The sequence below is a fragment of the Pelobates fuscus genome, chromosome 1, assembly GCF_036172605.1.
Source record: "Pelobates fuscus isolate aPelFus1 chromosome 1, aPelFus1.pri, whole genome shotgun sequence".
NCBI classification, from domain to species: Eukaryota; Metazoa; Chordata; class Amphibia; order Anura; family Pelobatidae; genus Pelobates; species Pelobates fuscus.
This window is the reverse complement of record NC_086317.1, coordinates 213,805,081-213,877,169: the sequence shown is the minus strand read 5'-3', so window position 1 is coordinate 213,877,169 and position 72,089 is coordinate 213,805,081. Positions and strand designations below refer to the sequence as shown.

General features: G+C 44.3%; 1 long non-coding RNA gene across 1 annotated transcript; it reads right to left on the bottom strand.

Moving 5' to 3' along the window:
* Window positions 1-46,595: 46,595 nt before the first annotated feature.
* LOC134591576 (uncharacterized) lies at window positions 46,596-61,885 on the bottom strand. Its single transcript, XR_010088341.1, has 5 exons — window positions 61,838-61,885; window positions 61,613-61,723; window positions 57,982-58,118; window positions 47,060-47,160; window positions 46,596-46,706 (listed from the first exon to the last, which is right to left on the bottom strand). It is a non-coding gene; the product is annotated as an uncharacterized LOC134591576 (long non-coding RNA).
* Window positions 61,886-72,089: the final 10,204 nt, after the last annotated feature.

Below are 72,089 nucleotides of genomic sequence, written 5' to 3'. Positions count from 1 at the left end.
ACTAAATGACCTCCATTTGTCTAAACCTTCACCTATACTGACAAACCTGTCTGCTCTTAGTGACTTTTCATATTGTCACTAATGCTTGGTACTTAAGCTTAGTTCTCCCAACATCTGGCTTGAGCCCAATCTATATGTATTTGCATTTTACATAAATATCACTGTACCTATATGCCTGATAAACTTTGAATAACTTTCCATCGTTTTCCCTATCACAATATATATTCTTTGTCTGTGCCCTCCCCTGTCTGGGAGCTGAGGGGTTAATACTCTTCCCCTCTGTTAGACGTCACAGAATGGGCAGTCCCACTTCTGTGACGTCAGTATCATTCACCAATCACATCACATTCCTTACCAACCAATCACCAATAATCTGTTCGTTTTTAAACAGAGTGTTTCACACCGACCGGTTCCCTTCTGACGAGCCTGGTCGGGTGAAACGCGCGCGTCAAGGGATCTACCATGTGACTTATCAAACCTAACTAATTCTTAGTTCCTACGTTTGCACCCTATTCTTTCCATATATCTTATTGGGGGGGTTGGATCTAGGTGCCCTTGAAGGCACGGGGGGACTATTTACTGATTATTGTTTAGCTACTCTGGCTCTTTCGTCATTTTTCTCTGTCTACTTCTCCCCCTGCCTTCCTATGAACATTCCACATTAGCGTGGATTCTTTTGAACCCAGGTTTCTGGCGGCAACCTTTCTAATCCCACATTTAGCTACACCTTGTTCTTTGATTATCGGTATTACTTTTCACATTTACCAAGACACTATCATACCGTGTCACACTGTCCTGTATCACCTCTTACCATACAGGATAACGGGACAGGTTTTCGTGCTTTGTTGTTCATAGTTATCTACTACCAGCTTACATTATGAACGGACAGCATAATTAACAGCACAAACCGACATAGTGTCTCTGCTCATTACCAGGGCACTACATTTGGTAACATTGCTTAATGATTTTCCTGCATCACCTCTCATCATACAGGATAATGTGACAGGTTTTCGTACCTTGCTGTTTATAGTTACCTATTACCAGTCTATATTATGAACGGACAGCATAATTAACAGCATTAACCAATACAGTGTCTCTGCTTATACTCATTGTGAATTGTGACAACCTCATAACACTTAGCGGTTTCTCTGATAAAGCACTGCCGACCTATGCATAGACAGGGCACTACATTGGTAACATTGCCCAATGAATTGTTACATTAGTTAACCAATACAGTGTCTCTGCTTATACTCATTGTGAATTGTGACAACCTCACAACACTTAGCAGCTTTTCTGAGAAAGCACTGCCGACCTATACATAGACAGGGCACTACATTGGTAACATTGCCCAATGAATTGTTACATTAGTTATACACTGGCAACATCGTTTTATGAATTGTTACATCAGTAATCTATACACCAATTTACAGCGCCTTCTGTTTGCAGCACCTGGCACTTTTGATTTTTTGCCAGTTTACACATACAGCGAACAGATAGTGCTCAACATTGGTTATATCCCTTGTTGCCCGTAGCAATAATACTCATTTAGGTTCTGCCGGTTTTCCACACTTTTCTAAGCATCGCAATATTTTTTCCCCCCCTAACATTTCTTATTTATCATCACCTTTCTGTAACACAGACGTGTGTTTTACAGATACCAATATGAGTGCAACTTTGGAACTCTGGAATCTTTAGTTATCAAGCTATTTCTTTTCTTTTCTTTTTTGTTATTTTGTTATTTCTATTTTTTCTAGGTTCTCTCACTTCATTTAATTTGTGTGTGACACTTTGGGTGATTGCCAAGTTGATAGGCAATTTTTAAGACATACATATTCTTCAATAAATTATTTTTTATTTTTATCTCTCAATCATTTTTTTCTGATTGACAGCCTCTGTTGGTATTAACATTTAAATACTTTCTATATGTTCCCTATACCCCATACTGGTATACTACCCGTCCTCTCTTCGTCTCTGCAGAGAATTTAAGTCGCAAGCACTATATTTGACCCTGTAACTCTCCAAGACACCATAAAACCTGTACATAGGGGGTAATGTTTTACTTGGGAGACTTCGCTGAACTCAAATATTAGTGTTTCAAACTGGTAAATTGTATTACAACGATGAGATTTTAAGTAAAAGTTACGTTTTTTTGCATTTTTTTTACAAACAAACGGCACTTTTATGGACTATATTATTGTTGTATTATGTTTTACTGTTTTAAAACACTAATATTTGTGTTTAGTGAAGTCTCCCGAGAATAACAGTACCCCCCCATGTACAGGTTTTATGGTGTTTTGGAAAGTTAGAGAGTCACATATAAGGCTTGCATTTCATTTTTGTGACATTGACATTTGCCAGATAGGTTATGTTGCCTTTGAGAGCGTATGGTAGCCCAGGAATGAGAATTACCCCCATGATGGCATACCATTTGCAAAAGTGGACAACCCGAGGTATTGCAAGTGGGGTATGTCCAGACTTAGTAGCCACTTAGTCAACACTGGCCAAATATTAGTTTTTTGCTTTTTTCACACAAAAACAAATAGGAAAACTAACTTTGGCCAGTGTTTGTTTAGTGGCTACTAAAAAAAGACTAAACATACCCCACTTTCAATACCTTGGCTTGTCTACTTTTTCAAATGGTATGCCATTATGGGGGTAATTCTCATTCCTGGGCTACCACACCGTCTCAAAGGTAACATTACTAATCTGGCAATTTCAATTTGAAAATTGAACTTTCTATATTTGACCCTGTAACTTTCCAAAACACCATAAAACCTGTTAATGGGGGGTACTGTTGTACTCGTGAGACATCGCTGATTACAAATATGTGCATTTCTTTGCATTAAAAACAGTATTATGACATTTACAGCAAAAATGTGAGGCGGAACTACAATTTAAAAAAAATAATTAAATTTCTCATTTGTTTTTATGTTATTCATAATAAATTATGTTTCATGTATAAATATTTGATATTAAATGAAAGCCCTGTTTCTCCTGAACAAAATGATATATAATAATTGTGGGTGCATTTAATATAAAAGGTGAATTACGGTTGAACAGACATATAGCGCAAATTCCAGTTTTTGTTTACGTTTTGTTTTGATCAGAACGTGTACTATTGACTCCGTCCTGAAGGGGTTAAGGACGGAGTCAGTTGTACAAGTTTTGATCAAAATGTAAACAAAACCTGGAATTTGCGCTATATGTCTGTTTATCCATAATTCAACTCTTTCATATGAAGTACATCCACACTTATTATATATAATTTTGTTCAGGGGAAATTGTGCTTTCATTTCATATCAAATATTTATATATGAAATATCATTTGATATGAATACAATAAAAAAAACTGAGAAATTAAATTTTATTTTTCAAGTCCTGCATTGCATTTTAATTGCTAATATCATAACGATGTTAGTTTTTACTGCAATAAATTACACATATTTGTATTCAGTGATGTCTTGTTACCGAGTAAACTAGCAGAAGCCAAACACAGAGAGATGGATGCAGGTCTTCAGAAAGTAAGAAGTCTTTATTAACATTCCGATCGGGCCTCAGATGAACTCCTGTTCCAAAAATATTTGAGAGGGCAATCCATTGTGCACAGGACTTTTGTTAACAGCATATCCCTTCCCATACAGTATAACCCCTCCTATATTCCTCAGACCAATCAGCACACAGGATATTCAGGATCTCCTTATGGCTTGTTGAAGACAAATGAATGGCTTGACCACATGGCTTGTTGAAGACAAATGAATTTTCTATCCACTTCCACACATGCTCAGTATACTGAGGACTCATCCAACTGTTTGTAACCAGATACTAATTAGCATATGCCATATGGAGATTTCGGCCTACTAAATTTTGACCATGCTGGATTCCCATCACATTTCCCCCTTTGATGCTTCTGATATAACATTATTCCAGATGCATCACTAATTATAATCTACCAACACCACTCAAGTAACCATGAACTAGTACAGACCTTGTGAGCATCTTAGCATCATCACAAACTCCTTCAGCATTCCTCATCCTGATTATTCTCTCTCTGGGCTAGGGGTTCATACTTCCAGACAGCCATTACATGGGCAGCTGTCTTTCTCTCTATAGTACTCTCTATAATACTACGAAAAGATCTCACCACTAATGGAATTAGACAGGGCAGAAAGAGACATAAGAATATAATATACTACTCCTCCTACTAGTGCCTTAATCCCTCCAAACTGCTCATACCAACTTACAAACCAACTACTTGGGTTATACCCATTCCAGATCTGAGTTGGTACATGCGCAAGTTTAACCATGTGACTGGTAAGTTCAGCCACTGTCTGTAATCTTATAATACGGTTGAGCATATATATCGGAGTATCCATAAGTGCCATCTTTTGCCCAAGTAGCAGGTCCATAATAATTAATAATACGTTGAGGGGGCCACTCATCATCTTCCCAGCTACCTATATTCAAAGATGCTTGCTTCTTTTTATGATTTACATCATAAACCTTAACTCCCAAGGTCTCTCCTGTCTCAATTGGCAACAAGAAGAAGGATGGCTTGAGCATACCTAATACACATGCCCCTTCCCAATCTTGTGGCAACTCCGAATAAGCTTTCTTACCACAGATCCAGTATAGATTTGCTGGGGCTTTCCAACTAGATGTAGCAGATAAGTCAAACCATACCTCCTTTAAATGAGTGTAATTGGCAAACGGATTAGTAGGCTCCGAGACATTTGAAGCTGACCACCAAGTAGTAATTTTAGTATTAACATTATAGGCTTTTTGTCCCAAGCAAGTTGGCTCACCTACAGACGTGTTATACATTGTCCCTTTCCTGGCTATACAAACATGACCTATAATGGAGGTTTTTAACCGCCATTCCGATTTACTTCTAGTACTTACTTGATGATCAGACTGAAAAGGTATCTGTTGTTCATATGTCTCAGAGCCAGGGTACCATATTTCCTTTGCCTCCCATGGCCACTGGTCTCCCATATTAGTACCTCCACACACATAGCAATTAGTTACATTAAGACTACCCGCAATACTCTCAGCCAAATCAATAAATAGGTTCTTAACATTATGGGGAATTTTATCCTCAACACTCATCTCCTCATAACAGGAATGGAAAACCTGATGAGTTTGAGTTGCCACTGTCTCAGTTTCAAGACCTACATATATTATTGTTCCTGGATCTACTCCTGTGCCATGTATTTGGAACTCAAAAATATTTCCAAATTTGTCAATAAAATGCTGGGGATTAGAGATGGTCATATGGACCGGATTACATTCCATAGATTTACAGTATGGTGTGGAAGGCAACCTTTGGATAATCGTATCTTGATCCACTGTTTTTTCCCCAGGTTGCCCACCCTACACAAGACCAATAGGGACAAAAATTATAATCTCTATTTGGGCAATCAGGATCAGTAGATCTTTTACTGGGACATAAGTATTTTTCATTAAACCCATAAGTTCATTCCCATTTAAGATTACCACATACATTCCAAGGTTTTCCACTAGCCGAAATCGCCTTACATGCATCAAATAGCAGAACACCCATAGAATGTATGGTATTTATTGCAGTCCTATTTATCAAAGTTCCCTGGGAATTACTATTCCTAATTACCAACCAAATTGTACGGGGTTGGAATTGGGGATAGAAACATTTAGACTCTCCTGATATTGGCTTGCACACACTATAATCAATATCCAAATATCTACATTTAGATACAGATCCCTTACATTCATACTGTGAGTGCCAGATGAGAGTTTGGGATATTTGGTTACCTGTTTTAGTAGTCTAAATGCAACTATCACAATTCGGTATGTCTGTACTCTTACCTTCCTGAAAAATCACACAAATACCTAAACACACAATATAACACTTAATTTCGAAATTCCTCATTTTTCTTCGACCGTGCGACGGCACCTCAGCTTCCTGTTTGTGAGGGCTGCAATGATTGTCATTCTTCTGATCCTTACTTTCCTTCACAGAGATCCCTTCGAGACACTCTGGCTATGAAACATAGGTAGGTGGTCAGGCTTTATTATGGCCGTCAAAACACCTACTTGTTGATCTCGGATGTTACTTTCAACCACCACGTCCCAATACTTCGCACTCACTCCAACTGAGTCACCCGCTTCAACCTGATCTTACAAGGATTTTCACGATCTGGACTAGCTTGCCAGGAATCTGCCGCTGGTTTAACCCTGGAGTGATGAATCCACGGAGTCACCTCTGCCACCTTTACAGCTGTTGGGGTAGATAAAAGAACAACATACACAGGCTAACAGGATACACCCCGAGCTTTAACTCAGTATGTATCGGTGGGATGTTACGAGCAAGTCCTGGAGGATTCTTTTCTGCCCATACTCCTGGAATGTCAAATAAAGATTCATCACTCTTAGGGTTTACACTTGTCACTATGGAATAGAAGCACCATTCTTCTTCCCTTGGCACCGATATCGCCATTATGCCTGGTAATCCATTAAACTTCAGAGATGTTGATCCATTAGGTAAAAAGGTTATCTGGGCTTGAAGCTTCAATAATAGATCTCGTCCCAGAAGTTGAACTGGACACTCCTGCATATATAGAAATTGGTGCTTCACCAAATGGCCTCCCAGAATGCAAGTGTGACTCTTAAGAACCGGTCTAGCAGCGCCTATCACAGTTATAGTTCTCAGAAGGAGGAGCTACCAAGTCACCACGGAATGTTCAGCACCAGTGTCAATCATGAAAGATGATTGCTACATCGACTATAGGCCCCACTCGACCAAGGGGGATGGAGCCCTGTCGGTATCAATAGTCTTCCATGATAGTGTCAGCCAGACCCACAAAATCTCTATCCTCTCTTTCTCTAGGTCTCTGCGTGGGTGGATAGTATCTGTCTCCTTGAACACTTCCTCTACTATTGCCACCATTCCCTCTAAAACTTCCTCTTCCTCTATAACTACCACTATAACCTCATCGTACCCTTCTCTCTCCTTGTCTATCACCTTCATACTGCTCTCTCTGTGGACACTCACTCTTCCAATGTCCCTCCTTTCTACAATACGCACATTGATTCCTACTTAAAGGTCCCTTGCTCAGTCTATTCACTTCCCTTCCCTGTCTTTCTACACTTGTGGTAGCTACCGCTAGCATATCTGCCTTTTTCCTCATTTTACATTCTTCCTCCCTCTTTACCTCAGTCTCCCTATTCATATACACCTTATTTGCAACCTCCATTAGCTGTGATATGGACATCCCTACAAATCCCTCTAATTTCTGTAATTTCCTCTTAATATCACCTTGGGCCTGGCTGACAAATGCTGAATTAATCATCCTAGAATTCTCAGGAGCCTCTGGATTAAAAGGAGTATACAATCTATATGACTCCAATAATCTCTCATAAAAGGTACTAGGTGACTCATCAACCTTTTGCAATACCTCAGCCGTCTTTGACATATTAATTGCCTTCTTCCCTCCTGCCTTCATGCCAGCAATTATGGCTTCCCGATAAGCCCTTAGTTGGGGCATGTCAGCACCATTCACGTTCCAATTTGGATCGACATTTGGATAATGAGCTGCAGCCCACGCAACTGGATTGGCCTGATTTTGAGTACGGCCCGTTTCCTCAAGCGCTTTAATAGCCGCTTGATTAATCAGGGTCCTTTCCTCACAACTAAATAAAGTTAATAATAATTGCTGGCAATCGGCCCAGGTGGGATTATGTGTTTGGATAATAGAAGTAACCAAATCTGTCATAACTGGAGGTTTGTCAGTATATGAAGAGTTATGAGTCTTCCAGTTAAATAAATCAGTTGTAGTGAAGGGGACATATACAAACACTGGATCTGCCTGTTGTATTTGGTCATTTTCATCCATGTGTGTTGGGCCTGGTGTAAGTCGGAGGGGCATTTGGTAATGTTGGGGTTGGAGGGCACCAGTCATCTGTCGGGTTAATATGGAACTTCGGCGAGACTGTCTAGGGGTAGTAAGGTAGGTGGAAGGGGGTGAGCTAATTCTACTAGTCAGCATTTGGCGGATGGAAAAAAAATAAATAAAAAATGTTAAACAAAAACCTACCAGTAGGTGTCACCAAAGGGTGAGTAATTGTATCAAAATAATCTTTATGGGTCTAATAATAAAACTTAACTTTTAATATATTTATACATAAAATAAAATCTTATAGCAATAAATATATTAAAATAGGATAAGCAATCCTACTTCTGTTCGTTGTATACCAATATAGAGTCAAAGATGATTATACAGGGAGTGCAGAATTATTAGGCAAATGAGTATTTTGACCACATCATCCTCTTTATGCATGTTGTCTTACTCCAAGCTGTATAGGCTTGAAAGCCTACTACCAATTAAGCATATTAGGTAATGTGCATCTCTGTAATGAGAAGGGGTGTGGTCTAATGACATCAACACCCTATATCAGGTGTGCATAATTATTAGGCAACTTCCTTTCCTTGGGCAAAATTGGTCAAAAGAAGGACTTGACAGGCTCAGAAAAGTCAAAAATAGTGAGATATCTTGCAGAGGGATGCAGCACTCTTAAAATTGCAAAGCTTCTGAAGCGTCATCGAACAATCAAGCGTTTCATTCAAAATAGTCAACAGGGTCGCAAGAAGCGTGTGGAAAAACCAAGGCGCAAAATAACTGCCCATGAACTGAGAAAAGTCAAGCGTGCAGCTGCCAAGATGCCACTTGCCACCAGTTTGGCCATATTTCAGAGCTGCAACATCACTGGAGTGCCCAAAAGCACAAGGTGTGCAATACTCAGAGACATGGCCAAGGTAAGAAAGGCTGAAAGACGACCACCACTGAACAAGACACACAAGCTGAAACGTCAAGACTGGGCCAAGAAATATCTCAAGACTGATTTTTCTAAGGTTTTATCGACTGATGAAATGAGAGTGAGTCTTGATGGGCCAGATGGATGGGCCCGTGGCTGGATTGGTAAAGGGCAGAGAGCTCCAGTCCGACTCAGACGCCAGCAAGGTGGAGGTGGAGTACTGGTTTGGGCTGGTATCATCAAAGATGAGCTTGTGGGGCCTTTTCGGGTTGAGGATGGAGTCAAGCTCAACTCCCAGTCCTACTGCCAGTTTCTGGAAGACACCTTCTTCAAGCAGTGGTACAGGAAGAAGTCTGCATCCTTCAAGAAAAACATGATTTTCATGCAGGACAATGCTCCATCACACGCGTCCAAGTACTCCACAGCGTGGCTGGCAAGAAAGGGTATAAAAGAAGAAAATCTAATGACATGGCCTCCTTGTTCACCTGATCTGAACCCCATTGAGAACCAGTGGTCCATCAACAAATGTGAGATTTACAAGGAGGGAAAACAGTACACCTCTCTGAACAGTGTCTGGGAGGCTGTGGTTGCTTCTGCACGCAATGTTGATGGTGAACAGATCAAAACACTGACAGAATCCATGGATGGCAGACTTTTGAGTGTCCTTGCAAAGAAAGGTGGCTATATTGGTCACTGATTTGTTTTTGTTTTGTTTTTGAATGTCAGAAATGTATATTTGTGAATGTTGAGATGTTATATTGGTTTCACTGGTAAAAATAAATAATTGAAATGGGTATATATTTGTTTTTTGTTAAGTTGCCTAATAATTATGCACAGTAATAGTCACCTGCACACACAGATATCCCCCTAAAATAGCTAAAACTAAAAACAAACTAAAAACTACTTCCAAAAATATTCAGCTTTGATATTAATGAGGTTTTTGGGTTCATTGAGAACATGGTTGTTGTTCAATAATTACACTCATTTCCCTGGCAACAGCACCATGTGGCACAGTTGCTAAGCGAAACATACACACGATAACACACAGAGAATTCTCATACATACAGTGATATCACAACGTCTCACTCACAAAGATTTTACCAAACACTAGATACTTATCTCTGTAACTATAAATCTTCTCTACAATTATCCGTACTATAAATCAACTTTTAACTAACCAACTATATCACATTCTAGTAATCTCATCTTTACAGTCAGTGGCTATGGTACAGTTAGTAAGTGGTTATAATACAGTTTTAAAGTCACAGATCAGTTAGTAACAGTTATGGTATTATACATATAACATAAGACAACAGTTGTTAGTAATTTTTACACAATGTCAGTGGTTATAGTACATGTCAGTGGTTATGGTACCGTGCGCTATTTTACAGTTATACACACAATTTACACTCCCACTAGATGGCAGAACTCAAGCTTTCTAGCAGGACATACAATTTAACCAATTCACCAACTACAATATATTTAACAACATTTACAATAATCCCAACTATTCTAACTGGCCAGCACCTCGAGAGCTTTCGATCCATTTGTACACCAGAGATTCGATAAGTCTTCGCTGCCCAGACATCACATATAGCGAACTAGAGGGCAGAATTTACACCAATACACTTTTAGTCTATATACGCTATCAATAATCTAGTGGCTGGATATACAACAGAGCACACTTAGTTAAGATAGGGTGAAATCTAGCAAACTATTATATACAACTGAGTCTGCTTAGTTTTGCTGATCTCCCCGACCTAGCAACCAAAATTTACACCTAGCATGCTAGTCAAGGCAGGACATCGGTGTCTGACCTGAGCTATTTACACCAGAACTCAGTCTGACTATACCACCTATATTAGACGGGCTGACTACAGAGCGTCTAATGTCCAGATAAGCAGTGCGCCTTTGCTTCTTCCATCCCGAAGGACAGGGCAGATTCCAATAACCGGTTCCAAATATAAAACCCCTTGTGGGTCTACCGCTCTAACGGTATCAGTCTTACCTGTTAGTTCCTGGCCCTGGGTTCACATTCAATCGACGGGGCACCCCGGTACTCACTGCGCAGAAGCCGATGATCTCCTGCACAAAAGGCCAGTGGCGCTGAGACAAAAGGAGGTCCACGCAGAGGTCCAGGGGTGCTGCTGTGGAGAACATTGGTAAAAAGCTTTACCGTCTCAAATCTCTGCGCCAGCTTCCGTGCGATGAGAAGTTCCCGGCTCAATGCACCAATTATGTTGCCGAGTAAACTAGCAGAAGCCAAACACAGAGAGATAGATGCAGGTCTTCAGGAAGTAAGAAGTCTTTATTAACATACCGATCGGGCCTCAGATGAACTCCTGTTCCAAAAATATTTGAGAGGGCAATCCATTGTGCACAGGACTTTTGTTAACAGCATATCCCCTCCCATACAGTATAACCCCTCCTATATTAATCAGACCAATCAGCACACAGGATATTCAGGATCTCCTTATATGGCAGACCACATGGCTTGTTGAAGACAAATGAATTTTCTATCCACTTCCACACATGCTCAGTATACTAATTACTCATCCAACTGTTTGTAACCAGATACTAATTAGCATATGCCATGTGGAGATTTCGGCCTACAAAATTTTGAGCATGCTGGATTCCCATCACAGTCTCACAAGTACAAAAGTAACCACTATGTAAATTTAATGGTGTTTTGGAGAGTTACAGGGTCAAATATAGGTATAGGGCTTTCCCCTTTTTCATTTTTACACATTGAAATTTTGCTGGGCCTATGCCGCCTTTGGGACTATATGGCAGTCCAGGAATGAAAATTAACCCCAGCATGGCATACCATCTGTAAAGGTAGACAACCCAGGGTATTCAAAATGGGGTATGACGAGTATTTTGTAGTAGCCACTTAGTCACAAACCCTGGCCAAAATTAGGGTTCAGATTTTATTTTTGCATTTTTCACAAAAAAAATGCCCTTTCACTGATGATATCATCGTCATTTTAAGTTTTACTGCTTTAAAACACTCATTTGTTTTCAGCGATGTCACACGAGTAAAACAGTACCCCCCATGTACAGGTGTTATGGAAAGTTACAGGGTTAAATATAGGGCTTGTAAATTAAAGTTAAAGGACTATCTGCCTGGGTTGTCAGGCAGGTCCCTTGAATTCTAATTAATAAAATCATTTAAGTAAATATAGTTAATAAATATACACGTTGAAAAAAAAAAGAATATATATATATATATATATGAAATGTCTAAGTATATAAAGGAAAATGTATTCCTACTTACCGTAATTTTCTTTTCCTAGACATAGGCCATGGTAGCACAACAATGGGTAGCTCCTCCCTATCCCTAATTAGACAGGAGTCTAATTAAAACAGAAAGTATAAATATCCCCTCCTACCTTCCCCCCCCCCCTCCCCAGTCTTGTTTCCAGCAATATCCCAGGGCGGGCCTATGACCAGGAAAAGAAAATTACAGTAAGTAGCAATACATTTTCCTTTTTCCTGGCCATATTCACAACACAACAATGGGTAATACCCAAGCGATAACCAAGGGAGGGAAGAAATATACAAGACTTCCAAATTATGAATGTAAAGTGAAAACACACACCTTATGAGGATATTAGAAATTAAAAACTGATTACTCACTATTGCCACATTACCAAATTGACCTACTTAAATGTTCCAAAGAAAATGTCATATGAGGACCAAGCAGGCATTTAACCTATAAGTTCCAGTGAAACTTGGCCCTTGATGCTCAAGAGGGATAAACGGCTATAGTGGAGAGCTAACAGACCTTCAGGTACTGTAGCCCCTAGGGCTTAGTAGCCAGAAAATAGCCAAGACTATCCTTCTGCTGATGGCTTATATCGAGGCATGAAGACATCTCCTAGTGCATTAGTGAAGATATATACAGACTATCAGAAGAAAGCCAGATAGTGAACCTATAGAAATAGATCTTAAGACATCTATCTAGGACAAGAGAAGAAAGTTTCATTACAAAGTCTTCATTCCAATCAATAGGCTTTTAGAGCTGGAAGAATAATTCTTCATTAATATGGAGAGAATAAGCTACTTTATGACTAAATTCAGGAACAGATTGAGGAATATTTCGTATGTGAAAGATAGTAAAAGGTTTTATGCCAAATGGTGCTTGAAGATCTGATATCCTTCTGCCCAATGCTAATGTCACCAATAGACTGAACATATTATTAAGCAGATGTAGAGAGATAGAGTCTTTTGATTAAAAGTAGAGAGAAGTCCACAGGAGCAATGGTTAAGTTATGGATCATATAAATACAGCCGATAGATATTTAGCTCCATATCAAAGTCCCTTCATGAAAAAAAAGAGAGATCAGAGAGTGATAAGACATGCACCTCTGAAGTGATGTGGCTAAGTCCTAGATGAGTCCAGGATTGGAGAACTTAAAACCTCCTTGTTAGAAGGAATTTGAACGATTACCTAATTATAAATAGACAAGGAAAAAAGGCATCCCAACTCTGTAAAGGTAGCTGAGGATATACGTTTTCCCTGGTCTTCAGAAGGGTATTAATTGTTGCACCTGAAAAACCCTTATATTTAAGCCTTTCAATATCGAAACCTTCAGAAAGAGGAGAGCAGTACCTCCTGGTGGAAGAGGAGTGTTCCACCTCCCAGTGGAAGAGGAAATAACTCTTATGGGAGATCCCATGGACGTACTGAAGAAGATACACAGAAGTAAGAACCAAATACTGTAAGGAACCACAAGAAAATCTGGAATCGATTATGGAAGAGACTTCATACTCCTCCTGCCCAGAAACAACCAACGGGGGAGGTGGAACACTTGGGACAGTATACCTATCGCAAATAAGTGGTTTGAGCAAAGAAACATGAAAGATGTTAGGAATACGTAATGAGGCAGGGAGAGCCAGAGAATATCAAACGGGATTAATACTTCGAAGGATACAAAATGGACCAAGGAATCTGGGAGCAAACTTAATGCTAGGAACTTTTAATTTGATGTTGTGCGATGATAAGCACACCCTCTCACCCACTTGGTAAACAGGGTTGGCACCCCGCCGTTTATCAGCATGAAATTTTAAAAGGTCAGCCGCAGTTTCGAGAGTGGAGTGAACCTTGGTCCAGGTCTCACGAATAGAAGTAAGGTGATCATCCAAAGCAGGGATAGCAGTGTCAGAGAAAACAGACGGCAAAACAGTAGGATGATGCCCGTTATTGTCCGTAAGAGTCATGGGTAGCATTGTTCCTAGCAAACTCGGCCCAGGGTAGTAATTAGGACCAATTTTCCTGTGTACTATTAACAAAACAACGCAAATACGATTCCAATGACTGGTTAGCCCTCTCAGCCGTACCATTGGTTTGTGGATGGTAAGAGGAAGATAATGACAATTCAATGCCCAACTGTTTATTGAAGACTCAGGCAGTCCCCCTGCATGCTGTCTCATAGACTGCTTTGCGGCCATGTGATTTGCCTCAGCAGGAAGCTTTTATTTAGAGAAGTGAGTTGTGCGGCAGTGGAAAAAAAATGTTTAGCACTAGTGTGGGCTCTTAAGAAACTTACCCCTTACATGTATGGATGAGTTTTCACCCTAATAATAGAGTTCGCCAACTAAAGACCAAGTCTGGACATCCCCAAGTTGACCTAAAAAGGGTCAAGCCGTGTCTGCTGGAGCACCGTGCAAGGGGGAGGGGGGAGCAGTGTGACACGACGCCCAGTCACTGAACAATTGCTGGCAATTCTTTTTTTTAAATTTATGGTTAGGTAACCGAACAAAGTCCAGATTTTCCCCCACCTCTTGGCCTGTTAACCCTGTTGACCTCTCTGACACCTTACTAATCCGTCAACACCTTGTTAACTCCTGGGTTCTGCTGGGTGGCCGCCATTTGCATGAGTGAACTCGTGGGAAATGAGTCGGCAGCCATCTTGTCGCACGAAAGCAGGCAGTGGTGTGCGGACATCAAGTGCATGAAACTAAAATTGTAGAGATTAACTCACGAACACTGCTGAACTTAGATCATCGCCTGCTTCTTTTCCAAACGTCTCAGAAGAGAGCTCTTCGGGCAAACGTCTCAGGAGAGAGCTGTTTGGGCAAAGTGTTCGCACAAACTTAAAGGTACTCTCCAGTCCAGGAAAACATAACCCTGCAGTGCCCCTCTCCCCCCCCATCCCATGTTGCTGATTCCTGCATTGATGTCCCTCGACGCAGAGTAACGCTCCGAGTGGCCGCGCGTGCATTAGACCTCCCCATAGGAAAGCATTATTCAATGCTTTCCTATGGGGATTCTGGCGACTCTGGAGGTCCTCATGCATAGACTCAGAGATACTGGAGCTACCCTGACACTGGTACAACACCACTTGGTTTGGGATCACGAACACACCGGACTATCCGTAGCTGTAAGGGTAGCCAGGGGAGCCATATACCGGTTAACTATGCCTGCGTTCACCTGGACTGGGTAGCTGGATCTGGCACCGTGAATGTGGAAATTATGAAAGACTTACCAGCTGAGGTGCTACTTGGAAAAGGTCTGGGACCTCTCATCTTGGCCTATGCTACATGTGACAAGCTCCCCTCTCCAAGTCAGTTTGCCACGAACTCCTGGAGGAGCCTGCTTGCCAGCCTTCTGCCCACAAACTATGGGCCCTGCAGGGAAACCTGTAAAAGACTACCAAACGTGACCGACTGTTAGCACTGATTTCATGATTTCAACTGTTTTGGGCATAGGACCATGTGCACGGTTGGATAAAATTATGACTTCCAGGAAATTTCTGAACCCCTGAACCTATCTGGATGATTTTTGGATATGTTGTTCACCCAGATCGGGGCCAGGGCCGAACTGGGAAGAAAATTCGGCCCGGGCATTTTTTAATTACAGCGGCCCACTAAAAAGGGGGCGGGGGCGGGGGCAGATAAGGTGTGTTTTGTCATCATCAATGACAAGCACGCCCCATCACAAAGTGAGCATGTTGGTTCAATGCTCTTCCAGGGTAGACCATGCACAGAGCTCTGCTGAAGAGCTCTGGCATGAGAAAAAGACCCTGTATTTGTTCTACACAGCACAAGCAAATTCAATAACATGCTTGCACTGTGTTTGCTTGAAATTTGTCTCTGGTGTCTCCATAGTTGGGATACCAGGAGACAAAAATTCTAGGAAAGCATATTGTGCAGTGTGTGTGAGGGTGCTGTGTGTGCGAGAGGGGTGCAGTGTGTGTGTGTGAGGGGTGTAGTGTGTGTGTGTGTGTGAGGGGTGTAGTGTGTGTGTGTGTATGTGAGTGATGGGTGCTATGTGGGTGAGGGTGCTATGTGCGTGTGAGAAAGCTGTGTGTGTCAGGGGTGCAGTGTGTGTGAGTGAGGGTGCTGTGAGTGTCAGGGGTGCAGTGTGTGTGTGTGTATGTGTGTGCTAGTGAGGGTGCTGTGAGTGTCAGGGGTGCAGTGTGTGTATGTGTGTGAGTGGGTGCTGTGTTTGCGTGAGTGTGCTATGTGCGTGTGAGGAAGTGGTGTGTGTCAGGGGTGCTGTGAGTGTCAGGGGTGCAGTGTGTGTGTGTGTGTGTGTGCTAGTGAGGGTGCTGTGAGTGTCAGGGGTGCAGTGTGTGTGCTGTGAGGGTCAGGGGTGCAGTGTGTGTGAGGGTGCTGTAAGTGTTAGGGGTGCAGTGTGTGTGTGTGTGTGTGTGTGTGTGTGAGGGTGCTGTGAGTGTTAGGGGTGCAGTGTGTGTGTGTGCTGTGAGTGTCAGGGATGCAGTGTGTGTGTGTGTGTGTGTGTGTGTATGTGTGTGTGTGTGTGGGTGCTGTGAGTGTCAGGGGTGCAGTGTGTGTGAGTGAGGGTGCTGTTAGTGTTAGGGGTGTCTGTGAGGCTGAAGTGACTAGGGTGATTATATTCCCTTCATCTAAGGCAAAGAAAAGTTTTTTTTACAGTAAGGGCAATAAGGATATGGAATTATCTGCCTGAATAGGTGGTTGTATCAGAGTCCATACAGATGTTTAAACTGCAATTGGATAAATACTTGCAAACTAATTAGTGGGGTAATAGCTGTTTGATCCAAGGAGACATCCTAGTTTTTTTCCTAGTTTGTTGCAAAATGGGAAGCGCTTCAGACTAGTTTTTTTTGCCTTCTTTTGGATCAACAGCAAAAACATATGTGAGGAAGGCTGAACTTGATGGATGCAAGACTCTTTTCAGCTATGTAACTATGTAACCCACGTCTAAACTGCACTAACTCTAGGCGCGCACGTGCCAACAGCCAGCCTCTTAACCCCTTAAGGACACATGACATGTGTGACATGTCATGATTCCCTTTTATTCCAGAAGTTTGGTCCTTAAGGGGTTAAACAGAACACCTGAAGCCTCTTAAAGGTTTAATCACTGTTTAATCAACGATATGCGAGAGGTGGATACCTCTCCCCTATATAAACCCAGCTAACCTCTACCTCAGTGCTCGGTTATACTGTGCTCTTCGGTTTATACACTTACCTAGGCAGGTCCTGTAGTCACCAGAATGTGAAACAGCCTTCTAGTCACTGAAACAATGTCACGGATCTTACCTGGAGTGGGAGTCCGGCACGCAGAGTTAAGGCACCCTTTGCAATTCGACACAGACTGAGGGGACTCAGGACAGAAATCCCCAAGGCTGTGACACAGTGCACTGGGGCTGAAATAACTAGTGCTTCCTGGAACGCAGTACAGACAAGGGATATCCAGAAGAGTAGTCAGTATCAGAATCAGAAGTTAGGACGGGCGTCAATCAGGTGAAAACGGTAGACGAGCAGGGGATCAAAACCAGGAGTCAGATGAACAGCAGTGAAACCAAACAGGAACAGGAAACATAATCTGACAATGAGAACCAGCCTTGCGGGGTTTAAATAGGGAGTCTCAGCCAATCATCAAGGAAGCAGGAACAGGTGTGCAAATCCCAGGCGAACAGGCTCAGACTACAGGATACCAAAAACAACCAGAAACAGTCAGATGCGTGGGCCCAATGTAAGGATACTGACTGGGATGCAGGAAACTTAGGTTCCACCCAGCCAGACCCAAATACACAATATTGTGTAAAGCACAATGGTGATCCTGACATTACCCCCCCTTCAAAGACGCCGTAGGCGAGAAGAGGAACGCAACTTACGACCCAGGAGGTTACTTTTTGGATGTTTTGGTTTTGGTAGTACTAGTAGGAGCGGAGGTCATAGCTTGTAGGGCCTTTTCAAATACTTGCAAGTCCTCCTTCCGGACTAGAGTCCCATTAGATGCATAGGTACAGCCAGAAGGAGGGACTTCCTTAACAGGACTTGTAGTGGTTGTGGTGCTTGCCTTCTTAGAAGCAGACTCTTTAGTAGAAATAGAGATCTCAGGTTCTTTAGTAACAGATTCCTGCACAACCTCAGGAGCAACGATGGTAGAAGGCTGAGGATTGGTCAAACAAGGACAGGCAGCATGTTGGCAAAACAGGTCTCAAAGGATATGCCAGAGTAGTACCCAGACGGAGAACCCGAGGCCTAGATGGACGAATGGGACAAAAAGATATTAAATATCCAGGAACCAGGAACAGGTGTGCAAATCCCAGGCGAACAGGCTCAGACTACAGGATACCAAGAACAACCAGAAACAGTCAAAGATGCGTGGAGCCCAATGTAAGGTTACTGACAGGGGTGCAGGAAACTTAGGTTCCCAGCCAGATCCAAATACACAATATTGTGTAAAGCACAATGGTGATCCTGACAAACAAGCACTGGTTAATACTCCTGTCTTGGCCGCCCAAGATCCTAACAAACGCTTTATTGCCCACACAGACGCTTCTATGTTTGGATTGGGAGCAGTCCTAAGTCAAGTTGGAAAAGAAGGCAGAAAGCACCCTGTCGCATACCTCAGCAGGAACCTATTACCTAGAGAAGTGAGCTACGCGGCAGTGGAAAAATAATGTTTAGCACTAGTGTGGGCTCTCAAGAAACTTACCCCTTACCTGTATGGATGAGCTTTCACTCTAATAACAGACCACAATCCGTTGGTATGGCTTAATTGGGTGGCAGGAGACAAAGCCCAACTACTGCGGGCTAGGGCTACAACCGTACGGTTTCATCATCCACAACCGGCACGGTAAGCAAAATGGGAACACCAACGGATTGTCCGACCAGACAGAGCTCGCCAACTAAAGACCAAGTCTGGACATCCCCAAGTTGACCCTTACAAAGTCCCAATTTTCCCCTTTTATACCCCCCATAATCAGACAACCTCTTGGCCTATTGAACTCTTCGTTAAGTTAAGTGTTTTGCTGAGTGGCCGCCATTCGCATGAGTGAACATGTGGGAAATGAGTAGGCGGCCATCTTGTCACACGAAAGCCGGCAGCGGTGTTCAGACTTCGAGTGCATGGAATTAATATTGGAAATATTAATTTGCAAACACCGCTGAACTTAGCTTCTTTTCCAAATGTCTCAGGAGAGCACTCTTTGGGCAAAGTGTTCACACAAACCTAAGGAACATTCGCTCCCTGGAACCAGAACCGAACACACATTTATACAAATGCAGGAACTCCAGAACAGAGAGGTCGGTCAAAACTTTATCCGGATGGCGTTCCTGTTCTACCAGGCGGATCCGAGTGCTATTTGGACAACTTGGGCACTCACATCCGGGCTATCCGTGGATATAGGGCTTGTGAGGGTTCCTAGAAAAATGCATGTGTTTTTGGGTGTTTTCTGTGTGGGTCCCTGTAACTGAGAGATAATTGAGTTACCGCTCCTGAACTCAATTATCCCTCAGACACACGGAGGAGTTTGTATTGAACTGTATGGAGACCCCCTGCTAGGGATCTGTGTATAAATTGTGTGTACCATGCCTCATGCAGTAGAGCTCTAGAGAGGGGGGAAAGGACATCCTTGGCAGCGAGACTCATGTCCCTATCCGGGTGGCCGCCACAGACCCCATTCCCTCTACCATATAAACTCATTGAGCAAGGCCCTCAACACCTCTGTTCCTGTGCATCCAACTTGTCTGGTTACAATTACATGTTTGTTAGCCCACCCATTGTAAAGCACTGCGTAATTTTTTGGCGCTATATAAATAATAATAATAAAGGTGGAGAATAAAATGAAGTTTGAAGTTTTAAGGCAAGGACTATGATCACATTACTGATTTGAACTAGCCATGCTGCCTAAAGTCTGATGGTGCAGTGTTTTTTCTATGAAAACACACAGAGTTTAACTCCTCTGCTGCCGGAGGTGTTGTCTCATGGGGTGCATCATAAGCCAGCCCAAAACAAGCATTCCTATGTGAATCTTGTGCAAAATTGGCATCTGACACCAGCACGCACAACATGCTGATCATAGACAATAGTGGCAAGTCTCCCACCCCCAATCCTGCCCATGACCTCCCTTTAGCCTTCTTGCCAGGGGGTCACATCAGTCATAGAAGATCTGGCTGCAGGGAGATCTTGGTCTGTGTGATACCGGAGAAACTGACGGAAGCCAAGCACAGAGAGATGGACACAGGTTTCTTCAGGAAGGAAGAGATTCTTTATTCGGTTCACCGATCGGGACTCAGAGGGACTAATGTCACCAAAATACAACAAGTTCTGAGCCCCGGACAATAGTGCAGGCTCCTTATATAGGCATATAACTCCTCCCATATTAAGCTCCACCCGCACATTCTCTTAACCAATCAAAACAAATAAGAATTAACTTCCTGCTTGACCGCATGGCTTGTCCAGCACAATGGAGGAGGGGAATACTACATCCTGTATTCTTGCACATGCTCCGTACACTACTGATCGTATCTTGCCACGTGCAACCAACCGACCGATACGTCAGCATATGCACGTACACATGCCACGTGGTAATCTCGGCCTACTAAATTTATTTTTACCGAGATTCCACCACATTCCCCCCTTTGATGCCTCTTGATATTGCACAATTACTTGAGGCATCACTTAACCTTGGTTTGCATACACCTCAGGTTACCATGAACCAGACCAGACTTTTCCTATGATGTGAATCCCTCAACACTCATCTTCCTGCATTGGTTCTCCCTGATCTAGAGCCTTATATTTATATATAGCCATTATCTGTGCTGCAGCCTTCCTTTCTGCTATATTTTCTATCAGGCTTTGCACAGACCTAACCACTAAGGGAATAAGACATGGCAGGAGTAGACACAACATTAAAATCAGTATGACTCCGCCTACCAATGCCTTAAGCCCTCCAAACTGCTCATACCAGTTACCAAACCAACTACTTGGATTGTACCCTTTCCATACCTGAGTAGGCACATGCGCTAGTTTAACCATATGGCTAGTAAGCTCAGCTATTGCTTGCCCTTCGTCATCTATTTGAAGACAGCAATTGCTCAGGTTAAACTTCCCACATACACCTCCCTCTACTGCCAATAGGTAATCCAAGGCTAATCTATTTTGGTACACGGCTGTCCTCATCCTGGTATTATGCTTCGCTAGAAGATTGAGCGCTTGTGAGGTCTCATTAGTAATTATCTCAACCACTGCCTGTAATCTTATAATGCGGTTGAGCATATAAATTGGGGTCCTATACCCGAAAGTACCATCCTCTGCCCACGTGGCTGGCCCATAGTAATCTATAATACGCTGGGGAGGCCATTCATCATCTTCCCAGGCACCTATCTCTATGGGTCCTCTTTTCTTTCTATGATTCACATCATACACTTTAACACCCAAAGTCTCACCTGTTTCAATAGGTAACAAGAAGAAGGATGGTTTGAGCATACCTAACACACATGCCCCTTCCCAGTCCTGTGGCAACTCCGAATAGGCCTTCTTACCACAGATCCAGTACAAATTTGCTGGGGCTTTCCAACTAGATGTGATAGATAAATCAAACCATACGTCCTTTAAATTGGCATATCTTGCAAACGGGTTAGATGGTTCTGAGACATTTGAAGCCGACCACCAAGTTGTATTCTTTGTATCATCATCATAAGCTTTTTGCCCTAGACAAGTTAACTCTCCTACAGAAGTATTAAACATCATTCCTTTCCTTGCTATGCAAACATAACCTATGATGGAGGTCTTTAATCTCCACTCAGATTTACCTCTAACACTCATCTGATAATCGGCTTGTGAAGATATTAATTGTTCAACTGCCTCAGAACCGGACATTACCTCCTTTGCTTCCCAAGGCCATTGGTCTCCCATGTTAGTACCTCCACACACATAGCAGTTGGCTACATTAAGACTACCGGCAATACTTTCAGCTAAATCTATGAACAGGTTTTTAGCGTTATGGGGGATCTTATTATCTATACTCATCTCTTCATAAAACTAATGGAATACCTGATGAGTTTGGGAGGTTACCGTATCGGTCTCTATCCCTATAAACAATACTGTCCCAGGGTCTAAACCCGTCCCGTATATTTGAAACCCAAATAAATTACCATATCTATCTAAGAATTGGTCAGGATTGTTTATAAGAATATGGACTGGATTACATTCCATAGACTTACAGTATGGATTGGTAGGCAACTTAATCACAATCATGTCCTTGTCTGCTGTCTGTCCCCAAGTTGCCCACCCCACACAAGACCAATATGGGCAAAAATTATAATCCCTATTTGGGCATCTAGGACTCACATACTTATTTTTACTACTGGGACATATATATTTATCATTAGACCCATACGTTCTCTCCCATCTAAGATCCCCACATACATTCCACGGCTTTCTACCACTTGATATTGCTTTACATGCATCAAATAGTAGAACACCCGAAGAATGTACGGATTCTAACACTGTTTTATTTATTAGGGTCCCCTGAGGATCTCCATTCCTGAGAGTCAACCAAATTGTACGGGGTTGATACTCCGGATTGAAGCACTTAGGTTCTCCTATCCCCAAATGGCATACACTATACTCTACATTTAAGTATCTACACCTGGACACATCACCTTTACACTCATATTGCGAATGCCAAATTAGGGTCTGGGAAATATGGTTACCTGTTCTTGTAGTCTTAATGCATACCTCACAGCTAGGAGTGTCGGTACCTCTACCTTCCTGAATATAAAAATACATATAAATAAACATTATCACAAATACATCTTTCGTCGGCTGCATCCTCAGTCTTCGTCCGTGCGATGGCACCTCAGCTTCCAGGATGTAAGGGCTGCAGGGAATGGAGTTCTGCTCGTCTTCACAGGGGTCCCTTCGAGACTTTTCCTGACTTATACACTCGTTGGTGAGCGGACAGGCTTTATTATGGCCGTCTAAACACTCACTTACCAAATCTCTGAAACAATAAAATTTGTAATCCACAAGGTTCCTCGTCACTCCGACTGAGTCGTGCGCTTTAACCGGATCTTGCAGGGATTCTCTGGATTTGATGTAGCTTGCCAAGAATCCACTCTTTAATCCACACTTGATCTCCTGGATGATAGCTATGAACAGGGGGATAAATATTCACAGGTAATCTATCTTGTACCCATTTCTGTACCTCCTCCATAGTTTTACCCAACTCTACAACCTGCTGCCGGGTAATTCCTTCTCCCAACTGACTCAAATCCCCCCTTAAGTTACCAAGTACGGGAGGTGGACGCCCATACATGATTTCAAAAGGAGAGAGACCCATCCTTCTGGTAGGTGTACTGCGAATTCGCAACAGAGCTATAGGCAAAAGGACGTTCCACTTAAGTTGGGTTTCCTGACACATTTTTGCCAACTGGTTCTTAATAGTTCTATTCATTCTCTCTACTTTACCAGAACTCTGAGGTCTATATGCCGTATGAAGTCTCCACTTTATACCAAGCATATGAGTCAGTTGTTGTAGGCACTGATGAACAAAAGCTGGACCATTGTCCGATCCTATAGAGCAGGGTAGTCCATATCGGGGTATTATTTCTCGTAGCAGGAATCTCACAACTTCTCCTGCTTTCTCTGTACGAGTAGGACATGCTTCTACCCAGCCTGAATAGGTGCACACAACTACTAGTAGGTAGCGATGTCCACCAGATTTAGGCATTACTGTATAGTCAATTTGTAGATCGGACATAGGGAGTCCCCCCATATACTGAACTCCTGGTGGCTTTACTGGTCCTTGCCTTGCATTATTTTTAGCACACGTTACACATCTTCGTACAATGGCTTGAGTTAAGTTGGACAATTTTGGTATGTAGAAATGTTTTCTGAGAGATTCTTCAGTACTATCTCTTCCAGAATGCGTCCCGTTATGATAGTTTTGGACGATTTCTACCGCTAGTGATGCTGGAATGACTATTCTCCCATCTTCTAACTGATACCATTTGTTCTCCAAATACTTTCCAGGTTCAGTCTTTAACCACTCCTCTTCTTGAGCTGTATAAACCGGAGTCCATTGAGACAGTGGAGTTGGAATAAGAGCAGCTATATGTTCCACATATTCCTGTCTTCCTGATTCTGCGGCACGCTTAGCTGCACTATCTGCCATCCGATTTCCTTTGGTTACATCACCATCTCCTCTCAGATGCGCTCGACAATGTATAATACCGACTTCTTTCGGTTCCCATACTGCTTCCAATAGTTGTAGTATTTCAGCTGCGTACTTGATTTCTTTGCCCTCTGAATTCAATAGTCCTCTTTCTTTATACAAAGCTCCGTGGGCATGAGTGGTTAAAAACGCATACTTGGAGTCCGTGTAGATGTTCACTCTTAAACCTTCAGCCAATTGTAACGCTCGTGTCAGTGCTATCAATTCTGCCTTTTGTGCTGATGTTCCTTTTGACAGTGGCCGAGCTTCTATCACCTTATCTATCGTTGTTACTGCGTATCCTGCATAGCGAATCCCTTCTTTCACATAACTACTGCCGTCTGTATAATATTGGACATCGGGGTTCTGGATGGGAAAATCACGAAGATCTGGTCTACTTGAAAATACTTCATCCATTACTTCCAAACAATCATGTTGACTTTCAGTAGGTTGCGGCAGAAGGGTAGCTGGATTTAAGGTATTTACAGTCTCTAAATGCACTCTTGGGTTTTCACACAACATTGCTTGATACTTGGTCATACGGCTGTTACTGAACCAATGATTTCCTTTGTAATCCAACAACGTCTGTACTGCATGTGGAACTCGTACATAAAGTTCTTGACCAAGAGTGAGTTTCGGCTTCAGCTACCAGCAGTGCGGCTGCAGCTACGGCTCTTAGACAAGGTGGAAGACCGCTGGCCACTGCGTCCAGTTGCTTAGACATGTAGGCAACAGGTCTTTGCCATGATCCCAAGTACTGTGTCAACACTCCCACAGCCATTCTTCTCTGCTCATGTACATACAAGTAGAATGGTCGTGTGTGATCAGGTAGACCTAATGGTGGGGCACTCATCAAAGCCCTCTTCACATCTTCAAATGCCGTTTGCTGTTCTTGAGTCCATAGGAAGGGGTCGTGTTCTGTACCCTTGATAGCTGTATACAGAGGTTTTGCCAATATCGCATAACTGGGAATCCATATCCTACAGAAGCCTGCTGCCCCCAAAAACTCTCGCACTTGTCTTCTATTCTTGGGTGTTGGTATTTGGCACACAGCTTCTTTTCTCTCTGGCACCATTATTCTTTGACCTTCAGAGATATGGAATCCCAGATATTTGACAGTTGGCAGACACAACTGGGCCTTCTTCCTAGACACCTTGTATCCTGCCTTCCAGAGAATGTGTAGTAGATCGTGTGTGGCTTGCTGACATATTTCTCTTGTGACTGCTGCTATCAACAAGTCGTCTACATATTGTAATAGTACACACTCTCCTGGGATGGACTTGAAATCCAGTAGATCTTGACTTAGAGCTGAACCAAATAGGGTCGGTGAGTTTTTAAACCCTTGGGGCAGTCTTGTCCAAGTCATCTGGCGTTTCGAGCCCGTTACAGCGTTTTCCCATTGGAAAACGAAGATACATTGGCTTTCTGCGGCAATTCGAAGGCAAAAGAAGGCATCTTTGAGGTCTAGGACTGTAAAATAGGTAGCCCCGCCCGGAATTAAAGCAAGCAGGTTATACGGATTGGGCACAACTGGGTGTATACTAACAACCGCATCATTGACTGCTCTCAAGTCCTGCACAGGACGATACTCATCTGTACCGGGCTTTTGAACAGGCAGCAATGGGGTGTTCCAGGGGGAAGTGCAGAATTTTAGGATACCATACCGTATGAACTTATCCAGATAAGATTGAATATTTTTCTTAGCCTTCTGCGGGATGTGATATTGGATAAACCCCAAGTTTTAGTTCGATTCGAATGGGTGGAATATTGCGGGCCAGTCCTGGTGGGTTGTTCTCTGCCCAAACTCCTGGTATGTTGAATAAGGATTCATCACTCTTAGGGTTTGGGCTAGTCAACGCTGTATAAAGTCGCCACTCTTCTTCCTTTGGTACGGATAATGTCATAATACCTGAAGGTCCATTAAACTTTAAAGATGTTGTTCCGTTTGGTAGGAACGTAATCTGCACTTGTAATTTGGATAGCATATCACTTCCCAGCAATTGGACTGGACATTCAGGCATGTAAAGGAATTGATGTTTTACTACGTGGCCTCCCAATGTACAGAGTCGACTTTTAAGAACCGGTTTTGCAGCACTCCTTCCAGTTGCTCCTATTACGGTAATAGTTCTTCCAGATGGAGGAGCAACCAGATCACTCACCACCGAATGTTCAGCACCAGTGTCGATCATGAATGCACTCCTTTTTCCCCCTATTGATACATCGACCATAGGCTCCGCTCGACCAAGGGGGATGGAGCCCGGTCGGTATCAATAGCTCTCCATGACCGTGTCAGCCAATCCTACAAAGTCCCTATCTTCTCTATCGCGGGACCTTTGCGCTGCTGGATAGTATCTATCTTCTCTTACACTTCCTCTGTTACCACTATTAACGCTCTGCCTCTAAAGTTTCCATAACCTGCCCTGGGTGGGTCTCTCTCGTATTGCTCTCTTTTTGGACACTCGCTTCTCCAATGCCCTTCTTCTCTACAATATGCGCACTGATTCCCACTCAGGGGTTCCCTATTCCACCTACTATCGCCTCTATCTGGGCCCCGTCTATCTACGCCTGCGATCGCTACCGCCAACATATCCGCCTTTTTACGCATCTTGCGCTCTTACTCTTTCTTACTTTCTGATTCCCTATTCATGTACACCTTATTTGCTACCTCCATTAGAGGAGGAAGTAGATGGGTGAGGGGGTGTGGAACTTCCTGTACTTGTATCACCTTCCTCTATAGGGAAATAAGGGGGCGGCATAGGGATCTCGGACTCAGGGGGCGTGTCCAAAATGGGCTTAACCGTGGTCCTAGTGGACAAACAAGTCCTGGCCACCATGAGGCGACATTGCTCCTCGTGGCATATTCGGACCCATCTTGGCAAGTCGTTTACGGCCTGCCTCCAACAATCAATGTATGGAAACTGTCCGTAAAATTCAGGCCTACCTGATACAGCCACGTGTACACGCTGTACCAGATTTGGATCTAAACTGCCACGTGGCGGCCATGCCGCAACCAAAGTAGGCCATTCCCTAGTGCACAAAGTGATCATACGGGCAGGAGACATTTTAACCCCAAAATCACATACTGTGAATCCCTTTTTAAAATTCTTTACCATGATGCGCCTGTCGGAGCGCCGAGCGGAATGGCGGCGTGAACCAGGAGCTCCCTGCAGGCTACGATAAAAATCCCGTCTCACCAGCTTCCACACTAGCAACATGGGGAAAAATCACCGGTCCCAGCACGCCACCACGACCACCGACACCCCGAGGGGGACTCAAACTGCGAATATGCGCAGATTCCTCACGGCCCAAACGGAACAGGCCGCTCAGGCCTCAGGGGACATGGAATCATCAGACACAAGCCATGCGGCCCTGCCATGCGGCGGACACCCCGAGCAGGTACTTACACCACCCGACCCACCCCCTCCCCAGCTGGACTGGGCGACTATACTGAGCAACCTGCCCACGAAAACGGACCTCAAAGAGGCCAATGAGGCCCTCCACAAATCAATTGCAGGGGAATTGCAGGCCCTGAGGGAAGACTTACAGGGGATACACAGCAAAGTGGCACAACTAGAGGCAGACTGCGACCATGTCATATCAGCGCAGAATGCAACCGCAGACACCCTAAAAAGGCAAGAAACACAGCTCCGCCAAATGGCCCTCCATATGGAAGACCTAGATAATAGAGGGCGAAGACAGAACCTCAGAATCCGGGGCTTACCCGAAGAACTGGACCAGACCACGCCGATCCGTGAAACTCTCACGGAAATATTTAATGCCCTCTTGCTGAGGCCGCCCAATACACCCGTCGAGTTCGTCAGGGCGCACAGGGCACTTAGGCCCAGAGGCCCACCGGAGTCCCCCCCACGGGACGTCATCTGTTGCCTACTACACTTCCAAGTTAAGGAAGATATCCTGAGAACCGCCAGAGACCAAAGGCAAATACTACACAAAGGCGCGGAATTGCAACTTTACCCTGATTTGTCACCGGCAACCCTAGCGTACCGCAGGGCCATGCGCCCCCTCACGAGAGTATTACAAGCCAACAAAATTAGATACCGTTGGAGCTTCCCTACCGGATTACAAGTCACTACGAATACAGGCTCCTACATGGTAAAGAGCGAAGACGACCTCAGAGACATTGTACGGGAACTTCAACTGCCACAGATACACCTGCCTTGGCCGGACCCGATGGCCTTTTACACCTTCTCACCCGACACGCAGACCAGGCCGCAGCAACCACCGAGACCTCGGAGAACAAGGCAACAAACCACGCGCCCCTCAGGCGCCAACATGTAAAGGACTGAGCACTTTGAACCCCCCATCCTGAGGCCCACCACCGGCACCACTAACAAACTGAGCACTCAACCCTAACACCGACCTGAGAAAACAGAGACCTCGGACACACCAAATTGATCCCGCTACGCAGCCACTAACCACTCCAGAGAGAGACCCGACCCCCTACGGAGACGAAGAAGCTACAGAGACCGAGCACACATCACGGGCTCCACGGCTCAGTGGAGTAGGGTAACCTAACGGACTCAATAGACATTGCTGAGGCTCTCACTGGGGGGGAGGGGAGTAGCGGGGGGGGAATAGTAAGCAATGTGATGTCTCATAATTTCAAATGTGATGTTTACCATAAGCTGAGGGGGACCCTGAGCACCGGCTGGGCCCGGCTGCTGCCACCCGCCTGCCCTGTGATGAACCCTGGGGAGCGGACGGGCGGTGGCACCGGCGGGGCCCACCTGGGGCGGGGACCCCAGCCAACAGATGTGTCAGAGGGATAATAGCCAGGAAGAAAACACTATCAGACACGACACACCAGTTAGCCCAGCCGGGGGGACCGAGGGAGAGAGGGGCAGCGACACTCTTGATATTCTTCCATTGTTGCAAAAATAATGTTTGAAATACTAGTTAACTGTTTATACTTGTTGTACTGAATGATATAATGCTAATACCGTTGTTTGTACCACACTTAACAGTAGCGACCGGACATGCTACGTACGTGAGTTGACCAACACGCACAAACCCATAGAAAGGAACACCTCGAGACGGGGAAGCCGAACACATCCCATCTAATCACCTTTTCAGAGCCGCACAGGGACACCAGGGGACATGTCACTGAGACGCCGACACTGACGCCCGGACACCCGACCTACGCCTAGTAGGAGAGACGCCGACCAAACGGTCAGCAACCCACGTGCACCACAGGTGGTGCCGCGGACTGTGACTCCCCGACGTCTACACCTAGCGGTCGCTAGACCGAGACATACCCTTTATCATACCCTACCTCCCCCCCCCCGTACACCCTACTACCACCCATACTTGACTCCGGACATCCCTACCGACCACGACACACGTACTTCTACTACACCTCCCATACAAGAGAGACTAGGAACTAGACGAGACGCTCCCCGATACACACATGACGAGAGACATGGCCCTGACACCTGCCCCTACACGTCATCACTATCAACGCAAAGGGACTGAACAAACCGGAGAAAAGATCCGGAGCGCTAAGGGACTTTCACAAGCAGAGGGCCTCAATAGTTATGATACAGGAATCACATTTTAAAAAGGGAACCAGACCCAAACTTACTAACCACCACTACACACAAGGCTACTACAGTGACTATCACGGGGGTAAAGCTAGGGGAACAGCGATCCTACTACACAAAAACGTGCCGTTCCAGGGGGGAGCATGCATGACGGATGAGGAGGGCAGATACTTGTTCCTTAAGGGGAAAATAGCCGAGCGCCAATACACATTCGCGACAGTTTATGCCCCCAACACACGACACTACCGCTTCCTCAAGCAAACACTCCGCAAACTCATGGAGTTCAGAGAGGGGACCCTCGTACTGGGAGGGGACTTCAACATCGCACTAGACCCGACATGGGACACATCATCAGGCTCCTCCCATATTCCCACGCAACAACGGCAAAACATTAAAACCTTACTCCGCAGTCACCGCCTGGTTGACTGCTGGAGAGCCCACCACCCAGATACAAGGGATTTCACCTTCTTCTCCCACCCACACAACTCATACTCCCGGATAGACCATATATACACCACACAATACGACCTCTCCCTAGTCACCGAAGCCACGATTGGAACGGCGACTTGGTCAGACCACGCACCAGTCACCCTCAAATTAAAATCGCCACTTTTTCGCCCCACTACCCCGAAATGGAGACTAAACGAATATCTACTCACTAACACGGAGGTCGTAACCCATATAGGCGACAAAATTAGAGACTACTTATCCCTTAACACTGCCGAACACACATCCCCGACAGTGCGATGGGAAGCGCACAAATCCGTAATACGGGGACATTACATTCAACAAGGGGCGATTATAAAGAAAAGAACTGAAATGAGACAGGCAAGCCTCCTCGAAGAAATTCACAACACAGATGACCAAAACAAACTCGACCCAGACCACACACTCCAATCCCGACTCTTACAACTCAGAAGAGAGTTAGCTACGCTAATCCACTCTAAACACCACAGAGACGCTGCGAGACATAAAGCTTTCTTTACCCTACACGGGAATAAGAGCGGCAAGCTTCTGGCTGCTATGCTGCGGAAAAAGAGGCTACACACATATATAGACAGGATCAGGGACAAAACGGGGACCCTACACCGACTCCCATCGGATATCATGAACACAATCCGCGCATATTACACGGACCTATATACCCTCCCGCAACCACAGACCGAACCGGCGAAGGCCCGCCTTCGCCACGCGATCCGAACATACTTGACGAGGTACCCAATGCCGACCTTAGACGCAGAAATCGCCGAAACGCTAGACGAGCCCATCACAATAGAGGAGCTATCGATAGCAGTCAAGAACACCAAACCCGGTAAAAGCCCAGGGCCAGACGGCCTGCCGGTGAAATATTATAAGACATACGCAGAAGAGCTACTTCCACCAATGGTGGAGGCGTTCAACGCGGTACGGGACGGAGAACATATCCCCAAGCAGGCCCTGACAGCCCACATAACTGTAATACCCAAAGAGGGCAAAGACAGGGAACATTGTGGGAACTATAGACCCATCTCGTTAATTAACTGCGACGTCAAACTCTTAGCGAAGGTCCTCGCCACGCGCCTCACGAAGCACATCCCATCTCTGGTCCACCCTGATCAGGTGGGATTTGTAACGGGGCGCGAGGCCCGAGACAACACCATCAGGGCACTCACCCTCATGCACGGCGGCGGGAAGGCCGTTGGAGGTCTTCTCCTGCTGTCCACGGACGCGGAGAAGGCCTTCGACAGAGTACGCTGGGAGTACCTTTTTGAGACGCTCGCACACATGGGACTGGGCCCCCACCTAAGGCAATGGATAGAAGCTCTATATCGAGAGCCCACAGCCCAGGTACTAGTCAATGGGGCACTGACTAACGCCTTCACCATCCATAACGGCACCAGGGGTGCCCCCTGTCGCCGCTCCTGTTCGCTCTGGCACTGGAGCCGTTTCTCACACACATCCGACACAACGCAGACGTGACCGGCCTGACGACAGGCCCAGTGCACCATAAGGTAGCGGCTTACGCGGACGACCTGCTCTTTGTGGTGACCAACCCTGTCATCACACTACCGAACATAATGAGAGAACTACAGGCATTCGGGGACCTATCAAATATGAAAATTAACTACGGAAAATCGTATATCCTAAACGTTAGCGTACCCCACACGAGAGCGGAAACCCTGAGACGTAGCTTCCCCTTTCAATGGGCCGAGGACAAGATTAAATATCTTGGAATCTGGCTAACCAAACGCACAGAAGACCTGTTTAGGGACAACTTTGTGGTCATTCTACAGACATTTCAGAGAGACATGCGGGAATGGTCATACCCCCATATCTCGTGGCTAGGGCGAGTACAGGTCATAAAAATGAACCTCCTCCCGCGCCTCTTGTACCTTTTTCAAGCCATCCCCACTGTAATCCCGAGACCCTTCTTCATCACGCTCAGGAAAGAAATGACCAGATACATATGGGGCGGGGGGAAACCTAGGGCAAAATTCTCCATACTGACCAGACCCAAGGACAAAGGGGGACTGGCCCTCCCAGATTTTCAACTTTATTATATGGCCACACACCTACAGAGGGTTGTAGAATGGTCCAAGGAAGGGGTCCACAAGCTGTGGAAGACGGTAGAAGAGATGGAGGTAGGTAGACCGATCGCGGGACTTCCATGGAGACGCGACCAGACGGAAGGACATGTCATGTCCGTATATACGAAAAACACCCTGGGAGTATGGCGGAAGGCCAAACGACAGGGGAACTTGTCTCCATACCCATCCCCCCTTATGCCTCTGACACATAACGAAGACTTTCCCCCAGGTCTAGACCCACGGGCTCTCAGAAACATCATCCCGAGCACATCCCCGCGCCTACATCACACTCTACAAGGTGGGGTCTGCAAACAGCTAACAGATATGCTAGAGGACACGCCCCCCACCTTTATGCACTGCTTTCGTTATGCCCAACTAATAGCCTACATTCACACCCTGCCACAGGGGCCAGCGCTTGGCAGGGAATATACCACAATAGAGAGGATCAGCGCACAACCGGACCCACTCCCACACGGGATATCCTCTCTGTACTCCATGCTACAGTCGGAACTCCCGACCGAACCACCCCGTTTCATAGGTAAATGGGAAACAGCCCTAGGAATCACACTCACGGAAGGGGAATGGGAATCGATATGTTACCTAACACACCACTGCTCCACACACAGTAAAACACAGGAAACGGCCTACAAACTCCTGACGTACTGGTATAAGACACCACATCTCCTACACCGAATGAACCCAAGTCTATCCAGTCTGTGCTGGAGATGCGAAAGAAAGGAAGGCACACTGAAACATATCTGGTGGGATTGCGCACTGATCACCCCATACTGGAGGGGAATACACAAAATGCTAGGGAAGTTCACAGAACGACCACCCCCCCTGGAACCGGCCACGATGCTCCTACACCATACACCAGTTCCCCACTCAAAATACAAAAAATCCATGACTATCAGGATACTAAATGTAGCCAAACGAGTACTCCCCCAATTTTGGAAGAAACCTGTGACACCATCACTGCTGTCCTGGTTCAACCAAATGGAGGAACTAAGGATAATAGAGGAACTCACACTGACGACGAATACTGCCCCGACGACATACACTGACATATGGACATACTGGATCCTAGAGACAGCGAAACCGAAATTCCAACAAGACCTCAGGACACTCACCGACGCTCAACTCCAGAATCCAACTTAAAAACGGGACTTAAACACCCAGGGAGACGGAGGACTACTGACTGACGACGGACCGGACCACCCCATCCCCACCTGCCTACCCTTCCCCCATTCCTAAAGAGAAAACACAGACAGACCCCACTTAACAGTATGAACACACCGAAGGTCAATGCTATCCGACACAAAGACACCCCAGAGGCCACTTGCAACGCCGTGGACACTTAGAGACCGCACCCTTAGAGACCCAGAGTAAGGGACGGGGGACTACCCTGGACGAACCGAAGGCCCGACCTGGCGGAGACAAACAGACCATTATAGACAGGGAAACCCAACCTCCCGTACTCAGATACGCCCCCACAAAACCAGGACACGAAACCGACACAGGGAAATACAATAGCCCGACGATAGCACTATCACACACAACCACGATAGGGTGCCGTATGGCACATTTAAGAACGCATATCAGTGGAGGGTATCAAACACACCATGGCTCACAATGAAGACGCAGACCACCAACGCCACACAACCATGGCGAGGTGGAAAACAGACACCAACCGCTAAGACACAGCCGAAAACACACTAAACACACGCTAGAGACAATGGGAAGAGACACCCTCCACACTTACAAAAAGGGACACACGGGTCAGTCACTGAAGTGGACTAACGAGCTTGGACTAAGGGTATGACATAAAGTGGAACTCACCTGGCTAACCCAGCTGAGACATGACCTACCAAATACAACTATCTACTGTTAAGGAAGAAGGGGGCAGAATCTTAGAATGCTAAGATGTTAAAGATCACGATAGAAAGCTAAAGATGTCCATCCACGACATTAACCTAGAGCCCCAGGGCTCCTGAACATTATACATACCTGAAATTGTAATTGTCACCAACTGGATCTGCGCATCCACAAACGTCTAGTACAGTAAGAGACCTGCGAGTCTCACCATCAGGATAATTAACGAAAAACGACTCTAAACACATCGATCACAAAAGAACGAGACCTGCGAGTCTCTATAGTATTATTGGGGACTGTGAGCCCACCAGCAACTACTACTTGTTACTGTTTCCAGGGACCTGCGAGTCCAATTCCTTCTGTAATGGTCACTTATTGACAATATGGATCACAACTGTAGATAACTGAATTTGTTTATTAAATTGTTATAATTGAAATAAAGTAAAATTCAAGTTGAGCTGTCTCTTTAATTCCTTGTCAGAAAATTAAGCAGCAGCAGGATTTGCAGAGAAGATTAGGTTGAGGCAATTATTAGTCTGAACAGAGATGAGATTCCAATGTAGAATTGTTAAATGGCAGCAGAACAATTAGTTAGGTTGAAGCAAAAGAAGGTAAGCAGAGATGCAGGATATCAATACTCCTGTTTAGGCAGAAGAGTTCTACTTAGCTTTGTAGGGGTGGTAATCCGGTTTGATGAGAGATGTTTCTCAGAGAGGATTAAGGTTGCTGCAGACAAAAGAGTATCCAAAGGCAAGTCCGTGGTCGAGGAGAGGAGAAGGCAGGTAAACGATAACAGTCCGGGTCCGATACACAGTAGAGGTAAACACAGATACACTTAGTTTGAAGTTTTCGCGGGAGGCTTTCAAATTGATCCAGCACTGAGGTGTTGCCGCGGTCTCCCTTTGTATCCTGGGAGTAACCGCGTCAGAGGAGGGGGAGTGGCCGCGCTCCGTCTACCCGGAAGTCCCCGGAGTACGGATGCCGGAAGGTCTGACAGAACCCCCCCCATAAGAAGCAGCCACCGGATGCTGTCAACGAGGTCTGGAAGGGTAGCAAGCATGGAACGCGTTGATGAGTCGACGAGCATGCACCGCGGAGGACGACACCCAGGAATCCTCGTCAACTCCGTAGCCTTTCCACCGGATAAGATACTGTAAGGAACCACGATGGATTCGCGAATCCAGGATCCTCTGGACCTCGTATTCTTCCTCACCTTGTACCAGAAGGGGATCAGGAGTGGTAAGAGCATCCCTTAGAAAAGGGTCGGAGCGGTGTGGTTTAAGCAGAGACACATGGAAGACAGGATGAAGTTTCATGGTAGGTGGAAGTTTCAATCTGACCACGTTTTCGTTGATAAGAGACAATATACGAAAAGGGCCAAGGAAGAGAGAACTCAGTTTCTTTGAGGGACGGTTTGTGACAATGTTCTTTGAAGAGAGCCATACGAGATCACCAACGTTGTAAGCAGGGGAAGGTCGTCTGCCAGTATCGAAAAACTTTTTCTGAGCAGAGGATGCATTTTTGAGGTTATCACGCAACTTGAGGAAGAGGGCAGACATGAAAGCGTTGTGGTTGGAGACGTATGGATTAGAAGAAGGGAGTCCCTGATCAGGAATCGAAGAGGGATGGAATCCGTAATTTGAAAAGAATGGAGTCATTTTACTGCTAGCGTGTACAGAGTTGTTATATGAGAATTCTGCCATTGGTAACCATGTGATCCAATCATCTTGTAAGTGAGAGCAATAACACCTCAAGTATTGTTCAACACACTGGTTAACTCTCTCTGTTTGTCCGTTGGTTTGGGGATGATAGGCTGAAGACAATTTACGTTGAATACTGAGAGAGGAACACATCTCATTCCAGAACTTGGAGGTGAACTGTGTTCCCCTGTCTGAAATGATTTCCTCAGGAAGTCCATGGAGTTTCACTATGTTGTCGATGAATATTTTTGCAAGCTCCGATGAAGAGGGTAATTTCCTTAAAGGAATAAAATGAGACATTTTGGTGAAACGGTCTACCACTACTAGAATGGTGTTATGATGTTGCGAAGGAGGGAGTTCCACCAAGAAATCCATTGAAATGGACTGCCAAGGTCTTTCTGGGATCGGTAGGCTCAATAGTTGACCGAATGGTGGATGATGGTCAGATTTTGATCTCAGACAGGTTGGACAGGTTTTGACATAAGATTCTATGGTTCTGTCCTGGCGAGGCCACCAGTAATATCTTTTAGACAGCTCCAGTGTTTTCCTTGTACCAGGATGACCAGCCAGAGGGGAATCATGTATTAAGGTGAGAATTTTATTCCTAAACAAGGGAGGAATGTATAACCTGTTTTTGAAGTAGTAGAGACCGTCCTTTTTTGATAGTTTCTTTTGTTTGGGAAGCTCAAGATCTTCTTCTTTAAGATGTTTAATATCATCTATTAATGACGAAATGATACCTATGATTTTAGGTGGGGGAGTTCCAGTCACAGGAAGATCTTGTTGAATTCTGGACAGAGCATCTGCCTTTTTGTTTCTGGATCCAGGTCTGTAAATAATTTGAAAATTGAATCGGGCAAAGAAAAGATTCCATCTTACTTGTCTGGCAGAGAGAGTTTTGTTCGAATGAAGATATTCAAGGTTCCTGTGGTCAGTGTAAACAATCACAGGAGTGCGTGAGTCTTCAAGTATGTGTCGCCAGTTTTCGAATGCTGCTTTAATACTTAACAATTCTTTTTCTCCTATAGGATAATTTCGTTCAGCAGGAGACATAGATCGTGAGAAAAAAGCCACTGGATGGAGAGGATCTTGAGGGGATCGTTGCTGAGAAAGGACAGCCCCGATAGCGGCGTCAGAAGCATCTGTTTCCATGACGTAGAGAAAATCAGGATTAGGGAGTTGGAGAATGGGAGCACTTGTAAATCTCCGTTTTAATTCATCAAAGGCTGCTTGAGCCTCTTCGTTCCAAGCAAAGGAACGTTTACTGCTATTGAGCAGGTTAAGAGGATGAGCTACATTGGAGTAATTTTTAATGAACTTCCTGTAGAAGTTGGCAAATCCCAAAAAACGTTGTAAGTCCTTAATATTAGCAGGAGTAGACCAATTGACAATACAATCTATTTTTGAGGTATCCATACTTATGGAATGAGGGGAGATAACGTATCCCAAAAAAGTGATTTCATTGACTTCAAAAATACATTTTTCTGGTTTTGCATATAATTTGTGTGTTCTTAATCTGGATAATACCCATCTCACATGTTTTCTGTGTTCCTCAAGGTTGTTGGAGTAGATGAGAATATCATCTAAGTAGATGATGACACAAACATCTAGGAGATCTCTGAAGATATCGTTTATGAAATGCTGAAATGTTGCAGGGGCGTTACAGAGCCCGAAGGGCATGACAAGATATTCGTACAGGCCATATCGAGTCCTGAACGCCGTTTTCCATTCATCATTGGCCTTGATTCTAACAAGGTTATATGCCCCACGAAGGTCAAGTTTAGTGTAGATGGTAGCTGTTCTTAATCTTTCGATCAACTCATTGATCAGGGGAAGAGGGTAACGATTCTTGATAGTTATTTTATTTAATGACCTGTAGTCGATGATTGGGCGTATAGTCTGATCCTTGTTCCTTACGAAAAACATGCTGGAAGCGGCTGGTGAACAGGAAGGTCTAATGAACCCTTTACGGAGGTTCTCATCCAGGTATTCTTTGAGGGTTTTTAACTCTGATTCAGAGAGAGGGTAAATGTGTCCAAAAGGGATAGGAGCACCAGGAACAAGGTCAATCGGACAATCATAAGGTCGATGAGGAGGAAGTGTCTCCGCTTCCTTTTTACTGAATACATCGGCGAACTCAGAATAGATGGAAGGTATGGGGGTTTCTTCAGTAACTTGTAGAATGGGGATGTGTTGTAGACATGTTCCCTTACAATATGCAGAGTTAAAGGTGAGAGAGAAAGGAGCCCATGTGATATATGGGTTGTGAGTCCGCAACCAGTCGAGTCCTAATATAATTGGATAAAGAGGAGAATTTATAACATCAAAAACAAGAAATTCAGAATGGATATGATTGGTAGTAGTTCTTAAAGGGATAGTTTCAGAACGAATGGGCCCAGAGGATATTAAGGAGCCATCAATAACTCTGACAGAGACGGAATTACGTTTTTGAACACAAGGAATTTTGTTTTTTGTAACGAAGGATGAGTCCAGGAAAACCCCATTAGCACCGGAATCGATAATGGCATCAGTGGTAATCCTTTCTTTGTCCCACTGTAATATGAGAGAAACAGAGGAGAGATGAGAGGTAGTTTTAGGAGGAAGTACACTCATTACATTTGTAGTAGAACCATGCTTACCGCCTCTAGGACGTTTCAATAGAGGACATTCTGGGACCACATGTTCTTGTGAAGCACAGTACATGCAGAGGTTCATTTGTCTTCTTCTGGTTCTCTCTTCTGGAGTAAGAGGACTTCTCAAAACCCCTATTTCCATAGGTTCTGTGGGAGTTACAGGTTTCTCTGGTGCTCGTGAAGAAGTGAAGGGTTTTTTCCATAGTGAGTGACTTCTCAGCTTTTCTTTCCCTAAGTCGTCTGTCAATGCTGATTGACAATTGGATAAGAGTATTCAGGGTAGTAGGTAGTTCTGTCCTGGAGAGCTCATCCTTGACAGCTTCAGATAACCCAATACGGAACTGGTTACGTAGAGTTATGTCATTCCACTGAGTTTCTGGTGCCCATCGTTTGAATTCAGCAATGTAATCTTCGACAGGCCTGTTTCTTTGCTGCAGTGTTCTAATGGTTAAGTCTGCAGTTGCTTGTTTATTAGGGTCCTCGTAAAGGAGAGACATGGCTTCGAAGAATTCATCCAGGGAATCCAATATGGGGTCATCATTCTCCAGGAAGGAATGAGCCCAGGCCATGGGTTCGCCTCTTAAAAATGAAATAACAGAACAAACCTTAGATCTTTCGGTGGGATAAGATCTAGGTTTCAAGGCAATCAACAATTTGCAAGAATTGATAAATTCCCGGTATTGGGACCTGTCTCCAGAAAACTTTTCGGGGTTGGAAACAGCAGGATCACTAGCCGAGTGTGTAACGGTATGAGGAGTGTGTGTTTGTAAGTCCCTTACATAAGTAAGGATTCGTTCATTGGTGACCTGTAGGTCTTGCATGCCTTGAGTAAGCGTATCCACTCTTTGGTTCAATCTTGTGATTTCAGAAGTGAGATCTACTGGATCCATTAAGAAGGCTGGATCAATCTGTAATGGTCACTTATTGACAATATGGATCACAACTGTAGATAACTGAATTTGTTTATTAAATTGTTATAATTGAAATAAAGTAAAATTCAAGTTGAGCTGTCTCTTTAATTCCTTGTCAGAAAATTAAGCAGCAGCAGGATTTGCAGAGAAGATTAGGTTGAGGCAATTATTAGTCTGAACAGAGATGAGATTCCAATGTAGAATTGTTAAATGGCAGCAGAACAATTAGTTAGGTTGAAGCAAAAGAAGGTAAGCAGAGATGCAGGATATCAATACTCCTGTTTAGGCAGAAGAGTTCTACTTAGCTTTGTAGGGGTGGTAATCCGGTTTGATGAGAGATGTTTCTCAGAGAGGATTAAGGTTGCTGCAGACAAAAGAGTATCCAAAGGCAAGTCCGTGGTCGAGGAGAGGAGAAGGCAGGTAAACGATAACAGTCCGGGTCCGATACACAGTAGAGGTAAACACAGATACACTTAGTTTGAAGTTTTCGCGGGAGGCTTTCAAATTGATCCAGCACTGAGGTGTTGCCGCGGTCTCCCTTTGTATCCTGGGAGTAACCGCGTCAGAGGAGGGGGAGTGGCCGCGCTCCGTCTACCCGGAAGTCCCCGGAGTACGGATGCCGGAAGGTCTGACACCTTCTTGCTTACCTCTTATTGTAAAGACATTGAAAATACGTTAATAAAAATTATATTTACATAAAATTCTTTACCATACATCCTAAGGGATCCAAAATCGTCGACTCCGACGCGCCCATACTTATCAATGGAGCGTCGTTGACAACGAATGCTATACACACGCTCTATTCAACAGTCACACCCGTTTCTTCCGGCAACAGCACCACGTGGTACAGTTACCAAGTGAAACGTATACAGTAACACAATAAAAACACTCAGGGAATTCCCATACACACACAGCTGTTACACCAGTCACTAAGTAATCAATATTATGCCCTTTGGCGAAACTATACCGTCACCCACGCTATAATTCTCTATATATGAATTACCCGTCTATAACACACCCCAGTAACATCGTCTTTTACAAACAGCAGTTACAGTACGGTTAGCATAGGTCAAAGTACAATTTAAGGTCACAATACAATTATTAGTGGTTATGGTGTTAGACATGCAATAGACGACAATTATTAGTACTTATATACAGTGTCAGTAAACATACAGGGTTATGGTACCGTGCACTATAATACAGCAACACACTATTAACACTCTCGCTAGACGGCAGAGCTCACGCTATCTAACAAGATATACACGTTACTAAACAATCTTTATCACATATACAATCCCAACTAATCTATTGGCCAGTACCTTGATGGACTACCGAAAACTATCTACATCCGTTTTGGTTAGCCACACTGCCCAAGCACCACATATAGCGAACTAGAGGGCGGAATTTACAACAGAACCCTTTTAGTCTTTCTACTCTATCAATAGTCTAGTGGGTTCCAAATTTACACGCCTTCCCACTTAGCCAAGATAGGTTGAGAGCTAGCGGACCGAATTTACACAGACGCCGCTTAGTCTCCCGGTCCCTCCGACCTAGCGAACAAATTGTACACCCTAGAACGCTAGTCTAGACAAGACACCGGTGTCCGGCTAGGGCTATTTACACAGAACCCCGCCTGACTCCAAACCAAATCAAACGGTCTTACTAAAGAGCGTTCGATTGAGCGGTGCGCCTTCGCTCCTTCCCTCCGACAGAGGGGGCAGATTCCATACACAGATTAACCCCTTATGGGCCTACCGCACAATCGGTATACCCCTAGTGGGTCCGCCGTCTAAAACAGCGGTCATCTTACCTCCTCGTTCCTGAACCTGAGTTCACACTCATCGACGGGGACACCCCAGCACTTACTACGTAGAGGCCAATGATCTTCTGGACAACAGACCAGTGGCGCCGAGACGAAGGGAGGTCCACGCAGAAGTTCAGGGGTGCAGCTGTAGAGAACGTGGGCAAAGATAGACCGTCTCACGCCTCTGCTTCTCAGCTACCGTTGAACGATGAGCTTCCCGGCCAATGCACCAAATGATACCGGAGAAACTGACGGAAGCCAAGCACAGAGAGATGGACACAGGTTTCTTCAGGAAGGAAGAGATTCTTTATTCGGTTCACCGATCGGGACTCAGAGGGACTAATGTCACCAAAATACAAGTTCTGAGCCCCGGACAATAGTGCAGGCTCCTTATATAGGCATATAACTACTCCCATATTAAGCTCCACCCGCACATTCTCTTAACCAATCAAAACAAATAAGAATTAACTTCCTGCTTGACCGCATGGCTTGTCCAGCACAATGGAGGAGGGGAATACTACATCCTGTATTCTTGCACATGCTCCGTACACTACTGATCGTATCTTGCCACGTGCAACCAACCGACCGATACGTCAGCATATGCACGTACACATGCCACGTGGTAATCTCGGCCTACTAAATTTATTTTTACCGAGATTCCACCACATGTGTGCTGGAGAGAGTTGAGTTTTAGCTTATTTATGTAATGGAAGGAGGGTTTTGCAGACCAGCACAGCAAGAATTACTCTAATCAAAACCAGTGTTTTCATAAAACACCGTGTGGCGAAACCAACCTCGCCACTGGGCCCTGGAGAAGCCTGTTTGCTAGCCTCCTACCTACTGACTATGGCCCCTGGGTTATTTGGGGCACATTGTACTGTATATTGCTGCTACTGGCCCTTTTAACAGCATCTATGGACATATTGGGACTTTTGGGACTACTGTCCCTTTAAGACTGTGATACATATTCTAGTGTACTGCCTGTAATATTATATGTGTATTAAGTTTAACCTGGGATATGTATGCAGCATTCACCTGATTGTTCGGTAGAATCACTCCATTTATTATATTGAGTGAAACTACCGAACAACCAGACCACCCAGGAATAAGTGTGCCTCCAATTACAGTTTGCAACAATGTTGCAAACGGGTAATTGGCAATCCGTGTAATGTATTCTTTGTCCTCTGGGTGGCCGCCATTCGGGAAACAAACACGTGGCGGCGGCCATCTTAAACTACCGAACAGCGGTGTTTTGCCGTCGAGTGTCTGGAACTAAAATCGGACACTTGACTAGGCAAACACCGCTGAGACCTCCATACTTCCAGAAATTCGTATGGAAACTACCGAATGACCCGCCGTTCGGTAGAAAGAACCCCACAAACAAGGGAATTCATTCAAACCCTCTCCAGGCTCTATAACACAGGCAATTCGTCTGTTTTCATTCCCTTGTTTGTGACCGACCGCAGGGCCAAAATGCATGGAACTGTTTTCGGATACTTTACCCATGCGGTCGGTCAAATCTTTGGAACCCCATATCTCCCGAACCATTCATCCGAATTACTTGAATTTTGGATATGTTGTCCCCCTGAATAAGGGCTATCCAGCGATGCTGGATTTAAAGGTGTACCCCCGGGTTTTGGGGTACATCCAGAACTTGGCTGAAAAAGTGTACCGGATAATTGAGTTTAATGTTATCTGAGGGGAGGGGATGTGTGGGCTGAACCATGTATGTGATTGGTTATTTTATGCCTCCCCCTGGGTGTGGCCTGTATGTGGATTAGTGTAATAAAAGCCAGGCTGGATGAGCCAGTCCAGAGTTCCTGTTTTACCCTCAAAGTGATGTGTCGTCTCATTATTGGGGGGAAGGATTTATTGAGTGCTGTTCCAGTTGACTGCTAGGAGTACAAGCCTATTCGTATGGTTCCTATTCAATGGTCTACAGCATTCATATGCTTGGGAGAATTTAAAAGGTTTCTCGGATTCGGTGATTGTGGTGTCTGCCAGAGTGCTTGGAGTCCTCAGGAAGCACTAGGAGCATCCATTAACGGAGGTACTCAGTCGGGGTGCCAGGTGATCCGTTACACACCGGTACTTGCTTGGCATAACCTTTCAAGAGCTGATCTGATTTTTAATATTGCACATCCAAAGTGAAACCAGAAATGAGTATATAATTTGCATGGCTTATTAAGTTTTTGGTTAGCAAAATGGAGTTTTCATTTTTTACATAACTGCTAACAAATCTTTTTTTGGCACCTAGCTAAATACTTCAATTTCCGTACCAGAACAGAGCCATGCTGATGAGACCCACAATGGCTTATTTTTGGTCATTGGATTTTTTGGACCGCAACCTGTGCTATGGTTAAAAAAACAAAACAAAACAGTGTCCACTGCTAAGGGTACCTGCAGAAATGCAGAATAAAGCCTAAAACACAATGCCTGTTTTTGCTCATCTGCATATCAAGCTGAGAACTGTGTTAGTTGTGGAAACATGCCTTCTTGAGTTTCTATAGTTGTTATGTAGTGCTAATGGTGCTACAGAGCTAGAGGTATTATCCCTATGATCTTTGTGAAACTGCCTGAGCAGTCTAAGCAAAACCGATGAGCACCAAGGCCCCTGCAAACCAGAATTGCTAATGCAGATTTATACATTTGCAGACGTATACCTAGATTATTTAAAAACCTCTGAAATTAAAATGTTTTAGTTTCTTTCTCTTCTCCTGACCTCTCCTGTCTTTCTTAACTCCCTTATGCCATTGTGACTTCTTTACCCCTGCATCACCCATTGTGTTCCTCTTAACCTGCCTTACCATTGTGCGTCTGTTAATTTACCCCATCTCAGAGAGGGGCAGGATATGATGTTTAGTCGTTCCTTCATTTACAGCAAAGTAATTAGCATTTCGTGACAGACCAGCAGGGCCGGTGCAAGGATTTTTGGGTACATAGGCGAAGATGTATTTTTCTGCCCCCCCCCCATTCAAAAATAACATCTTCACCTATGTGCCTCTTAACCAGCCCCTATCCCCGTCCATTATTGGTCCCCTAGTGTTCTTCTGACAGTCACACACACTCAATGACAAACACAGAGACTCACTGATCTGACACACACACTGATAGTCACACACACTCAATGACAAACACAGAGACTCACTGATCTGACACACACACTGATAGTCACACACACTCAATGACAAACACAGAGACTCACTGATCTGACACACACACTGATAGTCACACACAGACTCAATGACAAAGATACTCTCACTGATTTGACTCACACACACACTCACACACACTCACACACACACTCACACACACACTCTCACACACTCACACACACTCACACACAGACACACACTCACACACACACAGACACACACAGACACTCACAGACACTCACAGACACACACAGACACTGACAGACACACACAGACACTCACACACTCACACAGACACTCACACACACACACACAGACACTCACACACACACACTCTCACACACACACAGACACTCACAGACACACACAGACACTCACACACACAGACACACACACACACACACACAGACACTCACACAGACAGACACTCACACAGACAGACACTCACACACACTCACACAGACAGACACTCACACACACAGACACACACACACTCACATCACATACATTCACAAATTATTTTAATTAATAAATAATATCCACCCAGCCTCCCTACCTGGAGAGCTGGTGTGGATCATTCCCTGGGGTCCAGTGGGGCTGCTGGGCGGCGTGGGGCAGTGCTGCGATCAGGTGCGGCGAGGGAGCTCTAACCTCTCTGCTCTGCTCCCTCGCGGGCTGTCTGCTGATGCCGCGGGAGCCGGAATATGACGTCATATTCCGGCTCCCGCGGTATCACTAGACAGCGCGCGAGGGAGCAGAGCAGAGAGGTTAGAGCTCCCTCGCCGCACCTGATCGCAGCACTGCCGCGCCGGGGGCGGAGATGGTGGCCGGCAGGAGGGAGAGCTTCCCTCCTGCCGGTCACTGAAATCTTGCGCCCCCGGAGCGCCCTAAGGCGGCCGCCTGTGCCGCCTTATGGACGCGCCGGCCCTGCAGACCAGGCAGAATTCAACCAATGTCATTCTGGACTGACAGGTGCTCAGGGGAGATATCCTGGGTCTAAACAGACACTGACAGGGTCTCCTATTTTGACCTGTGCCAATTATGATCGTTGCAGGGCCTTGCCGATCACAGTGTTATCGGCATGCTTGATTTCTAGCATTACAGCTAGTAGATGGTAGAAACATACTTCTCTCTACTGTTTTAAGGGAACACTCCGGGCACCATAGCAACTTAATCAAAATTAAGTTATGGTGCCATGAGGTCCAGGGGCACTTTCTTACCTGAAGTGGTTAAACTGTTCTTGAACTGTTTAACCCGAAAGGTTGCCTCTAGTTCCGGATCTCCAATTCCCCGAGTGCCATTCAGCTTCTGAAAGTGACTAGCAGGAAGTGCAGAGTGCCACCAGGCAGGTGTGCCGCTGATGCTCCCCATTCATAATAAGGCATGCTTCCAGTTCGGCTAATTTGGCTTTAAATTTGAAATTCACTTTGAATTCTCACTTCAGTGTATAAACATGAATGTCTTTACTTATCTCAATGAACTGGTCAAGGTGCAGTGGCCATTTAGTTTTAGCCCTGCAATCTAATTTAGTAGTTTAGTAAATACAGCAATCATATGATTGCAGGGTTAATAAAACTCTAGTGGCTGTCTTCCTGACAGGCACTCGAGGCAAATTCATGTTGAGAATTGAGTCAAACTCGGTTCTCAAATTTGATTGACACAGTGCAGCAATTTGCCACACGTGAGCACAAGCTGCCCAAAGCTTACCTTTGGGAAGCATTAAATTGGCTGAGATGAAGATCACGACTAATGATTTCAGCAATGACCACAGCAAGACCAGCATGTGACACATAAGATAAGTAAAGTGCTTCTTTTAACCCTTGCAGGGGAGGTTCAATAGTCTAAATAGTTAATAGGACACTATAACGTTAGGAATACATGTTTGCATTCCTAACACTTTAATGTTCCTTTAATGAAGGAATGATTTATTTAAAATAAGTGTATTGCAATATAGTGAAGGTAACATAAACATAACATGAAAATCTGTATAATTTCTTTGTAAACAGATGACCTGTTTATAGTATGACATGAACATACATTTTTTTTCACAGGTATATTTTTCACGATGTGATTTATTCACTAATCAGTGGATTTTAAAATCAATGAGTAAAATTAGGTAAAAATAACAGATTGGAACAATTCACAGCTTTATCAACCAATGTAACTTTTTTTTTTTTTTAGATTTTTATTAAAATTTTATGAATGGGGGGCAGCAATTTGTCACTTTGTTGGGCAACATTTTCTGACGTGAAAATCTTTCCTGTTGTGTCTTCAGTCTGAAAGACAAACAATGTAAAATTAATATAGCTGACTGCTTAAAAATCAATATCATTCTAAATGTTCTATTTGTATGCCAGGTCCCAATTTTTAAATATTTAGTGCACACTATTGTCACCAAGATCACTGCAGTTCAACGAAGTGGCCTGGTGGCAGTGTTCCTGTCCTCTGAACCCTGCAATGTAAAATATTGCAGTTTTTGAGAAGCTGCAATGTTTAGATCCACCTCTAGTAGCTGTCAGGTTAGCAGCGCAGAGGTGAGTAACACCTTTATTTTTTTACTGTTATAGCAAGCCTATGAATTATTGGGCTGTATGTGAGCATAAGATAGGTGATGGTTTTAAAAGCGTACCTTGATGATTACTATGATCGATGTTTTAGTTCTCTAGCCATTCTGCAGATCTCACACCAACCGCAGAAACACATCATGAGTCCATCATTACACACAGTACCCTGAAAAATAAAATGTAGAAGCCGGAATTTAAATGAAAATAGATTGATATATAGACTAATAGCTATATTATCCAATAACATGTTATAACTTTGAAGAAGGAACACATGAAATGGACATCAGTCCTTCTGAAACTGCTATTACTCCTGCAACAAAAAGCAAATTGTCAAATACTAAGGACACACTAACACATTAAGGACAGTGTCTCTGGATGCTTTTGCAACTTACCCTGCTTTGAAAAGATCAGTTTATTAATTACGGTATTGCTAATTTGAAATTTAATTATTTGTATTGTTCACATGAAAGTGAGGCAAACTGCAAGTGTTCTTTCCTCATAACGGAAAACAATGTGGCAACTACTGTATATTTACAGCAGATTCCTCTTGTAAAGTGTCTGTCACTTTGCAGGTTTTGGGTTTAAATTAACCCTTTCTTGGTCCTTGGTCCTTGGTATTTTTCTTTGATTACATTTTTTTTTGACATTCACCTTAGTTTTTTTGTTATACGTAAGAAGACGTAAGGTGGGGGGGCGGAGACTAGCTACCAAGAGGAGCAGACGTGTGGTGCCTGAGCTCCCACATTTTGGGCATTTCTCCTGACTACCGAGCAGCTACACCTCTTGTCAGACATCACTCGAGCTGGGGAACTGCAGCTGACCGAATTGACACCTTAATAGCAGCAATTATCTGCTGGAGACCCGAGGTGCTCTGCTGCGGCCTATTACTGACGGGGCGGGGGAGAAGCGACCGATCTTCTCGAGCTCCAGTTCTTGCTGATCTCCTACCCCCCCCCCCCCTCCATCCCTGACCATTGGGGGTTATCGGGGTCGCCATTGGGCTATTGTGAACTCTCAACTTCACTTGCCTTATACTGCACACTGCGGGATTTCGTGCGCAAGATGGCAGCTGCCCCTTTACTGGTTGAAAATGGCCTGGACCCGTCCCACGAGCCTCATCTCGACCCTATCGAGTACTTACACTGCCTAGATGTGACCTTCCAGAACTTCTAGAGGGGTATTTGTAGGCGGGCGCAAGCTACCTGGCCAGAGCGGCAGGAGAATCAGGCAACATGCAGGCTGCCAGGGAAAGTGTGCTCCCCAGGGTGACACCTGCCTACCTGGGCTGAGAGCCATCCAACGCACGCCTGCGACTCATCAACCACCAATGCAGAGGATCAAGTGCCGAAGGATGAACGCACCTTCTGGGCCCGGCCCTCGGTGTTCAAGTTCGTGGACTTATGATGCAGGCTCTCACACAGGCCTGGAGCGGAGGGGCAGCCTCACAAAGGTGTATATGTGCTGCACTGCACCCGCGTTTCTCAAGGTGAACTACAACTCTACCAGGGATCCTGCCCAGGGCCGTGATGGGAGAACGAAGAGTCTGTGCAGAAAAAAACAAAACGCATCCCATCTGCAACATTGGATGAACAGACCTGGTGACATCCTTATGCAGGCTGAGGCTACCATCTCAATCTCATAGCAGCATTAGCAGTTCAACATACCATTTTGTTTTCTCACGCTGATTTTGTCTATTGTTTATCCTAGCATGTTTAACTCCGTTACCCAGCCAGTGGCACTATACATACTTTGTCAGTTAATATAACCTGATCTGTTATAACTAGACTATTTCTCGACTGACATATTACTCATCCTGTTTGATGCATGTTATTCTAAAAAAAAAATTAATAATTTTTAAGTGAGTCTATGTAATGAGTCTGTTTTCACATGTTGCTCCATCATATGGTGCTCTTGATATCACTCACGTTATGTATCTAAAGCATATATTCACTTATGTTGTGACTCCTTACTATGTGTATCATATACCTTTCTTGGCCTCAATAAAAATAAATAAGACATAAGGCCTGGATTAATCTCTTAAGGATGGATGCCCGCATGCCACTTGGGAGTATAACCAGGAAAGAGACATTCAGATATTTTCTGTTTTCCCAGTGCACCCTGTGAATTGTTACTTTTACCTAAAGTACTGGTACTCATTTTATCTAACTCAAATGAATGAATGGTTGAGCCACTGCTGCTGAGAATTGAACCCGCAACCCCGCAAGGATTGAACAAAAAGGCAGCGCCAAATCAAAAGGAATGCCACAAGATTCCTTGCTGTCAGTACCCAGAAACATCAGACTCGAGCGAAAGACCCAAAGAATTGGGAATGGGAAAGATAGATCCCATCGCATGACCCAAAAGAGGGCACTTGCATACTGGACGCAGCTCACAGTTCTCCACAAAAGAAAAAGTGCAAATAGTCGATCCCCAGTACCCTTCCCGAAAACATCCACGCTACACAACACCCCACCACAGCATGGCCTACTAGGAATCACCAATTCCCCAATGCGCATGGCCCCCAATGAATGTCAGGGAATAGGCTAATGCAAAGAGACAGGCCTCAAAATATAGTACCAGACCAGAGGGGGAACCCCACCCAATCTTGTCAGGAGCATAGCGTAGCCTGACCTTCCTGACATTAAAAAACCCCTAGAGCATGCTCCCACCAGACCAAATGCAAAGCTGTTTCCATGTTAGGCGTAAGTGACAACCATTACACCACAGAAACCCTGTCCACACCTTACCGTATCGGTTCCACGAGGCCTGAGAGACTGACCCATGGACAAATCCTTTAATCTGCCAGACCAAGCGATCACACCTCCACCGGGCACGGAGTCTCTTCCAGCTCTGCCCACCCGAAAATACCAACCATCGTGAACGAGAGAGAGTATCCGCCACTATAACGTGAATGCCAGGAATATGATCTGCCCTACAGGACAAACATTAGAGCCCCAAAATGCCGCAGCAGGCCACCTAATGGAGGGGAGGAGGCCGCCAGACGATTGACAGCTTGAACCCCCCCCCAGAGTGCCGCAGCAAAAAAGCAACCCATTTATCCCAAAACTGGGACCTCCAAACGCCACGAGCATGGGGAAGAGTTCCCCGGACACCCATTCCAGGCAGCACACCATCTAGGGCACAGAATCACCCCAAACCCAACCAAGCCACACCTCGGGAAAAGGTGTAGGACTGAATTAGAGACCTCAGGCGCCTGTCAGTAGGACCTGCCATCATACGCGCCAGATCATCCCGCAGAGCCCAAGTCACGTGACCCTGGATGTCACGCAGTCAGATCTTATGAAGCCCTAGGGCCAGCCACGTCCCGCCGTAAGCCACAAACCGGATCCGAGGCAAGCGGCCTAAACCCGCCACAGAATCAATCTCTATGCCCCAACTTCCCGAAGAGATACCCTCATGCACCTAAAAACCCCACAAATGCCTGACAAACATAGAATCAAACAGTATTTCCCTTGCTCCTCCTTGGGCACCATGCCCAAGGGGGAGACCAGACAGTCCAGTAAAGGGGGGTCGCTAAAGGTACCAGTCATGCGACCCAGAGACACCTCCCTGACAAGCGTAGTCGACCACATGCGGGAAAACCCGGACTGACCAAAGGTTCCGAACCAGCAATGAAGGGGGGACGAAAGATAGAGGAATCCAAAACCCGTGCCCACAGCCTTCCCACAGGACGATGGCTGCTCAACGGATCCTAGAACGGGCGAGCCACGGGCACATTGAGCTTACGACAACTGGCGTCGTTGCCCATAGTACCCAGATCCTCTGTCTCACTAGCCTGTCCCCGTCGGAAACACCGGGAGATGGGATGAGCACCTCCACAGGCCAAGCATTCGGTGCACGAGGCACCCCATGTACAATGATTGTCATTAAATGTGGAACAGCCTGACCTCTGCCGCGCTGCCGGATGATCCGCCCCCACCATCTGGTTCCAGAAAATTGAGGGGCGCACCACCAAACGTTGACGAAATTGCTCGACACACCTCCACCACAGGTACGACCAGCATTCCAAATGGTGTCCGGGTAGCAGAACAATGCAGAGCACTTGTGAGACGCCTCTTCCCCAATGACACTAGCCATATTAAAACGCGCAAATCCAATAACCAAAAGTCCTGGGGACCCTCTGGTTATGGATTGTTCTTTCTCTGTCTCCGACGCCTCGCCTTCCTTCTCCCTTCAGTGGAGGAGCCTCCTCCATTGGCAGGGGAGAGACAATCTCAACCAATTCTCCCTTCCCAATTTTTTTTTATAATTTCCTGCGACAGGTGAAAAAACCCCAGCGTACCAGCCCCAGCACATATAAGCGGACCCTCGCGCCACGCCGAAAACGCCCAGAGAGGCGACCCATGACCCCTTGCACAGACTGCACCACTTGAGGCCAAAAGCTGACTACCTAAGGGGGACTCCCTGCATACACTCTTATACACTTAGAGAAATCTTAGGGAAAAAAAACTCACATGTCCCAGAGCCCTATCACCCCTGGTTCTGGGTTTGTAAGGCTCTTTTGGAGAGGGGATATCCCCACACTGCTGAATTCTCCAAAGGATATATTCACTGCTGATCCTTGTTGTGCTGTGTGTAAAAACAGAAGGGGAGGACCTCCAATTGAATAGTATCACAGGTAAGTTTATTACATAAAAAAGTTAAAACCCTTACTTGGGATGTGGTGGGTATAGACTCGCAGAGTCACCCACATAAAAGCATGGACAAGTAATATCAAAAACGCTTCGTGATTGCAGTCCGATCACGTGACCGCTTCCGGGTCCGCCCCTCCAGTGACGTTCGTGTCCCGGAAGCGGTCACGTGATCGGACTGCAATCACGAAGCGTTTTTGATATTACTTGTCCATGCTTTTATGTGGGTGACTCTGCGAGTCTATACCCACCACATCCCAAGTAAGGGTTTTAACTTTTTTATGTAATAAACTTACCTGTGATACTATTCAATTGGAGGTCCTCCCCTTCTGTTTTTACACACAGCACAACAAGGATCAGCAGTGAATATATCCTTTGGAGAATTCAGCAGTGTGGGGATATCCCCTCTCCAAAAGAGCCTTACAAACCCAGAGCCAGGGGTGATAGGGCTCTGGGACATGTGAGTTTTTTTCCCCTAAGATTTCTCTAAGTGTATAAGAGTGTATTCAGATAGTCTGCACTATTATCTGTGTTTTTTATATTTGCAGATTAATTTAGCGCGCTTTTTTGGTAACTATTGTCTTTCTTTGCACATTTTTTGTGTATTGTAATTTTAAGTGCTGCCATATTATCTGTATGGGTTTTTATAGCGCTCACACATTGGTTTGATTTTGGGACTCCCTGCATGCTTGCGCCCCCTATTCCCACTAACCTAGAAAATCCCGAAGACCCGATGGTAACCCCCACAGCGAGGGACCCCCTGACTGTACGGAAGAAATAGCTCGTACTCACTAGCCGAAGCCCGTTGGGGATTGAGGTAAGTTTATTTTGAACACTATTCAGTCTTGCAGGAATTCCAGGCGTCACCTGCTGGACAGTCCCAGGAACAGTAAAAAAACGAGAAACCAGCGCACTCCCTATCTACTAAACAGCTACTTTGGTGCTGACGGATTTTGTAAGTTTTATTAAAAACACCTAATCTAGGCAAAAAACTGGGGATTTAGTTACATTATATATCCCAGTCCCAGGAACAGCAGCCAGATCCTGTGAGCAGAGCAGCGGAGAGGAGGTAAGCTCACACACCGCCGAGGAGGGCAGCCGAGGTAAGTAGCCAGGGGAGAGAGGGGGGACACAGGGACCAGGCTGCTCACTGTTTACTAGACATGCCCCTACTCGCGGTATAGCGAGTAGGGGCATCATTTACTAATACTAAGTAATCTTTACTTAGTATTAGTAAATTTGGCTGAAAGACCAATTTAGGTCTTATAGCCTTTTGGTAGATAGCTCCCTAATACCGTGGGAATTAGGGAGTTATCTACCAAGCGGCTACAACAAAAGTCCCGAAATGCTGGAGTTCCGAGGTTCTGAAGTTGCCTAAGTTCCGAAGTGGCGAAGTTCCGAAGTGTTCAAGTGCCAAATTGCCGAAGTCCCGAATTGATGAAGTCCCGAATTTCGAATGCTGAACCAAAACGAATATTTTCCCCATGCACATGCCTACTAATATCTGCTCCTTCTACTTTACCCTCCTGCTCCTTGCAAACCTTTCCTACCCCTTCCTGCTTCTCCTTTCTATTCCTTGCTGACCCCTCCTGCCTCTTCCAGAACCTTTCTGCTAATTTCTGCTCCTTCTACTTTTCCTTCCTCTATGCTGTCTCCCTCCCCCCCATCTCTCACTTACCTGATCTGTAGGCTGCCTCTGTGCTGCTCCCCTGCGGTTTCAGTCATGTAAGAGGGGCAGGGATAAGCTGTAGCTTCCTGCCTTTCTCCATTCACAGCGCCACCTACTGGCCGGCGCCAGTATTGCAGTGTATTCTCACACTGAAACCAAAAAAAGCAGCACAAGCTGAAAAATCCAGGGGGGGAGGCAAGCGCCCCCTTTTGCTCCCTCCCTGCGGACGCCCATGTCTGGTGATTGTTCCTGTTTTGTCGCCTGATACTTGTTCTCCAGATTGTTCCTGTATCCTGACCTCTGGCATCCTCTGACTTTGGCTTATCCTCGACGATCCTTCTGCTTGTGTCCTTGTCTGTACTGAAAATTGGAGCACCTTTCATGCACAGCCCCCGCGCACAGATTCACAATCCTGGTGGTTTCTAACCTTATAACCTTGGACTGTGTATATCTGCAAGGGTGAGCACAAATCTCTGCCTACCGGACTCCCACCTCAGGTAAGACCCTGACAATAAGTCAGGCTTGAATCTAGGAAACCATATGCTAATATGCCCTATTCCTATTTAACACAGTACATAGTGGTCAGTGGCCGCCATCTATTGGCCTTTTTCATAGTTACACTCACTGTAACTGTGAATTGGGCCCTGTTTCCCAGCCGATTACATTATTATAAGTGCTTGGGCAGCTTTCGGAGACCCTGGGGATCTCCATTCACAAGTCTGCGATCATGTTCAGCCACGGTTTTATGAATGAAGTTAAAGGCAAGTCAGTGCTGCAAAAAACTAATCAGTCAGCCTGGGGCTTCAACTAAGAGGTATCGAGAGGGAGGACCTTATTTATAGTGCCCAATAGGCCATATAGCACAGTAAACGCCCCTCCCCCCTCCACCACCCCTCAAAGGGTTGGAGTAACCCTTAAGTATGGAGGAATGCAGTGGAACAAAACTTGTGTGGACTGACTGTAAAATCATCAACATAAAGCTCACTTTGCAGACAGTGCAAATGCTTTAGCTGCTTCTTTCACACTGCCCATAATACACACCAGGAGCTTCTGCATGTTACTGAGAAGGGAAGGCGATGAGTGGACAAGTGAGTGCTAAGGAGAGAGTATTCAGGGTTTGTGATTAGTGAGAGAAAGCAGTTGAGAGCTGTGGGGGTTGAAAGATGAAAACGAGAGCTTAGCATTGGATATATGTTACATAATTACATAGTAACATAGCTGAAAAGAGACTTGCGTCCATCAAGTTCTGCCTTCCTCACATTTGTTTTTTGCTGTTGATCCAAAAGAAGGCAAAAAAAAAACAGTTTGAAGCACTTGCAACAAACTAGGAAAAAAATCCTTCTTGACCCCAGAATGGCAGTCAGATTTATCCTTGGATCAAGCAGTTATTACCCTACATTGAAAAAGTATATCCTTGAATATTCTGTTTTTGCAAGTATGCATCTAGTTGCTGTTTGAACATCTGTATGGACATCTGTATGTATGTATGATAAAACCACTTCTTCAGGCAGAGAAGTCCAGGCAGTCTTTGCCTTAGACAAAATCTTCTTTCTTCCAGTCTAAACGCATGACCTCGTGTCCTATGTAAAGTCCCGTTTGTGAATAGATTTCCACACAATGGTTTGAATATATTTGTATACTGTTATTATATCCCCTCTCAGGTGACGTTTTTTCTAAACTAAAGAGGTTTAAATGTATTAACCTTTCTTCATAGCTGATATGTTCCATTCCTTTTATTCATTTTGTAGCCTGCCTCTGCACTTTTTCTAGTACCATAATATCCTTCTTTAGAACAGGTGCCCAAAATTGCACAGCATATTCAATATGTGGTCTAACCAGTGATTTATAAAGAGGCAAAATGATATTCTCATCCCGAGAATGAATGCCCTTTTTCATGCATGACAATATCTTACTGGCCTTAGCCACTTCTGATTGACATTGCACAGTGTTGCATAGCTTGTTGTCTATAACAATTCCCAAGTCATTTTCGTGTGTTGTTATCCCTAATTTGCTTACATAAAGGGTATACATTGCTTGTGCATTCTTTACACCCAAGTGCATAACTTTGCATTTTTATAAATGCAGAAAATGTGTTTAGCTCCAGCACCACCTCCACCAGATACAAGACACCAGGGCAGTGTGACTGTTTTAGTATTTTCTGTTCATAAGATTCTGTAATTAGGCCCGTCATACTCATCAGGACCAGGCCCAATAGGCTCTTAATCCAGTCCTGAAAGACATCAAGACTGCTTTTTCTCATCTGGAACATAAACTTTATCAATTTTAAAGGGACACTATAGTCACCAAAACAATTTTATCTTAATGAAGCAGTTTTGATGATGCGATCATGCCCCAGCAGTCTCACTGTTTAATTCTCTGACATTTAGGAGTTAAATCATTTTGTTTATGCAGCCCTAGGCAGACAACCCTGCATGTGACTCAAACAGCCTTCCTAAACACTTCCTGTAAAAGGTCCTCTAATGTTTACACTTCCTTTATTATAAATTCTGTTTAATTTAGAGTTTCTTATCTCCTGCTCTGTAAATAGCTTGATAGACCATGCAGTAGCATCCTGTATGTAATTAAAGTTCAATTTACAAAGCAAAATAAACACTTTTAAAGTAAGTTACATCTGATTGAAAGTGACCCATTTTGTTTTCATGCAGGCTGTGTCAGTCACATACAGGGGAGATGTGGCTAAAGCTGCGTAAACAGAAACAAAATTGATTAAACTAAATTGCAGAAAATTGAGCAATGAACCTTCAGAGGCATGATCTGTACACAAACACTTCATTAAGCTAAAGCTGTTTTGGTGATTATAGTGTCTCTTTAAGTAAAGTTTAATTTCAGTTGCTTATTTGATTTACTCATAATCAATCAGCAGGGCCGGCCTTAGGCCATAAGGCACCCTGTGTGGAAAATCTTCATAGCGCCCCCCTTCCCCACCCTCCCTGGTTATAGACCTTCACATGTGTGTGTGTATAGAGGTGTAGTGTTTTTATATGGGATTTATAGGTGCAGACTATAAGTAACTGTCTCGTTAACTCGGGCATTTACAGTGTCAAGGCTTTCCTCTGGTAATACAGCTACTTATGGTCTGCAGCCAATAGAAGTGCAGGCCAGAAGTATCAAACTGCCTCCTATGCATTACAGAGGGGCAGAATAAGTATGCCACATAATACTGTGATACACAGTTGCAGGCAGACAGTCCCACACACGCTCAGTCACCGGCAGACAGTCCCACACGCTTAGTTACAGAAAGACAGCCACACACGCTTAGTTACAGGCAGACAGCCACACACAGGCAAACTCACACACAGGCACAGTTACCGTTACAGTCACACACGCACAGGCACACACAAAGGTACAGTTACAGTCACACACATACACACACTCACACTTACCTCTTTCCATTATGGGCTGGAAGAGAGAGTGCAGCTCCTGTAGTCTAGTTGTTGGAGAAGCAGGGACTACTTCCTACTCCCCCTGCCTGTGCAGCAGCTATCAGGGGCTTCTGGTAGGTTTTAGCCCCACCTCTGCTGCCATTTTAGCCCCGCCTCTGCCTCATAAAGCGTTTCCCCTGATGCCTTGCTATTTCTTTCATGGACCCGGGTGGAGAATAATGAAATCCTCCACCCGGGTACCTGCTTTAGCTCCCCACTGCACACCTGTCACCCAGCCATGTGTGAGCTGTATCGGCCGCATGGCGCCCTCTGCTCCATGGCGCCCTGTGCAGCTGCACAGCTCGCACACCCCTTAGGCCAGCCCAGTCCATCAGTCAAAAGAACTCCACAGCAGATATCATGGACAAAAGAGAACAAAGGGGAGTCTTCCATGCACTCAGATAGGGCTCAAGGAAGAGTAGATAATAAATATAAATAAAAGCAAGTGACAATGAGGGGAGTGCTGCTTTAGGGGTTATAGGGGTTAGAGTCAATGCATTTTAATATTTATCCACAAACTTCCACTTTGAGATCCATTATAATGTGGAATGATTACTTTATAAATCAATATCTCCTCTTTAAGTAAATAACTTGTTAGATAATCAGAAAAGGATAACTTTTCAATGTTTAGGTCAAGAATCCTCTTAGTAGGTTTACACAGACCTATTTCCAATCGCAACTTTTAGAGCATTCAGTTACATAGTTACATAGCTGAAAAGAGACTTCAAGTTCAGCCTTCCTCACATATGCTTTTGCTGTTGATCCAAAAGAAGGCAAAATCCCAGTCTGAAGCGCTTCCAGGAACTAGGAAAAAATTAATTCTTGACCCCAAAATAGCAGTCAGATGTCTCCTTGGATCAAGCAGCTATTACCCCACTAATTAGAAATTATATCCCTGTATGTTATGTATGTTATGTATGTTAAATTATGTTTCTTACCATTTTGATTACAGAACATGTAGAAATTCAGAACAACCTCACCAGGCAATAACTATGAATTGGCTTTCATGAGACCCACTATGCATCAAAACTATTACAGCTCATTACCTGTATCCTTGTAAATGGAACAATACCTACGCTGCATCCTTGTTTAATATAGTAGAGAAAAAACATAAAATGAAAGGTTTGTAAGACTCAATTTGTAAGTGATTGGCTGGATATTAAAGATGATACTATATGGGTAAAGATTGCAGCATAATAACTAATACAGATAGCTATACTCACTCTAATGCCATACGACAAACGCATGTGAGTACGCAATGCAGTCATGGCACCAGGAACCACCGGTAAACAGCAATTTTCTCCATATTTATTAGCTACATAACACCCAAGGCATGATGGCAAGCAAAGTCCAAATAGGCCTACAAGAGACAAACCAATTATTTCATTATACTGAATGCATTTAATACTTCTGGTAATGATTCCCTATATTCAGACAAAACTAGTCTCTCAGTTTGAGAGATGAGTTAATGATTTAAAGTTTTTCACGTAATTTTTAATTACTGAGGTTTTTCTCAGATTCTGTGCGTTAGACCTTTGGCACCTGTTATATGTTCATTATGATTTAACATTTTGTCTTTACATACAACCGTACATAGTATATTTTGTTTGTTTTAAAGGACAGATAGGTCTTTCTTCTTAGAAAGGCCCAGACTGCCTATCAGGCAAATCAAAGGATATATCTGGCCAGCCCATGCAGGGCCAACCCACAGTGAGCACCGGCTTAAAGAAGCAAATCAGTCAAAGATCTCCCTCACTGGCCCACTGCACCCATGCAAGAGGGAGCAAGATGCATTTTATCTCCGGGTGCAGATTAAGTACTCTCATTTAGCAATGCAAAGCTCAAGGAGGAAAAGTGGCACCAGGGCTGCCATCAAAAAGTTTTGGGCCCCTAACACAGCTCAAGGTCTCCAAGCCCGCCCCCAGGAATATACACACAGACACAAACACACGCACTGATACAAAAGGACACAGATACACACATGCATACATACTGACATACACATACTGACACAGACATATACACATATACAGACATACACAGTGACACACAGACACATACTAACATGCATACAGACACACACGCATAAGGACATACAGACACATACATACATAAATACAGACACATACATAAATACATACGTATTTATTTATTACTGGTATTTATAAAGCGCCAAAGATTCCACAGCTTTATAACAGAATGGCACAATCATAAAACAAAACATGGCAACAAAGAAAAAAATTTAATGACTCCTGATCAAAAGTCTGCATACCCGTGCATCTTAATACTGTGTATTGACCCTTTTAGCATCAATGACATCATGCAGTATTTTGTAATAGTTGTGTATGAGGCCCCTATTTCTTACAGGTGGTATAGCTGCCAATTCGTCTTGGCAAAATGCCTCCAGGTCATGCAAAGTCTTCGGTCGTCTTGCATGAACCCCACGTTTCAGATCTCCCCAGAATGGCTCAATGAAATTAAATTCCGGAGACTGTGATAGCCACTCCAGAACCTTCACATTTCTGCTGTAACCACTGGAGATTCAACTTGGCCTTGTGCTTAGGGTCATTGTCATGCTGGAAAGTTCAAGAGCGTCCCATGCGCAGCCTTCGTGCAGAAGAATGCAAATTGTCTGATAACATGCTGCATTCATCTTGTCATAAATTTTCACAAGATTCCCCATGCCTTTAGAGCTCACATCCCCCTCAAAATCAGTGAGCCAGTTGGGATGGTATTCTTTTCACTACAGGCCTTGTTGACCCCTCTCCAAACATAGCGCCTATGGGTGGGACCATAAAGCTCTATTTTGGCATCATCATTGTAAATTACAATGTGCAAAAAGCTGTGAGGCATACTGTAATCTGGCTTTTTTGTGGCATTGGCACAGTTAAGGCTTCTTTCTGGCAACTTGACCATGCAGCTAATTTTTGTTAAAGTATCATCGTATTGTGCTCTTTGAAACAACCACACCGTCTTTTTCCAGAGCAGCCTGTATTTCTCCTGAGGTTACCTGTGGGTTTTTCTTTGTATCTCAAACTATTTTTCTGGTAATTGTGGCTGAAATCTTTCTTGATCTACCTGACCTTGGTATCACGAGATCCCCGAATTTTCAACTTCCTAATAAGTGATTGAACAGTACTGACTGGCATTTTTAAGGCTTTGGATATTTTTTTATATCTTTTTCCATCTTTATAAAGTTCTATTGCCTTGTTATGCATATCTTTTGATAGTTCTTTTCTGCTCCCCATGGCTCAGTATCTAGCCTGCTTAGTGCATCCACATGAGAGCTAACAGACTAATTGACTATTTTTACACAGACACCAATTGCAATTTAAAAAGCCACAGGTGTAAAAAATGTACCTTTAATTGCCATTTTAACCTGTATGTGTCATCTTGTGTGTCTGTAACAAGGCCAAACATTTAAAGGACCACTATAGTGCCAGGAAAACATACTCGTTTTCCTGGCACTATAGTGCCCTGAGGGTGCCCCCACCCTCAGGGACCCCCTCCCACTGGACTGGATGGAGAGGAAGGGGTTAAACGTACCTCTTATTCCAGCGCCAGGCGGGGAGCTCTCCTCCTCCTCTCCTCTTCGGCTGAATGCGCATGCGCGGCAAGAGCCGCGCACGCATTCATCCAGTCTCATAGGAAAGCATTATCATTGCTTTACTATGGACGCTGGCATCTTCTCATTGTGATTTTCACAGTGAGAAGCGCGGAAGCCCTCTAGCGGCTGTCAATGAGACATCCACTAGAGGCTGGAATAACCTATAGGTAAACATAGCAATTTCTCTGAAACTGCTATGTTTATTAAAAAAAAAGGGTTACTCCTAGCTGGACCTGGCACCCAGACCACTTCATTAAGCTGAAGTGGTCTGGGTGCCTATAGTGGTCCTTTAAGGGTAAGTAAACTTTTGATCAGGGCTATTTGGGTGATTTCTGCTATCATTATGATTTAAAAAGGAGCCAAACAACTATGTTATAATAAATGGCTTCATACAATCACTATCCTTCAATAAAATATATTTTGCATGATCAGTCATATTTTTAAAATCAATGCTAACATTTCACAATTTCTGCCAGGGTATGCAAACTTTTGAGCACAACTGTACCTTCCAATGCTTACGAAGCCAAGAAATAGAGATAGGTGGATAGAAATTATAGGTATGACCATGTAGAAAACTCAGTCATACTTATAGGTTTGCTCTATATTGCCAAATGTGTTTTAATGCACCCTGCACCAACTTTCAGCTCTTAGCACTGCAAGGATTTGTGCAAATTGAAAAAGATCTAATCCTGCATCTCCGAGCTGTCAGACAGTGAAAAAAACTGACTGTGTTAATTTTGTCCAAGATTTTACATTCAGTGACCGCATGCGACATGCACAACTGAGGCTGGGCTCCTTTCCGTTTGATGAGAAAGTGCCATGCTGTAGAGCGCTCATGTGTAGACTCAAGCTATGCCAAGAGCTTAAAAAAGACATTTCATCAAACCTGTGACCTGGGCTATCCGTTTGCTGTTATTATCCATTTACAAACCAATTCCACTCATGATGGTTGGCTTGCTCTTGAGCAAAAACTTTTTATTTCATAAACTGGTGTTAAGCAGGGTTTTATTTACTGGTATGGGACAGGTCTGCTGGCAGAAAACATTTTGATTTTGTTTTGTTTAGTTTTTCTATTTTCTTTCCTCTTTTTTATTTTTTAAAGCATTATTATTATAATGAATAAAAATAGGAAGTTTTTTTTTTCTCAGTTTCCTTAAGGTTCTAAAATCCATAAAAATACATAGTTTCCTTGTAAGCTATAGAGACATGCAAATGTACGTACATTTAAATTGTATCATTCTACTTACAAATGCCACAGTCCTCACAACAGTCATACAGTCCAGTACTCCACTTTCCATCTAGAGATATAGTTCCATAGCGCGTAGTTGCAGGCTCCTCAGTAATCACTGACATTATATCTGGATGAAAAATAATCATTTAGTTACAACTGCTTCAGAACCATCAATAAGCAAAGTTTTCCACGCTCCAGTATTATATGTGCAATATAAAAAAAGGATGATCAAATTACAGACCTGATGTAGCAGTTAGCAGTTTGCAAAGATAAAGAACTAACTATCTCTTCAAGTGACTTTTGTAGAGATCACAAAGCATGCTAGACTTTATAACGAAGCAGGGGAAGAGGAACAGCATGATTGCATAACTAGTTTTGTAGTAGTAGTCCAAGGAAATCTAAAGAGAAGTGAAAAAAGTAATAGAAACTTACAAATCACATCATATATATTTTAGAGAACAAAATGCTTCCTTTTTGCCCCTTAACCTTTTAATTTCTAGATACATCTACTGAACAGACATTCGTTAAAAATGTAATGAGTCCATAATGTTCACTAAAACTGACAGGTCAATTTACTACATCCTTTAGTAATCGCCCAGTTAGGCTTACTAACACTATATCACACACTATGCAAGAAAAAAAAAACTATATGGGGAAAAAAAAAAAACTTTAGCTGAAAATGACCAACATTCCAATTACTAACAGACTTACACAGGAGAATTGAGCAATTGAGCATTTTAGTTATGAAGAAAGGTTAAAAAAGTTAAATCTCTTTAAAAAAAAGAGATGCCTCAGAGGAGATATGAGGAAAAACGGTGCCTCAGAGGAGATATGATAACATTATACAAATAAATTCGGGGCCAGAACAAACCATTATCTTGAAATCTATTCGTAAACCGGGCTAAACATAGGACACGAGGTCACACATTTAGGCTGGAAGAAAGGAGATTTTATCTAAAGCAAAGAAAAGGTTGGGTTTTCTTTACAGTAAGAACTATAAGGATATGGAATTCTTTGCTTGAAGAGGTGGTTTTATCAGAGTCCATACAGATGTTTAAACAGCAATTGGATAAATACTTGCAAAAACATAACATACAGGGATATGATTTCTAATTCGTGGGGTAATAGCTGCTTGATCCAATTAGATCTCTGACTGCCATTTTGGGGTCAAGAAGGAATTTTTTCCTAATTTGTTGCAAAATTGGAAGCGCTTCAAACTAGGTTTCTTTGCCTTCTTTTGGATCAACAGCAAAAACATATGTGAGGAAGGCTGAACTTGATGGACGCAAGTCTCTTTTCAGCTATGTAACTATGTAATATTAATTAATAGTTTTTAAAAGTTGCTGTGATCTAAGAATCATTATATATATATATATATATAAAATACACACTGACCTTGTTTTTATATATATATATATATATATATATATATATATATATACACACACACAGATAAATAGCTGTTCCTGGACAATAACTGTTTTTTGTGGCTGTCTGTCAGGATCGGGACAGGGATCCAACACGCAGGGTACAAAGAGTGGAAAGGTACGTATACCGGGCCTTAGAATGGCCGGACTAACGTACCGAGAGTAATAGAGAATAGTCAGAGACAAGCCGAGGTCGAGGGAACGAGAAGACAGATAAGCGAGAGACAAGCCGGATCAAGGGATAACAGAGAAGCAGGGTAGTACAACAAGCCGAGTCAAAACCAAATAGAGCGAACTAGAATACCAGAGCACTGAGTGACTAGACAAGCTAGAACCACGACAGGGCAATGAGCTGAAGAGAGAAGCAAGCTTAAATACCCTGGCTCCGGATGGTAAGCACGCCTCTGACAAGTGCCGATTGGATATCGGACACTTGAGTGACAGGTCGCTCGTGATAGCGTCATGACGTCACGTATTGAGCGTCCTGCTAGAAAAGGATGTGGATTCCTCGCGGCCGGTGTTTAAGTGGGTGGATGAACCGCGAGGAACGGAGGAAACAGCTCGCCTGGATGGATAAACCACCAAGTCTCTACCTCCCTTAGAGGTAGAGGCCTCAGGTACCCTGACAGTACCCCCCCTCTCAGATACGCCCACCGGGCGGAAGGAACCGGGGCGAGATGGGAAGCGGAGGTGAAATGCTCTGCGAAGGCGAGAAGCATGAACGTCCTCCTGAGGTACCCAACTCCTCTCCTCAGGACCATATCCCCTCCAGTTGACCAGATATTGCAATTTTCCCCTTGAAATTCTGGAATCAACGATGGAGCTTACCTCGTACTCCTCCCGACCCTCCACCTGAACAGGACGAGGCGAGGAGACCTTAGAGGAGAATTTGTTGCAAATAAGGGGTTTCAACAAGGAGACATGAAAAGAGTTAGGAATGCGTAAGGCAGGTGGCAGAGCAAGGCGATACGCAACCGGATTGATACGAGTGAGAACCCTGTAAGGGCCTATGTAGCGAGGAGCAAATTTCAAAGATGGAACTTTTAGTCGAATATTCTTAGTACTTAACCATACCCTATCCCCAGGAACAAAAACAGGAGCCGCTCTTCTATGCTTGTCAGCGTGTTTCTTGAACAACGAGGAACTATGTAACAGAATTTGCCGAGTCTGATCCCATAATTTCTTCAGGTTGGCGACATGATCATCAACCGACGGTATCCCCTGAGAAGAGGAAACCGAAGGAAAAATCGAAGGATGAAAGCCATAGTTCATGAAGAAAGGGCTAGAGCGAGTTGAATCGCAAACAAGGTTATTGTGTGCGAACTCCGCCCACGGAATCAGGCCGACCCAATCGTCCTGGTGTTCGGAAACAAAGCAACGCAGATACTGTTCGATCTTCTGATTGGTACGTTCAGCAGCTCCGTTAGACTGAGGGTGATAGGCCGAGGAGAAGTTCAATTTGATGCCCATTTGAGAACAAAAGGATCTCCAGAAACGTGAGACAAATTGAGAGCCTCTATCAGAAACAATCTCCGAAGGAATCCCATGTAGGCGAAAAACCTCTCTAGCAAAAATCTCCGCCAATTCAGGAGAAGTCGGAAGTTTAGGTAATGGCACGAAATGGGCCATCTTAGTAAATCTATCCACTACCGTGAGAATAACAGTCTGTCTCTTGGAAGCAGGCAAATCAACGATAAAGTCTATGGACAAACAGGACCAAGGTTTCTCAGGAATGTCCAAGGGGTGTAACAGGCCACATGGAGATGTATGAGGTAGTTTAGTCTTGGCACACGTTTCACAAGCTGCGACGAACTCCTCAATATCTTTTCGAAGTGAAGGCCACCAGAAATCCTTGGATATCAAAGAGTACGTCTTGCGAATACCAGGATGACCAGCTATTTTACTTTCGTGAAAACACTGTAAGAGCTCCAGTTGAAGTTCAGGAGGAACAAAGTTTCTTCCCTCAGGAGTGTTTCCGGGAGCTAGATGTTGTGACTTCAAGATCTGGTCAAGTAGCGGAGAATGAATTTTGAGACTGGTATTAGCAATAATATTGCATTTGGGTACAATGGAGGACATAAGTGGTTCAACTGAAGCAGAGGGTTCATATTGGCGAGATAGCGCATCGGCTTTAGAATTCTTTGACCCAGGTCTGTAAGTCAGAACGTAATTGAAATGGGTAAGAAACAACGACCAACGAGCCTGCCTGGAGGACAACCGCTTAGCCTCTCCGATATAAGACAAATTTTTGTGGTCAGTTAGAATGGTAACAGGATGTAATGTACCTTCCAATAAATGTCTCCACTCTTTCAAAGCCTTGATAACCGCTAGTAATTCTCTGTCACCAATGTCATATCTGCTTTCAGTACCGGTCAATTTTTTAGAGAAAAATCCACATGGATGTAATGGTTTATCAACCCCCAACCTTTGAGATAGGACAGCACCTAAACCAGTCTCTGATGCGTCTACCTCAAGTAGAAAAGGCAGAGAAGTGTCGGGGTGAACTAAAATTGGAGCGGAAGCGAAAAGCTCCTTGAGAGTTTTGAACGCAAGGAGAGCTTCAGTAGTCCAATTCTTAGTATCAGCCCCCTGTTTGGTCATATTAGTGATAGGTGCGATAATGGAAGAATAGCCCTTAATAAAGCGCCTGTAATAATTAGAAAAACCAATAAATCTCTGTATGGCTTTAAGACCTTTGGGTAAAGGCCACTCTAGAATGGATTGGAGCTTATCCGGATCCATCTTAAATCCCTCCCCAGAGATCACATAGCCGAGAAAGGTTACCTGGGTTTGATCAAAGCTACATTTCTCCAACTTGCAGTACAAGCCATGCTGGAGAAGCTTGTGCAAAACCCTCCTGACTTGCTTGTGATGAGTCTCAATCTCACTAGAATGAATGAGTATATCATCTAGGTATACAATGACGCAATCTTGCTGAAATTCCCTAAGGACCTCATTTATCAGATCCTGGAAAACAGCTGGCGCATTGCATAACCCAAAAGGCATAACAGTATATTCATAGTGACCATATCGAGTATTGAATGCCGTCATCCACTCATGTCCCTGCTGGATTCTCACCAAGTTATATGCCCCTCTGAGGTCTAACTTGGTGAAAATTGTAGAACCCTTCAAACGATCGAAGAGTTCGGTGATCAAGGGAATCGGGTAGGCATTTTTAATGGTTATCTTATTCAAGCCTCGATAATCAATACAAGGTCTCAAAGAACCATCTTTCTTTTTAACAAAAAAAAATCCAGCCCCGGCAGGGGAGGAGGACCTCCTGATGAATCCCTTGTCTAAATTCTCGTGAATATACTCCTCTAGAACTGAGTTCTCTTTTGTAGATAATGGGTATACATGACCTCTGGGAGGCATGGTACCAGGGAGTAGGTTAATTTTGCAATCAAAGGACCTGTGTGGGGGTAAGGTATCGGCTTTCTTTTTGTCAAATACTACCTTTAAATCTAGATACTGAGGCGGAATCTGTGTCTCTGTAGAATTGTCAGAGGTATTCGATGTATTAGTTAATCCGAGAGGTAAGACCTTCCGCAAGCATTTTTCTTGACAATTCTCTCCCCACGAAACTATCTCCCCTGACTCCCAATTAATAATAGGGTTGTGTCTCCTCAACCAGGAGTACCCCAGGACTATGGGAATAGACGGAGAAGAAATGAGCATTAAGGATATATCCTCTTTATGTAGGATGCCAACAGTTAAGTTAATCGGTATGGTCTCATGGAAAATAACAGGCTCAAGTAACGGTCTACCATCGATGGCCTCAACAGCCAGTGGTGTCTCTTTTAACTGGGATGGGATAGCATGCTTGGCAACAAAACCCTGATCTATAAAGCTCTCAGCAGCTCCAGAATCGATTAGTGCCATAGTCTTTACTACTCCCTTCTCCCACCTCAAAGAAACGGGTAACAGAAGCCTGAACTCTTTGTAATTGTGAATAGAGGACAAAGTAGAAACACCCAAGGCCTGTCCTCTAGAGAAACTTAGGTGCGAGCGTTTCCCGAACGATTAGGACAATTTAGGCGTAAATGTCCTCTGACTCCACAATACATACATAAACCCTCCCTTCTTCTGTACTGTCTCTCTCTCTCTGTGAGATGAGTACTGCCTATCTGCATAGGTTCAGAAATACGTAAGTCCTCGAACTCAGAATTTTGAAAGGTAGGCGCTAGTTTAAAGGAGGGTCTACGGGTCCTATCTCGAGTGTTCTGCCTCTCTCTTATGCGTTCATCAATACGAGATATAAAAGAAATTAAATCCTCCAAATTCTCAGGGAGTTCTCTAGTAGCGACTTCGTCAAGAATTACATCTGATAACCCATTCAGAAACACATCTATATAAGCCTGTTCGTTCCACTTAACTTCTGCCGCCAAGGACCTGAACTCTAGTGCATAGTCCACAAGTGTTCGATTGTCCTGTCTAAGGCGCAACAGTAATCTAGCTGCATTGACCTTTCTACCAGGAGGGTCAAAAGTTCTTCTAAACGCAGCTACAAAGGCATTATAATTATAGACTAGTGGATTATCATTCTCCCATAAAGGATTGGCCCATCTCAGAGCTTTCTCAATGAGTAAAGTAATAACAAATCCAACCTTCGCTCTATCTGTAGGATAAGAGCGGGGTTGTAATTCGAAATGGATGCTAATCTGGTTCAGAAAACCACGGCACTTCTCCGGTGACCCGCCATAACGTACTGGTGGGGTAATACGGGAAGAAGCACCTACAGTGGCTACCTCTAGACCTGAGACTGCAGGAGAAATAGAAGGAGTACGTGTCTCCTCAGGTGGGTTACTAGCACGAGACAAAAGTGCCTGTAGTGCTAGAGCCATCTGATCCATCCTATGCTCCATGGCGTCAAACCTGGGATCAGAAGAACCAAGCTGACTGTTTGTACCTGCAGGATCCATTGGCCCTGTCGTAATGTCAGGATCGGGACAGGGATCCAACACGCAGGGTACAAAGAGTGGAAAGGTACGTATACCGGGCCTTAGAATGGCCGGACTAACGTACCGAGAGTAATAGAGAATAGTCAGAGACAAGCCGAGGTCGAGGGAACGAGAAGACAGATAAGCGAGAGACAAGCCGGATCAAGGGATAACAGAGAAGCAGGGTAGTACAACAAGCCGAGTCAAAACCAAATAGAGCGAACTAGAATACCAGAGCACTGAGTGACTAGACAAGCTAGAACCACGACAGGGCAATGAGCTGAAGAGAGAAGCAAGCTTAAATACCCTGGCTCCGGATGGTAAGCACGCCTCTGACAAGTGCCGATTGGATATCGGACACTTGAGTGACAGGTCGCTCGTGATAGCGTCATGACGTCACGTATTGAGCGTCCTGCTAGAAAAGGATGTGGATTCCTCGCGGCCGGTGTTTAAGTGGGTGGATGAACCGCGAGGAACGGAGGAAACAGCTCGCCTGGATGGATAAACCACCAAGTCTCTACCTCCCTTAGAGGTAGAGGCCTCAGGTACCCTGACACTGTCTAAATGCCTGCAAGAGACTGCCTCTTGTCAGATTCAAATTTAGAATTTCCCCACTGATTATGGGTTTGCTTTCTGAATTAAAGATCAGTAAACCTTTTTTTTTTTTTTGGAACCTCTGGTCTTGCATTTTTGTTGCTGTCTAGAGATACTTGTCAACAGTTGGGGGTTCAGTCTAGGATTGGCACATCACAGAACAGTGACTGAACTCATCTCTCCCTGGGAGACTCAACTGACTGTGGTCACTGTAAAGGTAATCCCTATCTAAATAAATGGTCAAATTCCCTTGGTAGTCTAGTTGGGGATGATGTATGGTTGGTTCTGTGTGACCCAATATGAATCTAAATCTATATTATTGAGGGAACTGAGTGTGCACTCAAGATTTATTCTGTGTGACGGATAGGGCTTTATGCATGGGAAAAATAGGACAGTTCAGTACTGGTGTACGGGCACATGTAAGAGTACTGATGGGGAGTATCCTCAATAGCTTGTGTAACCCGGGTAACCACAGAGGACCCTTTGGGAAATAACCCTGCCTAATTCCACCTCATCAGTGCAGGCAGGGGAGCTGCGTTAACTATATAATTTGGGAATAATACTGTCGATGTACAGACAATATTCTAGCTCAGTTCAAAACTATGACCTTATTGTCTCTTATATGGTAACAGAGTTGTGTGGATAGAGTGCATACAAATGCTATACTATGGGAAGTTAACAAGGGAAATATCCAATGGAAGATCCTTAGTGGCTCCTTGTTTCACCAGTTTATTTTAATAGGAAATGTATATCTTTAAATGAAATTTTATTATTCAGAAATACACCATCAGGTGGTGGCACTATATAGATAATGTGTTGGGGGCACTTTGGAGTCCTTGAATGAATATTATACTTTGATTAATAATTGTGAATCAAGTATTATTTTTCCATGCATATACTCATCCGGAAAGATAGTAATCGATTTTCTATGAATACTTTTGTGAAGGAAATAAATAAGAACAGCCTCTTATTGTTTGATTTCTACTGTGACGCCGCCCGCCTACCAGTGAGCAGTATGGGTCCTGGCGGGTGCTTATCGTTGTGGCGGCATTCCCACGTGGTAATGGGAATGCCGCCGATAACGCACCTCCTCCTGAGATGCCCCCCAGCCTCTGACACACTCTTCCCCTTACACAGCGGCCGGGTCTTTTAACATTTGAGATGCCGGCCGCTGCAAGTTAGAACCTTTTATGGTTCATAATGAACCCTTGTAGTGCCTAACCATTTGGAACATGTGTGACGTCTGCTAAGCTGCTGCATGCTTTTCATGTCCGGTAAGCCCGGTTGGCGGTTTTCGGGGAGGGGGTACTGTCACGCCGCCCGCTGGGTCTGCTCCTGCCAGAGAGCAGTATGGGTCCCGGTGGGCGTGTATCCTTGTGGCGGCATTCCCACATTGCAAGGGTAATGCCGTTGCATACTCACCTTGTGCCAAGGCGCCCCCAAGAGTGGACTGGGACCCAGCGGGCTCATCCTGTTGCGGCGGCATTCCCACGTGGTAATGGGAATGCCGCCGATTACGCACCTCCTCCTGCGACCTCCCCCCCCCCCCTATTTATGCTATATCTGTATTCTTGACCTCAGCCTATCTTGTGTTTTTTCCTTTTATACGTTAAAACCGTCCGTTCAAAGTCCCGGTAATACGTCTTAGGTTTTCTTTACTTGTTACTTAACTTCTGCGTGTTGGGCATATTAGTGTATCCTGACATTACGACAGGGCCATGAACCCTGAAGACTTAGGTAGTTAAGTGATGTCTTGTGAAGCGAAGCTTGAGGAACATGATCACCGCATAGATCAGTTCGCTCAGGCTTTTCATACATTGCTGACTCGCACTCCTCACCTCATCTCATTTAAGTTGTCTGGGTGCAATGTCCCTGTCCCCTTAGCCCTGCAATTTAACCCGTTAAAGCCGTTGGGGCATTCCATGTCGTCCCCGTTATAACGGGCTTTAAAGCCGTTACGGCGGTATAGAAAGCCCTAATGGTTTTGAGTCCCAGCGCCCGAAGGGCAGTCCACCTACTGGTGAAATAGGGACGAAAAAAAAGTTAAAGTAATAAGGGGGAAAAAATATACATATGATATATATATATATATATATATATATATATATTCCATAATAAGTTTATTTCTAGATTGATAGTTATATATATCAAAATACACTTATTATGGATATATATATATATATATATATATATATATATATTTTTTAATACATTTAAAATAATAAATCAAACCAGACCGTTTTTTTATTTTCTTACCTTTCTGGGACCAGGGCTGTTTTTACATTTCTGCGGTGTTTGTATTTAGCTGTAATTTTCCTCTTAGTCATTTACTGTACCCACACATTTAAATACCGTTTTCTTGCCATTAAATGGTCTTTCTAAAGATATCATTATTTTCATCATATCTTATAATTTATAATGAAAAAAATTATAAAATATGATAAAAAATTTAAAAAAACACACTTTTTTTTATCTTTGACCTCCAAAATATGTTACGCATCTACAACCGCCAGAAAACACACATGCTAAATAATTTCAAAATTTTGTCCTGAGTTTAGAAATACCCAATGTTAACATGTTTTTAGCTCTTTTATAAGTACAAGTAGGACACTGCTGTTTCAAAATATATATTTTAATGTGTATCAATAGCGTCATTGTAACACTGTTATCTGTCATAAATCTCTGAATCACACCTCACATGTACATGGGTATTCAATATGGGGTATGTCCAGTCTTTTTTTAGTAGCCACTTAGTCACAAACACTGGCCAAAGTTAGCATTTATATTTGTTTGTGTGTTAAAAATGCAAAAAATGAGGGGGGCGGGGCTTGACCGCTGAGCAGACCGGTCGCACTGAACAGGAGCTCCGGGAGAAAACCCGGCTAACAAGCGATTTCTAATCTTTATCTCACACCGAGCCCTCTAATCTGACACAGCAGAGCAGCGGTGGCACCCGGGGACTCACCTGGCCGGACCACCGGACTCGGAGAGGCAATCTGTAGCTGACACTGTGCTGCGGCCTACACGTGCATATAGGCGCGGGAGAGGCAGCCGACCTCCCCGCCGACGGACCAGCGGGAATTGACAGCAACGCTTACGACCCCGATCACCCCCCCCTTGCCGGTGAGGGATATCCCGGCACAAGCGACGGACCAAGCGACAAGCAAGTTGACAGGCCCCACATGGGGATGAAAAAGCTGTCGACCAAACGGGATATACTGGGCCCAGCCAAAATGGCGGCAGGGAGGCAGCCCAGGCCCAAGCACACGCTAATTAAACCACCTATGCACGCAATGGAGTACATACATAATTTAAGTACCTACCTGTGGGCAAAACTCAAGACCCAGAGACAGCTATACCGGGTGGCTATGAGAGAGGTGACAACATGGCTCCGACCGGCCACTCGGCGCAGCCTGCAAGGAAACCCACTCCGTGACTCCAGAGCAGCCTTCTGGATGCAGCGGGGCCGAACCTCAAAGCAATCCCAGACTCGACCACGGGTGAGTCGCCTAAATCCCTCACAGGGACTCAG